This window comes from Lucilia sericata, unplaced genomic scaffold (assembly GCF_015586225.1).
Source record: "Lucilia sericata isolate MDLA Ls3-8-SP2 unplaced genomic scaffold, ASM1558622v1 Contig000009F_arrow, whole genome shotgun sequence".
Taxonomy (NCBI): domain Eukaryota; kingdom Metazoa; phylum Arthropoda; class Insecta; order Diptera; family Calliphoridae; genus Lucilia; species Lucilia sericata.
Window position 1 is genome coordinate 539291 of NW_023994049.1, and position 60948 is coordinate 600238.

Consider the following 60948-nt stretch of genomic DNA (forward strand, 5'->3'; position numbering starts at 1 on the left):
TTGATAATAAATAAAAATAATTTAGTCAAAATAAAGCTTTGCAGCATCAAGTGAATAAAAATAAATTGTATTTCAAAGATAACAAAAAGGTGTTTTATTTTAAAATTGGAAAAGATTTTTTTCGAAACGAGTGTCAAACATTCCTCAACTTTAATGTGTTGTTTTTAGATAACGTGCTAGTGGATTGAGTCAATACTAGTAAAATTTCCGCTCAAACTACTCGTTTGTTATCTAGAAACAATACCTTAGTTTAATGTCTTTTTCCTCAAAATTTTAGATTTATATCCCAGCAAAAAAAGTATGGAAAAATATGTAGTATTTTCATCATCACAATTAGTAACCCGAAGTACTTCAAATTGTGGTGAAAGACCTACATATGTATTTTACATTAGCGTGTCATTGGAGGGATGTTGTTCATTTTTGACAACTTTGAACTACATCTAATCTTATTTATAGAAGCAGTAAAATTGGATGTCAAAAATAAACCACATTCTTTCAATGCCCAGCAAAAAATAATTGATGTCATACTTTACAAACTACATCATAATCACATCTAAAAATGCAATTACAAATTTTTCGCTTTTATAAACCAAATATTTCATTACAAATTAAACCCAGTTAAAAGTGAGGAATGAGATGTAGAAAAGTCACTACAAATAACATATTCGAAGTGCATCAAATTTTGGTGAAAAACTAATGAAATTTACATAAGCGTGTCATTGAAAGAATGTGGTTTACTTTTGACATACAAATATCGGTTTTTTACTGCTTATAAAAATAAGATTAGATGTCAAAAATGAACAACATCCCTCCAATGATACTCTAATGTAAAATTCATAGTTTTTTCACCCGAATTTAAATAATTTCGGGTTACTAGTTGTTTCGGCGTCTATCCGATATGGTTCATTGTAAATGCACAAAAAGAATAAAACACAAAGAATTATTAGTTTTATAAAAGGAGAAGATTTGTCTTCCTTTATTTAAATATTACCTTAAGCATGTATGCACAACAAGAAGTGCTCTTTAAGGCTTCTATATGACGAGTGTTAAACAACTACTTATTTCTAAGTATGGAGGCTAACAAAGTTTAAATACAGTTAGCGGTTTACTCGTTGAATTAGTAATAGTTTTCCATCAAAGATGTAAACTAAAGTAGTAAATCATTAGGATTTACACTTAGAGGAAAAATACCGCAAATAACCGATTTGTACTTAAACATTGCCGGCCCCCTTGCAACACTTAAGGTGTTGTAACTAAATAAATGACGAGTCATGAAGGACTCTCGTGGACTGTTTTTTCCAAATTAAAATGAGCCATGATCAGACTCCAGTTTTTTCTACTTGGGTCATTATGGACCCGTTTGAGCCATGATGAGACTCTGGTTGAGCCATGATGAGACTCTGGTTGAGCCATTAAGAGACTCTGGTTGAGCCATGATGAGACTCCGGTTGAATCACTAAGGACTCTTGCTGAATTAAAAATAATTTAGGAAAAGGTTAGTAAAGTAAATTGATATATATGTAGTGATCATTTAGGAATTCAAAACAACAAGTCTGCCATACAAAGCGATCAATAGTAAAATTACTTAAAAATTCTTCTTTCCATCTTTTACGATTCTATTAATACAGCGTTTGAGATAGACGTAAATCTCGAATTATCTATATTTTAATATTACCTCGTAAAAGGTTACAATAAGTGTTTGCACGTAGTGCCCTGTCGTAGACAAAATGAAAAAATAATGATTTACAAACATTTTAATTAGTAGCGGTTCTATTATAGATTGATAAACTAACTAGTTCCTACATCATTTGGGTTCATTACGATTCCATGTTGGAATGTAGCTATTTTTAGTTGGCCTATATCTTTCCTTCGTAGGAGATGAATTAATACTATTTACAGGACCGGTTAATATCCAACCAAATACGGTTTTTTGAGCCAATAATGATCCTAGTACTTTTTTCCTAATTCCGGGTAAAATAAGCTGGGGGTATACATCAGCTCCTAATAATAATTCCACGGGTCTGCTCCCGAAGGGATTCGAATCTGCCAAATGAAGATTTGGCAATTTGTCAGCATTAACCGAAACCGAAGGCAGATTTCCCGAAATGTTTGGCAAAACAGATGCCGAAGTGTTTAATAAAAATGATGAATCAGTACTAGAACCTATCACCAAATTACAAGTCTTCATCGAAATGGCCGAAAATTCCTCATTTACGCCTGAAAACTTCGCTGTTTCGGAAATGGTTGGAAGCTTTAAACTTTTTCTCAACTTTTCAGAAATGATAGTGCATTCTGAAGCAGGGTCAATTAATGCTCTAACTTGATACCTACAGCCATTGTGTATCAAGTCGACTGTTGCTGTACCCAAAAGAACAGAATGATTCCTACGAGTATGGAATACTTGTCGTTCAGTCATGGTGCCTGTCGTAGTAGGTCTTCCAGCTGTTGTACCTGACAAAGTGGGCAGATGGTCATTAGGAGTTGGATTAGTGGGTCGTAGAACCACACTAGAATTGTCATCTAATGAAGTAGGAGGTACATTGCTAGTCAGTGTACCCAAAGGAGTAGAATAATTTTGACTAGTATGAAATACTTGTCGTTCAACTATAGCGCCTGACGTAGTCGGTCTTTCTACCAATGCAGTTGACGTGTTAGTAGGTCGTTGGTCATTAGGAGTGTGATTGTATGGTCGTAAAACCAAAGAAGAGTTGTCATCTAATGACTCAGGAAGTGCATTTCTAGAGTTTTGCGAAGCTGAAGAATCCCGATGTAGTGAAGTATGGTGCCGCTTATTACAAATAGAACAACGATGTTCACTTAAACAATCATTAACTTCATGTGAGTTAGCTAGACAATTTATGCAGCAATGAAATTTTTTAACCGTTCTAAATCTCTCAGGAATAGACATTCTATCAAACTGACGGCAAAAACGAAGTAAATGACCCGGTTTTTTACATAAAACACAAGCATTCGTAGGACTTGTATTCAAAATATGTGTCTTTTCCTTGCGTTCAATGCCTTCCTTATCAGTATTGGAACTCTTAAGATCGCGTATGCAATCTAACGTTTGGATTCTTTCGGTCAAAAACATGTCCAAATCTTTCCATAAAGATAAGGCAGTTTTGTCCTTAACACTTTGTTCCCATAGTGTCACTGTCTGAGAGGGCAGTCTTTGTATGCAAATAAAAACGATAATTGGATCCCAATTTTGAGTGGGAATCTCATATATCGACATAGCAGTTAAAAATCCATTGATTCCGCGCTGTAACCTTTTCAAAGAGGAACTAGTCTCTTCTGTTATTGTCTCTAAACCAAACAAACACTTTAACTGATTATTAACTAGCATTCGAGGATTTTCGTATGTATCTTTTAAACTTTTCCACGCTATATCAAACCCAGCATTAGTCAACGGACATTTAGATACAATTTCTCTCGCTTCGTTATCTGTTCTTTTCACTAAATAACATAATCGTTCGATATTACTCAGCCGACTGTTATTAATATATAAAGCAGTGAAAAGATCCCTAAATGTAGGCCATGAGAGATAATCGCCGTTGAAGATGTCCGTATCACATGGCGGAAGAGGTAGATTATGACTAACATTATCAAAATTTGAATCATTGTTTGGATGATGGATGGGAAACTTTAGGCTTAGTCTTTGCTTCCAATTCATCAATCTTAATTTTTATCGACTTTGAACATCGCGCATAAACATTAAGGGTACTCTGGAATTTACTTTCAGCCACTTGAATATCTTCTGGCTCAGCGTCTTCAGAAGATTCAAGATCGTCTAAACACTTATCGAAAGTAATTTTCACCTTTTCCCAACACATCTTCAATTCACTTTCTAAAACTTCGCAGTAGTACACGTGATGTTCTTCCTCGCGTATATTATTAAAGTTTGCCTCAAATTTTATAACGGCGTCTGAAGCACGAGTGAAACGTTCGAGGGCTGTCAAAGGCATTTTTCACAATTTTGAGATTGGATTAATTTAGGTAAAATACTATAAAAATAGAAAGCAGCGTTCAAAAATCACTAAAAATATAATTTGTATTATAACTTTCCCAACAAACTATTTAAAAGTCAAATTGACCGACCGTAGGGTAACTTACAATAAATTAGTAAAAGAAGGAAGAAGAAGAATTTTACTTTCGCAACACAATTACTAATATTGAATTAGGTGTACAAACACTTGCATTAAATGCATACACTAATTATTTTAATCACTATTTATTTCACTCAAAAATTAACACCAAAATAATTTTCTTTAAATAGTGAAAAGTTAATTTTTTATTAATTTGCCGAAAAACAAATGCAATTTTTAATTATCAATTATGGCTGTTGTCCAATGTAAACAAACGCAGCCTTGATTATAAAAGTACCGATCACTATCTGTCAACAGGTACTGTATAAAATATAATCGCGCAAGGATGTATTAAATAGGGATTAAAATTAATTCACAATAAATTATTATAAATTATTAATTCCCTTTTTTTGACAATAGACACTTGTTGTTTTCTTTGCTTTTTTCTTTATAAAACACACACCCGTATATATGTACATACTATGTATTTATGTATGTTTATATACTTTTCCTTTTGACACAATCACTTTTATATCAATTTACTAACCTTTAAAAAAAAAGCAATTTTAAAAACTCTCCAAACAAAAGGGCACTTAAAATTCCTTGGCAAGGGGTCTTCCTTTCATATGCTGGAGGATGAACTTCTTCGTGTTTTATCCGCTTGATTAAGATCAAGATGTGTAGATTGTCCTCGATTCGAAGCAACAATTTAATTTAAAGTTCGAAGCGACCAATGTTTCGGCGTCAATCCGATATGGTTCAGTGTAAATGCACAAAAAGAATAAAACACAAAGAATTATTAGTTTTATAAAAGGAGAAGATTTGTCTTCCTTTATTTAAATATTACCTTAAGCATGTATGCACAACAAGAAGTGCTCTTTAAGGCTTCTATATGACGAGTGTTAAATAACTACTTATTTCTAAGTATGGAGGCTAACAAAGTTTAAATACAGTTAGCGGTTTACTCGTTGAATTAGTAATAGTTTTCCATCAAAGATGTAAACTAAAGTAGTAAATCATTAGGATTTACACTTATAGGAAAAATACCGCAAATAACCGATTTGTACTTAAACACTAGTTGTGATAAAAATACTACATCTTTTTCCACCCTTTTTTTTGCTGGGTGACGCTTAAAATTGGGTTTTCATCAAAATTTGATGTACTTTGAACAAGGAGTGAGATCGAAAAATTCTTAACATACAGTGACTGTCATTAATATTCGGTTTTTATATTTCCGTTTTTTCAGTTCTTAATTTTTAAATAAAAATTAAGGTATTTAAAAAAATATTTTGTACTTATTGTTGTACATATTAAGAGCTTTTTATGCGTACCAAATTTTTTATATACATCGATTAGGTTAGGTTGATAGGAGGATGTATACTACATCAAATCCGAAGAAATACACCTAGGCCACTATCGCGCCTGTTGTGCGCTCCAATTCAAGAAAAAAAAATTGTTCACTGAATGTATTATTTTTCCATGTTCAGAAACTCAGTTTCCTGGACGTAATTCCTAAGAATCTTCCAATCGGTGTTGGTTAAGAATGTTATTTCCGGAATAACATCACTTCCAAGATACTTGGATCTAACTTCGACGAATGCCTGACAATGGCAAAGAAAGTGCTCCAGAGTTTCACTGTCATCTCCACATGCTCTACATTCGTCTGAATTCGCACGTCCAATTTTGTATAGATGTGCTCGTAATCCTGTGTGTCCACTGAGAATACGTACCATCATACTAACCTCAGACTTGCTCATTTTGAGAAGATTTCTCGTCTTGCTCTCATCAGGGTCACCCCATAGAATCTTTGTGGTTCTACCCACCGTTTCATTATTCCAAGAGGCCTTATGGGATTCTCTCATCCATATTTTTAATTCAGCTTTTGTTGCGTCGAATGGTTTTGCGTTTGTCAGGTTAACTACATCGAGCTCCCTTCCCTTTAAAGCTATTACATTCGCCCTTTCGTTGCCGATTACTCCCGAGTGGCCTGGTACCCATATGATGTGAACCTTACCTCTGGGAGAGTGTTCAGTTAAAGCTTTCTTACAATCCAATACGGTCTTAGATTTAATTCTATCACCTGATATCGCACAAATTGCCTTCTGGCTGTCGGTAAATATATTAAGCCCTGTGGGCGCCATATTTATTCTAATCCAATTTACATTTACATTATGATTAGGTAAACGGTGGTATATTTCTGTTTCTGGGTCTTCAATATAGAACCCCAGACCCACTTTGTCCCCTAATTTAGAGCCATCCGTGTAGCAACGGATTCCTACTGGTATTTGCTCTAATGTTCCGCTTGACCAAGACATTCTATCTGGGATTAGCGTTTCAAAGTTTCCGACATATTCAGTGTCTGGTATGCGATCAGGCACGTCCGATGAATGTGTATAACCTTCCAATGTGTCCAGAATACATTGATGACGTGTCCTATAACCGTTTTTGGCCAGTTCGCCTAAAGTAAAGAGCCGTTCGGCTGTAAGCGCCGCCTCATATCTTATATATGTTTCAATGGGTCGAATATCTAGCAACGTTTCCAGAGCCTTGGTTGAAGTAGTACACATGGCACCACTTAAACCCAAGCAGCATGTACGCTGAACTCCCTGTAGTAGTTTGATATTACACTTTTTGTCCAAAGCAGTCCACCAGATTATTGAAGCATAAGCTAGAATTGGTCTAATTACACTTTTATAAAGCCAATTTGTCATAGTAGGACTAAGACCCCATTTCATGCCTATGGTTCTCCTACATATCGCCCAGCACCGATGTGCCTTGTTGATCCTATCCTCTATGTGGTGTCTCCATTTTAATTTCCGGTCAAGTATTATACCTAAGTACTTAACTTTGTCTGTCACCGGTATCTTCTTGCCCAAGAAGCAAGGTTCAGTATATGTAGAAATTTTTGTCTTTCTTGTGAAAAGACAGATTTCCGTCTTCGCCGGGTTAACATTGAGGCCTCTCGGTTGAGCCCAGCTCAAGGCCGTATTCAGAGCCTCCTCAGCTCTTCTACACAAGTAATTTGGATCCTTTCCCTTTAAAAGTATTACGACATTGTCTGCATAGCAGACAGGTCTAAGTCCTTTCTCGGTTAGGGTCCTTAGGAGGCTATTAATCGTGGTGACCCAGAGTAAAGGTGACAAAATGCCACCCTGTGGTATACCGCGAAATACCTTTTTCCTGATAGTTATATCGTACATCTCGCAGCTTATCCATCTGTTCCTTAGCATGTAGTTGATCCAGTTACGGAGCACCCGGTCAACATAAAACTGGTCTAGGGATTGGATAAGGGTATCAGTGTGCACGTTATTGAAAGCGCCTTCGATGTCAATGCATACTGCCAGTGTATACAGTTTGCTATCGAAAGATTCACCTATGTAGTGGACAACTTCATTTAAAGCGGTTTCCACCGATCGTCCCTTTACATAAGCATGCTGCTTATATTTAAGGTCATTGTATGGTATGCTGCTTTTAACCATGCTATCGACTATCCGTTCCAAGGTTTTAAGTAGGAAGGACGTAAGACTTATCGGTTGATAGGACTTAGGTGTCGCATAGCTAGGTTTCCCTGGTTTGGGTATAAATATTACCCTTGCATCCTGCCATTTAACTGGGGTATATGCCAATTTTAAGCATGCAGTGAATATCTGTGACAGATGTACGGAAACCAGTCCCGCCTCCATCTGCAAAAGTGCCGGAAAAATTCCATCCGGCCCTGCAGCTTTATAGGGAGCAAAGCTCTTGATTGCCCCTTTAACCATGTCAATTGTAATAACTATTTCCGTGTTACCCTCCCCTTCCTCCAATATCGGTTCATCTATGTTATTCAATATACCGGGTGGGAAATGAGAATCCATTAGGAGTTTCATTGTCTCCTCCATATCCTCAAGCCTCCTGCCCGTGTCATCGATCATAGATTCCGGTTGGACATGAGTTTTGGATAGGAATTTTTTTATCTTCGTCATTTTATACGTCATTTACGCTATCTACCTGTTCACAGAAAAGTTTCCAGGAGTCTCGTTTGGCTTTTCGAACAATTTTCATATATTCACCAAGTTTATTACGATACTCATCCCAGTATACTGCGGTCTTTTTACGCCGTGCCCGGTTAAATAGTTTGCGAAGAGTCTTCCCAAGGTTCCCCAGTTACCCAGGGTTTTTCCTGGGCAGATCTCCGCTCTCGCAGAGGGCAGCTGTCCTCGAACGATTCAACCAGGGCACTTGTGAACGTTTCCACTTTGGCATCTATATCCTCTTTATTTCGACATTGAAAAGTGTCCTGACCTAAACGGTTCTTTAGTAAGGTCCCGAACATTGTCCAATTAGTTTTAGACTTATTCCGAAACTTTATCGGCTTTGGTGGTGGCCTTAGTATTTTGAATCTTATGTACTGATGATCAGAAAAGGAGTGCTCGTCCGAAACTCTCCAATCCTGAATTTCGTTTATAAGCTCTTCTGAACATATAGTTATATCTAATACTTCTTCTCTGATTCTATTGACGAAGGTAGCTTTATTACCTAAGTTCAATGTTATCAAGTCTTTAGTATTAAAGAAATCCATGAGGGCTTGTCCCCTGCGATTGGTGTTTGTACTACCCCAAGCTACATGATGCGAGTTGGCATCACAACCTATTACAATTTTCTTATTTTTCCTTTGTGCCTCTTCAACCAGTTTCATCAGACCCGTCGTTGGTGGTAGTGTCGGAGAATCGAAAGGCAGGTAAATAGATGCAAGGAATATGTTGCCACGACCTTGCTTCAGCACCGTTGCATCCGATGTTGATAATCCTGTTGAGAGGAGAAAACATAAGTTCTTGTGACATAAGATACATGTTCTCGGGCGAGACCCTGTATCAGCGTAGAAAAGTTGGAAATTTACGTGATTTAATCCAGAAACCTTGTTGCGAATCGTCCAAGGTTCCTGGATTAAAGCTATATGTATTTTACCTGTGTTGATTTTAGCCATCAGAGCGTTGGTAGCTGTCTCGCTCCGATGTAGGTTTATTTGGATAACCTCAATCATGGTCATCCATTAAACTGTCTTCCAGCGAGTTGGTGGTCACCTCCTCCCTCTTTGTATTTGACTCCTCCGGATAGCCTGAAGTGGCTATTAATGCAGTGAGTACTGTTGATGGCACTGCGGTGTCCTTATCAGGCATAGGAATAGCAGTATTTTTAATAGACACATTCCCAATTTTGGAGAGCATTGCTGTTCTGTCTTCTGGCGGGTGAGTGATTTCCTCCTCGCTTTTAGGATTTGACTCCTCAACATTGCTAGTACTTGCTAATGATGCTTTGGGTACTGTCTTAGGTGTTTTAGTGTCCTTGTCGGGGCCGGTTTTGACAGCCCTTTCAATCGGCGCCTTCCCAATTTTGGAAAGGGCAACTACACTTTCTTCTGGCGAGTTAATGGTAAATTCCTCGATTTTAGGATTTGACTTCTCAACGTTATCAGTAGTGGATACTGATGATGTGGTCTTAGGTTTTTTAGTGTCCTTTTCGAGGCTTGTTGTAACAGCCCTTCCAATCGGCACCTTCCCAATTTTGAATATGACAGATTTAGAGGCGAAGTAAGCCCTACCTTTATTCTTGGCAAGACTAGCCATGGATTTCTGGTCGATACCTATTACAAATAAAGTTCCCTCAGGTTCTTCTTTCCTGTAAAAGACATCCCATTTTTCCACGGCCAGCTCAGCATTTTGACCTCCAAGAATTTCCAGTATACGTTCATTAGCCAGTTTACTGCCCCATCCTTTTATGTAGACAGTGGACTTTAGGAGCACCGGAAGCTCGCTCTTCTTTGCCAGTCCCAGCCTAGCGCCGTCCCAGGGAGGAGGGATACTTTCCACCAAGTTCTTTAGGGTGCTAACACATTGGTGAGATGCCAACCTCATCAACATCACGCCCATGCTGAACTCACAGCTCTCGCTCTCTATTGGTTGTTTGCCCTTTGAAGCGATTGCATGGTCCACTATCTTATTGTTGACCAGGTCTTCTATTTTACTCTGTTGGAATTTTGCCTGTCGGATTACCGGCATCGTAAACTGCATAGCAGAGATCGTCCCGGTGCCTACTTCTGGCAACTTTGGCCTAAGATGGCGGCTCTTTTCCTCCGTCTAGCTTCTCCTTCCTCGTTTTTCGGGGCTTCTTTTGAGATTCCCTTACCTTCGATGTTGATTTCGCCGACGAGTTCGTCTTCGGAATATCTGGCTTGGCGTTGTCACCCTTACTCGCAGGATTCTCACTTGAGATTCCTTTGAGTGAAGTATGGCTTGGCTTCGACTGTGTATTAGAAGACGGGGAGCTCTTTTTCTTCTTAGGTTTATTCTCAGTTGTCAACTCCTCGGGACACTTGACGCATTGTCCGCCACGGAGGCCAAGGTACCCACCTCCGTAGTAGTATTCTGCTCACGATTGCAGGATGACGACGACACGTGACTCGCGAGTAGATCAACACTTGCCGCCGGTACTGGGTTATTTAGGCCCTGCACCGTAACTTTTATCTTTTTATTTTTATTTTCCATATTTGTTTTTTTTCCAGTTTTTTGGTCCGCGGGGAATATAATATTCCCAGGTGGTGGACAATCTGCCCTCCCTCAGCTTAAGTGAAATTAAAGCTGGGAGAGGACAGATGGTCCATCACCACCCCCTATCCGCCACCCGGGGACGCGCTCGGTAGGAAAAATCTGGAAAACTCCCCCGAGACATCGATTAAATATAATAAAAAAATATAATAAAAAAAATTTAAAACATGCAATATTACATAAATCTATGCTTCATTAATATACGGTTTTTTCTTCTTACGAAAAAATTAATCGCTGCAACTGTTCAAAAATTGTGTATATATATGCTTCAAATTCGGGTGTAAAACCTATGAATTTTACATTAGCGTGTCATTGGAGGGATGTTGTTCATTTTTGGCAACTTTGAACTACATCTAATCTTATTTTTAGAAGCAGTAAAAATCCGATATTTGGATGTCAAAAATAAAACACATTCTCTTAATGACACGCTTATGTAAATTTCACTACTCTTTCACCAAATCTTGATGTACTTCAAATAGGTTATTTGTATTGACTTTTCAACATCTCTTTCCTCACTTTTAACTGGGGTTTCATTTGTAAGGAAATATTGGGTTTATTTTAAGATGTGATTAGGATGTAGTTTGTAAAGTATGACATCAATTATTTTTTGCTGGGTGATGTCATACTTTACAAAGGACATTTAATCACATCTAAAAATGCGATGGCATACTTTTCGCTTTTATAAACCAAACATATCCTTACAAATGAAAACACAGTTAAAAATGATGAAAAAGATGTAGAAAAGTCACTACAAACAACATATTCGAAGTACTTCAAATTTTGATGAAAAACCAATCAAATATACATACATAAGCGTTTCATTGAAAGAATGTGGTTTATTTTTGACATACAAATATAGGATTTTTACAGCTTCTAAAGATTAGATGTAGTTCAAATTTGTCAAAAATGAACAACATCCCTCCAATGACACGCTAATGTAAAATTCATAGGTTTTTCACCTGAATTTGATGAACTTCGGGTTACTAGTTGTGATGAAAATTCTACATCTTTTTCCACTTTTTTGCTGGGTTGTGGTGAAAATTCCACTTCTTTTTCATAAATTTTTTGCTGGGTAGTTGTGATGAAAATACTACATCTTTTTTCTCTCATTTTTGCTGGGTCAATTTTTCATTTGTAAGGATACCCAGCAAAAAAATGTGGAAAAAGATGTAGAATTTTCATCACAACCCAGCAAAAAAAGTGCGGAAAAAGATGTAGAATTTTCATCACAACTAGTAACCCGAAGTGCTTCAAATTCGGGTGTAAAACCTATGAATTTTACATTAGCGTGTCATTGGAGGGATGTTGTTCATTTTTGGCAGCTTTGAACTACATCTGATCTTATTTTTAGAAGCAGTAAAAATCCGATATTTGGATGTCAAAAATAAAACACATTCTCTTAATGACACGCTTATGTAAATTTCACTACTCTTTCACCAAATCTTGATGTACTTCAAACATGTTATTTGTAATGACTTTTCCACATCACTTTCCTCACTTTTAACTGGGGTTTCATTTGTAAGGAAATATTTGGTTTATAAAAGTAAAAAATATGAAATCGCATTTTAAGATGTGATTAAGATGTGGTTTGTAAAGTATGACATCAATTATTTTTTGCTGGGATACGTTTATTTTTTTAATAACAATGAGAGTAGCGAATTACATAGGGAAATGGTCATATTAAAAATCCCGAAATTTTTGGGATTTCTAAATCTTAATATTTTACCGAATAAAGTTATAGCATTATTTTCAGTTATTCATTGACTTGAAAGAATTCATGACTTGAACCATTTCTAGACTGACCTAATAACTTAAACTTTCAATTTAGTGAAACATTTCTCCTTTGAAAAAAAATAGTGCAAGAATATTTTTTGAACTAATAATTTAGTGTAGAAAAAAATATTTCACTAGGCTGTAAAAACAAATATTTTAACTATTTTTAAAATATTTTGAACAGTCACTAACAAAAGGCTGCAATAATTTTCTTTGCAATATTTTTTTTTTAAATGAAAATTAAAGAATTTGTAGGACAATAAATGATGAAATTTTTTAAAAGATACATCTATTAAAATGGAAAATACAGATTTTGATAGCGATGACACTATAATGGACCCTACATAAGCAGTTACTCCAAAAACATTTCATACTTTAAAATGAAATGAAACACCTGAATTCCAAAATTGTTCCAGTAGAACGATTATTTTCTTTTAACGGAATGGTGGACTCTCCTCGGAAAAATAAATTAATAGGTCGATTATGTATCCCGATTGCCACTTCAGCTACGTTGCCAGTTGCAAAATGATGTGGCTACTGGATGTTTTTATTAAGCAATAGCTTGGAAACTTTGTAAATAATGAAGGTTTTATTCATTGACTTGAAAGAATTCATGACTTGAAACATTTCTAGACTGACCTAATAACTTAAACTTTCAATTTAGTGAAACATTTCTCCGTTGAAAAAAAATAGTGCAAGAATATTTTTTGAACTAATAATTTAGTGTAGAAAAAAATATTTCACTAGGCTGTAAAAACAAATATTTTAACTATTTTTAAAATATTTTAATTAAAAATTTTAAATATCACTATCACTTTTGTTGAGTGAGGCTTATATTTTTCAATTCATCACTAAACATAAATAAAAGTAGTGAATAATTTTGAACTACCACTAATTATTACCCAGCAAAAAATAATTGATGTCATACTTTACAAACTACATCTTAATCACATTTTAAAATAAACCCAATATTTCCTTACAAATGAAACCCCAGTTAAAAGTGAGGAAAGAGATGTGGAAAAGTCAATATAAATAACCTATTTGAAGTACATCAAGATTTGAAAGAGTAGTGAAATTTACATTAGCGTGTCCCCAGCAAAAAAAGTGTGGAAAAAGATGTAGAATTTTCATCACAACTAGTAACCCGAAGTGCTTCAAATTCAGGTGAAAAACCTATGAATTTTACATTAGCGTGTCATTGGAGGTATGTTGTTCATTTTTGACAACTTTGAACTACATCTAATATTATCTTTAGAAGCTGTGAAACCCGATATTTGTATGTCAAAAATAAACCACATTCTTTCAATGAAACGCTTATGTAAATTTCATTGGTTTTTCATCAAAATTTGAAGTACTTCGAATATGTTGTTTGTAGTGACTTTTCCACAACTATTTTCTCATTTTTAACTGTGTTTTAATTTGTAAGTATATGTTTGGTTTATAAAAGCGAAAAGTATGCAATCGCATTTTTAGATGTGATTAAGATGTCGTTTGTAAGGTAAGACATCAATTATTTTTTGCTGGGAACTAGTAACCCGAAGTGCTTCAAATTCAGGTGAAAAACCTATGAATTTTACATTAGCGTGTCATTGGAGGGATGTTGTTCATTTTTGACAACTTTGAACTACATCTAATCTTATCTTTAGAAGCTGTAAAAATCCGATATTTGTATGTCAAAAATAAACCACATTCTTTCAATGAAACGCTTATGTAAATTTCATCAAAATTTGAAGTACTTCGAATATGTTGTTTGTAGTGACTTTTCTACATCTCTTTTCTCATTTTAACTGTGTTTTAATTTGTAAGTATATGTTTGGTTTATAAAAGCGAAAAGTATGCAATCGCATTTTTAGATGTGATTAAGATGTCGTTTGTAAAGTATGACATCAATTATTTTGTTTTAAAAACAAAACAATTGCTTACACAGAAAAGAAACCTAGGTTTCTTGTTCGATAGTTTGCTGTCGTACTCACAAACCACTGCTTAGTTAATTTATTGTGCGTGAAAAGGTATTGTATATACCGTAGGGTGATCGATTATTCGACATTTTCCAAAAACCGGTTTTCGAGTAGTTCGAATAGTTGACATTTGAAAAAAACCGGTTGATATTTTTCAAATTCAGAGAAAACGGTTTTTTATTATAAATAAAAACATCTAGTTTAATTTGAAAAAAAATTATGACCCGAACTGATTTTTTAAAATAAACATTATTTCTTTAATGTAAAAAATTTTGAAGAATCATAATCCTAGTTTATTCTAAAGTCCCTGTTTAGTAACTTTTCATAGGCATTCCAACACTGCTATAATATTTCAGCGATAAATTAATTATTGTAATTGGAATATAATCTTAAGATTGATAAAATTGTATTCAACAGTTATTCCAATCACTTTTACAAATAATTTTTTTTAATTAATTACGAAAATCAAAAAAGTTTAACCAAAGGTTCTTTAGAAAAATATACTCTAGTTTCCTGACTCGAATATTTTAAAATTTAGACAGGCTGTATTATTATTTATTTCAAAATTTAATTGAAGTAATCTTTGAATACAAAGCAAATAAAAGTATTCGAAACCGGCTTTTAAAAAGTTAAAAAACCGGGTTATTCGATATTCGAAAAAATCAACATTTAGAAAAAACCTACACTGGTAAATCAGAAAAAACCGGTTTTAAGACCGATTGAAAAACTGTATCGATCACCCTAATATACATTCATATATACATAACCTTTTAGATATAATTTGATGAACTTCAATGTCCATGGTATCATATAGCTACCATAAAAATATTACCCCGATATTGTACTTCGTAAATATGTATATTAAAATCAGTCATGATACAATTTGTTATATTTTAATAAATCCTGTCTTAAAGAAATTCAGGCCACATTTGGCCCTACTCAAGGATGAATTTAGAAATTCAACTTATAGCCCATTCAGACCGAACGCAATTAAGTAATTTGGGGATTTCGATCGAAATCTACTCGAAATTAAGTAATTTCTCATACATTTTGTTAATTTGAAATCAAGTAATTTTGCTTAATTTCATAGAAATTAACTTGAAATCCCAATGAACCACCCTGTGTTAGTATAAAAAGTACCTATTTTATCAACTATGCACAAAACAAAAAAATTATACAAATTTGAAAACCAGATATAAACAATATAATTTAATAGAATTTGTGCAAAATTTTTAATAAAAGTGATCAACACATTATTTGAAACTTAAATAAGTGTAATTTTACGCAAAAGAACGGATTTTGCTTGCAAGCCAAATCCGTTCAAGTGTCAAAAACACCGATCTGAACAGGTAGGATTTCATTTATAATTTTGTCGTGTGCACCCTGTAGTAAAGCTACTAAATTAAAGAAGAAGCACACAAAACATGTGGCAATAATGAGAAAAGGGGAATTTTTTTTTGCATTTGGGAAGAAGAAGAGGAAATGCGAACAAAAACAAATAGCTTTAAAAAAATTGTAAGTAGGCAAACAAATTGCTGAACAAGTTTTTAAAGCTAGGAAGCCATGTTGGTAACCGAGGTTTCTCGGTACCAAAAAGGAAAAATGTCGTTCCTTTTGATTTTTTGCGCAACATAGAGAAGAAGGTGGAGTCTGTGGCCATCATAGAAAAAAAAATACTAAATTTTTGATTTTTTTTTATAAATTAAATAAATTTATTCAAGAAATTTATTCAAGAAATTTTTTAAAACTTAAAGCTAAACTTAAAACTAAACCTTAAAATAAACAAAAACAAAACAACAAACCTGCAAAGCCACTGCAACACGACTCCATCCAACGAGGGAGAAGCTGCTTTCCAGCACCACCACGCCTGGGGTGCTCTGGTATCATTTTGGTTTTCCGACTAAGTTTAGTGAATTTACCTGGACGACTAGACGGACTTCTGACGATTCCTCTTATTTAAAGAAAAAAAAAAAAAAACAAAAACAAACAAAAAAAAATTTTATATAATTGAAACAATTTTATAAATAAGGGTTTCTACCTCGTCTTTTATACGTCATTTCCATTCCGTGTGGAAGACGAATTGATGCCCACACGTGCGCGTTGTTAGGATAGAGCTCTAGCCTTTTATAGTAGTCCCATCGCGGTGTTTAATCTCTAGGTTTCCCGAAAAATTTATAAGTAGTTTCCTATAAAAAAAAATATAAAAGGAGTAAAAGGAATTTTGTGGAATAGATTTTGTATATACTTACGTGAATACCTATACATCCGAACACAGTACGGACGGACAGGAAAGCCCCATCCGCCAAAAGAACTCCTCCGCTCTATAGTTGCCTCCAGTAAACCAGCTAGTTGCCGCAGAGAAACAATTGCCAGATCCCGTTTATCCCCAAGCGAAATTATGAACCTTTTGAAAAGTAAACTAAAATTTTAAAACATAAATTTAAACCTAAATCTAAACCTAAAACTAAAGCTAAATTTAAAGCCTAAATCTAAAACTAAAGCTAAATCTAACTTTTAAAACCTTAATTTAAATCTAAACCTAAAACTAAAGCTAAATTCTAAATTTAAAGCCTAAATCTAAAACTTAAACTAAAGCTAAATCTAAATTTTAAAACCTAAATTAAAACTAAAGCTAAATTTAAAGCCTACATCTAAAACTAAAGCTAAATCTAAATTTGAAAGCCTAAATCTGAACTTAAAATTAAAACTAAACTAAATTTTAAATCTAAATTTGTTGTTATTGTTAAAGTTTGTTTGAGAATAATTTCAATAATAAAATCTAACTTTTATAATGTTTAAATGAAATTTTTAAAAGTGTTAATCAGTTAAAATGATCGGTTAAACAACATAAGCGGCGGTAAGTAGGGAAAGGAAAGTTTGCAGGGTAAATTTTGGGACATCCCTAATATTAGGATGTCATGGCGGGATTATCCAATCCCGAGTGGGAGGGTTTTACCTGGCACAACATCTGCAAGCCATAATAGTTCGTAGGTACATTTCATCAGGGAGACAGACAGAAACCTACTCGGTGCCCCTTTATATTTTTATTTCGTTTATTTCTTTAGCTGGTATGATTTTTTTTATGTGTGTGTGTAGATGCTTAGAGTGGTAGCAAGAACCACCCCCATCCGGCGAGCTCCAAGCCCGGCAAACGCGAGCATACCAGCGCCGCTACCACTCTGGCAACACCAGTTTCTTTTGTTTTGGTATGGTTATACCATACCAAACATACATCACCACTACACAACAATTTCGATCCCAAATTACTTAATTTCGACTCGGTCTGAATGGGCTATTATTTACTTATGTTTATATATATTTTATATTTACAAAGCAAGCGTAACAAACAAGTAGATATTTAGGATAAATTGTGTTACTATGTTAGTTAAACTGAAAAATTTGATTGATAATAGAATGAAACCATAAAGTGTTATATACCATTGTAAATGAAATTACGCGTATGCTGATGTACATATTAAGTATGTTAGATAAATATAGCTAACAGAATACCTGGGACAAAATAGAGTTTAAAATATTAAGATAAAATACAAAACATAAAGAATTTCGAAAAACAGAAAAAACCATTTCGGTGAAATTTAGGTGAGGTGAGGTTTATAATATAATAATTTCAATTAATTACATTATATATTTCTATGTAAAAATATGAAAAACTTAAAATTTTTCCGAAAAATTACGACATTTGTAATCATTTTGGTGTTGTATACAAATTTGTGTATGTCATTGAAATCGTCTCCCAAGGACCTTTCATATGATACTAAATTTGCATATGTTTTATTTGTCAAAAATGTGAAAAAAATAACATATAAACCCTAAAAAGGACCTTTTTATCCTTTGATCCAGCTCACCAAATATTGACGTCAGGACAAAAATTTTGTGAAATGGAATGAACTAAATTTTCATTTTCGGTGGGAACATCAGCAATTTCCATTTTGGGGCCACCCTAATATAACACATATGTATATTATTAAATTAAAATTCGATGTACATAGGTGTTCATTTGTTAAAAAATCAATAGTCATATCAAATTCTACACATGAGACCATACATAAGACCATCCATGACTTTGCTTTAAAGTCCAAATAATTTTCACCAAAACTTTCTTATTATCTATGGTTGAATTCTTAATTTCAAAACATATCGTTTTATATTAGATAGAAATTGAGTCCTTCGAGCTTCTTTGGAAATAATTAGTTTTAAAGTCAAATATTTTTTCAAAATTGAAATTTTTGGTAATTTTCTCATATAATATTAACAATGGAATTTAATTAGATTAATATTCATATAATGTCAATCAAGATAAAAATTCGAAATGAGCTGCATTGGTTATTTGCAAAACATACTTCTAAAAAGTGGCTTTTAAAACTAGATTTCAAAACATTCTTAGAATTTCAAATTTGAACTTTTAGATATACTTTGACCCCCATTTTCTCATTGTCTGATTATGTTTTATCATAACGATAAATTGACATTTTACATACAAAAATTATTTTAACCGGCAGTATATCCACCTGTTAAAGGATAACCGGAGATATTGGCCCTGAGAGTATCAAATAAGACTCGGGAGTATCACGGTACTTTTGAACATCAAATAGCATCAAAAAAAGTACCATCGTACCAAATTTGCCATCCATGCTTGTGTATATTGTTTTTGTTTCTTGGTGTATTCGTATGTTTGGATGTCTGTTGGTTTCATTGCGTTGTGTATTTTGTTTTTTTGTGTACTTCGTTTCGTATGTTTCGTTTTTATTTGGTTTAGCGTTGTTGTTGTTTATTTTGTTTAGCTATTACTATAATAATGATATTGTCGGGAAAATTAAATAAATTTAAATTTTATAAAATTTATATTTTTTAAATACACTATGGTGAAGGGTATATAAGATTCGGCACTGCCGAATATACATAGCTCTCTTGTTTATATTAAAAATTTAATTTAACATTTTTTTCTTTCATTCAATTTGTAATAGGAAGAATTAAACAAATAAGTGCCGGTTCACACAGGGAAACTTTTGATTTCATGTGTGGGAGAGAGAGATGGTTGATATTTCGTTCTCTTTTTCTCACACACAAAATCAAAAGTTTCCCAAACAAAGTTTTCCTGTGTGAACCGGTACTAAGAATGGTCATTCAGTTGAATTCATTCCGGTGTTGCCACAACAACTTCACTACTTCAGAAGTTGTGAATTTGGAATCAAATAAAAAGGACGTCCCTACTATGACAAGCCTGTGTTGAAATCATCACTACTTTTTTGTTTCATTGGAAGTTCTTTTTTTGTTTGGAATTTATGTAAAAATATTGTTTTTTCCCTTTCTAAACAGAAAGAAAACAACCTGGTATAAAAAAGACGAATCCTGAATTTTCTCATTCAATCAGCTCCAGTTATAAATAACACGGTAGATATTGATAAGTAGGTAAATAAATTTAGAAGCAGACCTGCAAACCCTCCATACCAAAGAGTAAAGTAAAAATAATCCTGAAAGAATTCAGCATTATCTTTACTTTACATCTCAGGACAGAGTCACACCACAAGGACATATCCTCTCTTCACTTCTATGGAATGTTGCCACAAACAGATTGCAAGTATAAGATTTATTCTTTGCACATCTTACTATCGGACTGTCGAGAGTTTTAACGTGAGCACCTGCCGTGTCGGCCTTATCTCACGGTGGTCTTTTTCATCCACAGGGTAGACTTGAGAACGGTCTACCATCGCCCCTTTTTCTTCAATGAAGAACTCAGGTGGCAATTTTCGTACATTGGCTATGACCGGTCCATGCACAAGTACTTTGCTGGAGTACTCGAGCTATCTAATCTCTTGCCAAAGTAGTCACGTTGGGGAAAGACAGGTGTCATGAGCAAGCTCAATCTACCCCGACATAATGTCGCCCAACCAGACTACTATGGCTCTGTTGATTCGGCAACAGCACCTAGTGACGTAACCGGTGGACCGAAGCACGATCCATCAATAAGCCGTAGACATTGTTCTTACTCACAGTGACACGCTGTGGTAATTCTGATATGAACAGAGTATACTCTGAACATATCTGGACAAGGAAGGAAAATTAATCGGTATCACTTGTATATGATACCTTTCATCCATCATCATTCAACCCAGCACACTTCTCATTTATCCGACACATTCATAAGAGAAAAACATACGACACACTCATTTAGATATACGGGTGGACGAGGCCCGTATCATATACAATTGACTCCAACCCATTTCCAACGCTTAGTCCCACAGTCACTCCTCTGTGGGGTATCTGTTGTTTTCGGCAACAGCACCGAAATATTCTCATGCATCAGTCTTTTAACCGCTTACTCTTCCCGCGAATTTGGGTTTAAACCACAGCCACTACGTGGATCCCGAAGGAACCTCAACCAACTGACCAGCCAGGACATAGTCCTGCGGGCAACTGGCCACCCGTAGTACCAGATTATGCGGTGCTCTGGTCTGACCTCTGGCAATCTATGCAAGGACTAAGCCAGGCAGTAGACTAACCAGTAACCAATTTTTCAGTCCCGGTCAGACTGGAGGTATTGGCCACCTCTTTATACCCCGGGATTGCAATAACACCAAGGCGGAGGTCTCGCCAAGGTAACATGCCCCCGGGGGGATCTTACTATCGGACTGTTCAAAATACCTTGTTGTTCTTGATAGTAAAATGTCATGGAAACTTCACTTGTAAAATGGATTTTTGAGGCGGTTTCTATTCAAGCCAATTCTATTTTATGGAGTTATTGTTTGATGGAAAGCGCTAAATATAAACTCAAATTGAAAACTGTTTGTTAGAGTTCTATTGAGAATGTCGATCCTAATAACTGGGTCACTGGGAACAACTTCAACAAAATCCTTATTCGCGTTGTGAAACTGGATTTCAACAGACATGTTGGCCAGAAAAAGTGGTACTAACAACAACATTTAGATTGAATGCAAAAAACGCATGGTCGTATAAAGTATATGGCCATGTGAGCATTACAGAGGGGAAATTAACCTTACCAGGCAATATTGATTATAGCATCCCCAAGCCTTCTCCGAAGAAACTTTGGTTTCATCATCTCGGAAAATTCTGCCTAGAATTTAGTTTCAGGCCGAGATATCAGCCATAAAAATAGCAGCATACTGGTATCATAAGATATCGAGTAGAGATACCCTAATCTTTACCGACAGACAAGCTACAATGAAGCCCCTGATAGAACCACGACAAATCCAGGAATGTTCCACAAACTATCTTAGAGAAACGTACCAACTTGCATTTTAACGAGGAAGATATGGCCAGCGCTTAATAGGGAGCGCACGCCCTATCTCCGGAAAATAAGCCGATCCCAAATCAGCAAAATGATTGTTACCACCATTGGGTAATGTGAATTTGATAACCATGGTATGAAACTTGGCTGACTACTGTAGAAGCGTTATGATGACGAATCAATTAACCATATTTTATGTCACTGTCATGCATTAGGCGATAGTCGTGTAGGACAGGTACAAAGACGTGAGTGCAACGGACCTAGATGCCAGAATTGTTGCCCGTTACAAAACAAGTCTAAATTCAACTTTAATACATATGTATGTACATAAATATATGAATCTTTAATCTTTCCTATAAGGACCCTTGTGTTACAACTTTCAATCGATTTCCGTAACGTGTTTCTGTAATCCGAATTTTTACACTACTTTTTTAATTTTTTGGACACATGTTGGATACGTTACTGAAAATAAAAAATTTCTACAAAACTGCTAAAAATTTTAAGTTGGTTCTTTTTTTATTTCCTATATTTGAAGGGGATTTCATGTCTCCAAACTTATTGCTTTCCAACAAAAATCAGTGCATGACCAAGATAACTTAATAATTTGATTTTGACTTAATTATATTGCTAAGTATACCTCAAAAGGGCTGGAGACGACTTTTAATTGATGTATTTTTGTGTTTGTGTTGTAGTTGCCGCTAGTTTGTCATTCTGCTTGCATTACAGCAACATTTCAGAATCTCTTAATAATTTTCTTTTTGTATATCGTATGGATTTCTCTGAAATTTTCTCTTTCTTAAAATAAAGAATTGATACTGGATACGAGAGATAACAGCACACCAACATTTTTGCTCATAACATACAACACAATAACAAGAAGCATTCGGCATACGTTTTGTTTGTTTACTGACGACGTAAAACGACTACTGATATTGCTTTGTTTTCCAGTTGTCTTCATCTACTGCAGATCAGTTAAAAACAAGATCGGTCGCTGGAAGAACATGTAAATCTGTTCGCGGAATACAAGAAAAGAAAGAAAATCGAATATAAAAAAAAATAAATAAATAAAAAATAATAAAATCTCGGCAAATATTGGATGGTTTTTGTTCCCACTATATAATATTGAAATATAAAAAAATTCATACATACATACATATTAACATACATGCATATATGCATAAGTAAATACAGTTTACGTGTATACGAATTTGTATACTTTTACGTATGTATGTACATTTGTTTATAAAATATTGTTGATGTTGTTGTAATTGTTAATATGATAATTTTTAATATTATTTGTTTAACAATGTCTGTACAAATATACAACACATGCATAATAGTATATACATACATACATATGTACAACCAAGTTCAACGACAACAAAAACATCATCACATCTCACTGTGCAGTAAAATTCATGTAAAATTATTTTACAGGAATTGAAAAAAACACACAATTGTATAATATATTTACATACAAACACAGTTAAAATTTAAATAAAAAATACTTAAGGGAAAAAATAACAAAACAAGTTAAAATTACTGAATATACAAAAAAAAAAATGCAACAATTGTAAAGTACATAAAGTAAAAAAAAACTAGAATTAAAATTATGAATATTTGTATAAAAATAATACAGACATAAGTAATTTGTTGGAAAAAAACAAACACTTTCTACAGAGCATCGAACCTTACATCTTTAAAATTTAAAAATTAAAGCTTCGTAAACTGTTTAAATACTTAAAAACTAACAAAATTAATAAAACAATTTTTCTTAACATACTGAAACATACATACATACGCCATTTCGCCATACAGAGTAGAATTGAAATTTCAAAGAGAATTATTCAGGCCAACAAATTTTTAAACCATAGAATTAAAATTGATAGTATACTTGTCTAAAGGATAAAGCTGCACTCTATCTGGAATTACGCATCATATCAGGTTTTTGGCAATATTTGAAACTAAACCTTTATTTGTAAACCGAGAAGATACCTATATACATATGTTTGTGAATTTTGTTTTTTATCATATTAATCGCCTTGAAAATAAAAGCATAACCATTGTTATACATATCTTCTTTTGACAAAAACTTTTTTTACATTTCGTATATCACAATACACATATCACAATTTGTCATATTTTCTCCTATAAAAATACTTCTTGATTCTTTTATTGACTCTTGTATTTGCTGAGATATCGTCCACTGAAGTTTTTGTCGTAAAATACATAAACAATCCATTTTTCAAATTTATAGTTGTTTCATGCTTTAGGTTAAGATATGTATATCAGAGAAGTAAGAAGTGGTAAGAACTTTATTTTAAAGTCGACAGTGAAGACTTTCAGACGCCCAAAAACCGCATTTTTTAAATTTTAGGATGATGAGATGTAGAAATTCTGATGCCAGATTTTTAACACAACTCAATCCCCAACAAACATATTCTTTGGTGTCTAGGTTTGACTTTTTAATTCGAATTCTGCACTAATTAATATGTACTTTTAATATAGATTTTTACCTAATTAATGTGGCTAATTTTGATTTAGAATATATACATTAATCTATCCTTAATTGGTATTTGAAATCGTCAGATTTTATTATATTTTAAGAATAACAATTTAGATTTTCAGCAAATAAAACAGATAAAAAAAACAAACAAAAATATTCAGAGACTTGAAGTTGAGAGTTTTTTAGTGTGTTTGTAATCAATCTGTAATAATGATAATCTCAAAAGATCTTTTTATTTTTGGCGAACATATTTTTGGCACAATTATACCAGAATCATCGGGAAGTATATCAGCGTCAGCAGTTACAACAACAACTACAACAACAGTTACATCAACGTCGACAATACCGCCAATTAATACAACTTCGTCAAATTACCAACATCATAATCGACATCACCACCAGCAGCATCAGTATGACAACACTCATCAATCAAATTGTTTTCATTCAATTGATCAAAATGACGAAATGTTTAATCAATTGAGTGTTGACTCAACAATGATGTCTGAAGATGAGGAGTCAACACCATGTGAAATTAAAACAAAGAATACCAATCCAATACTAACAGAAGAATTGGAGATAACAAATGCAACAAACCTTAAACAACATTATATAACATCATCATCGTCACAATCATCAACATCTCCCTGCTGCCTTTCATCCGGGATTTCTACGATTCATTCTCAAACTAATGTCAACGAGAGATTGTATGCATTTAACTCATGTCTGCATTCCAAAGATAAAATTAAACCTACTTCATCGACTGATGGTGTTTTAGACTCTTTCCAGTCAAAACAACAGTCAGGCACTATCGAGTCAGAGAAAATGCAAAAGATCCATGGTGATCGAAATCAGCACAAAGTAATGTTGGATAAAAATTCAAGGTTAGTAAAATGTTTTAAAGAACTATTTTACTTTGGTTTAAAATTTATTCATTTTTAATAGAATAATGTTAAAAATAGTTTTTTTTCTTAAAAAATAAATTGTTAAGATAAAAATGAAATTTTTAAGGGGTCGTTTTGTTTATAGTTAGTACTAAATGAATAGGCACATTCTATCACATTGTAGTATATTTTCCATCACTGTATGTAGACGTTGAAGAATATACCTACACAAGTTCAATTTACATAATCGAAAAGTAAAATAAAGAGCGCTCAAGTATGAGTGAGATTAGTTTTACGATATCATTATAAAGTTTTTCTTTTTTTTTTTTTGTTTACACATAATTCATTGACACTTTACAAATTTCTCTAGAATTTTGATAAAGAGGTAGGCCGCAAAGATGACCTTGAACGGCTAAATATTTATGCGTGTACTTAACTACGTTAGAAACATAGTGACTTTAAAACATATTCGATTTCTGGTGAGAATTGAAATATAAAAGTTATGTCTACAAATAATTCTTTCCGATAACACAGTAAGACAAGATAAACGAAAATAGAAATACCTGGGAAGTGATACTATATTTATACCTTCAACTTCGTGAGAAGGGTATATATAAGTTTGGGATCTAAATCTTCAATAATTCTATCTGACATGCTTTCGAAAAGTTTCAGCAATATCGGTCCATAAATAACAGAGATATGAGTAAAAATCCGAGACAACCTCTGATGGGAGATGGGAAAGCATTTATAAACAAAGTGAGATGTTTTCGGAAAAATTAAAGATAAAATTAAAATAAATTTAAATTTATCAATATGATGAAGGGTATAAAAGATTCGGTATAGCCGAATGTAACACTCTTACTTGTTCTGATAGGTATTATCCAGTACAATAAGAATCTGTTTTTGAAATTTGCCAAACAACTCCAAAATATTGTAAATCGGTTATTTACTAGTTACAAGACAGGCATAATCCAAAATTCGGGTTTTTTTTTCACTGAGGGCTATAAAATATGCGTCATTCGGAAGTCTTTCATATAGATTTATCGAATCGTCTTTTTGTTGTAAACGTAAAAACTATAACTAATGTTTTCATGACTGTTAGATAAATAAATTAAATTTCAATTAGCATGAGAAATATATTAACTTGTACCATCTGAATGGTTTAATTATTGTAAGCGATATGATATTTAAGTAACAGGAATTTTTGAGACCCATTTAAAAAAAATCGAAGATATTTTATTTTTCAAATACTGTAATGAGGACAGGATTTTCAATCACTGGTAGGGAACTGAGGACCATTCGATTTTTCTAGTGTTCAGTACATTAATACCCAAGGATTGTGAGGTAGTCCTACATGAAATTCTTAAAAAGGCTGTTCCTCGGAACACTTTAATGTACAATGTATGTATGTATGTATGTTTGTATGTATGTATGTATGTATGTATGTATGTATGTATGTATGTATGTATGTATGTATGTATGTATGTATGTATGTATGTATGTATGTATGTATGTATGTATGTATGTATGTATGTATGTATGTATGTATGTATGTATGTATGTATGTATGTATGTATGTATGTATGTATGTATGTATGTATGTATGTATGTATGTATGTATGTATGTATGTATGTATGTATGTATGTATATATGTATGTATGTATGTATGTATGTATGTATGTATGTATGTATGTATGTATGTATGTATGTATGTAGGTATAAATGAACATGAACGCTAAGTAAATGATATCACTCATTTATACCCCATTTACACTACAGCGAAATCTAGTACTTATGAGATTTCGAGCAAATCTAGTTGATTTTAACTAGATTTCCCACACAAAACAAAATCGACTTCATTAGTAGATTTCGGCAAAATCTACTTAAAATCTTGTAAAAACAGAAATGCAACTCTGTTTGTTCCTAAATATTACGACGCTGCACAAGAAAAACAAAACAAACAAAGAAAAATCAAAATGTCGACAAAATTTTAATAAATTGGAAAACATGAATGAAAAGTTAATTTAAAATAGAAGTTAATGCAATATTTAAATATCTATTTTTTTATTCTAAATGAAATTCTAGTAAATTTTCCATATTCCCTTCTAATTTTTGGTATCAAACACAATTTGGAAAAATATTAGACAAAATTAAATCTTCCTAAATGTCAAAAATACATAGAAGAAAGATATTGATTGAAATCTACTAGATTTTGATGCAGTGTAAATGGGGTTTTAGTGTATTTAAAATTAATAAAAAATAGTAATGCAAGATTTTCTCTTTGAAAGTATTTGTAATAAAAATGCAATGAAATTGTTTTAGAGTTTGTTTATATTTACTCGTTTTGTTTTTGTTTTTTTTTTCTTTCTTTCATATTGTCTCTTCCTATTACTTGTACCGGTTAATGTGTTTAAGCTGTTATTCGTCGTTAGACTTTTTATCACCGCAAATCTTGACCTACATTGAAAGTTTATTAACCGGTTCGGCTTGAATCTTATTTAATGCGAAAGAAGAAATAAAATGAAAACTCACATTCGGAAATCTCTTGAAACCTATAAGAAATGTTGATGAAAAACGAAATTTGTAAGTTGAACCACCGGTTGTATGGTTGTGAACTTATGTACATACTATGTATGTATTTATATACATATGTATGTATACTAGCTATACCCAGTGTGCTTTGCTACCCTAAAAACAGTATAAATAAAAACCGCACTTTATGATTTTTGAAGATTCTAGTTCTGTTGGTTTCCCAGAAATACGAATTTTTATTTTAATCCATATGGGAGGTACCATAGCCCCTTTTGATAGTCCACAATAGGGGTATGGTACCTCCCATGTTCACATGAATGTGAACAGCATTCTAGATTAAAATATTCACATGTCAGAGTTGTTATCGCAAAATTTAAGGATTTTAGCTCTAATAGTTTCTCAGATGTACACATTTTTGTATTTAATTCATATGAAAGGTTCCATGAACCCCAAATGAATGCCCGTACATTTTACTTCCAAATGTTCACTTTTATGTTAATTTTAAGATTCTACCTCTAATAGTTTCTAGATAAACGAATTTTTGTATTTAATTCATTTGGGAAGTGCTACTTCCCATATTGGTAGTCCGGCAATTTATTACCCAAATGTTAAAATGAATTTCAAAGTTCTTCGTGCAAAATTTGAGGATTCTAGATCTAATAGTTTCCCAGATAAACGAATTTTTTATTTAATTCATATGGGAGGGACCACGGCCCCTATTGCTAGTCCGCCAATTTTTCCTCCAAAATGTTCACATAGATGTTAAAGTGCTTCGTGCAAAATTCCAGCTCCAATAGTTTCCCAAATAAACGATTTTTTGTATTTAATTCATATGGGAGTACCACGCCCCCTATTGCTATTCCGCTAATTTTTTGTCCTAAGTATTCATGTTGATACTAAAGTGGCTCCGAAAAATTAGAGATTAAGATTTTCTTTATATGGGAGGGGCCCCATTTTGCCCCCATATGTACATGCGGATGTCAAAGTTGTCCATACAAAATTTTAGAACTCTAGCTGTTGCAGTTTCTGAGATATGCGACCTTTAACAGTTATTATGTATGTGGGCGTGGTACTTTGCCCATATGAAATTTTAAAATAAAAAGTAGATTATAGTTCCTTCCAGACATACAGGAAGACAGTGTGAAAATTTCAGGAAAATCGGTCCAGCCGTTTAGCAGTCTATAAAGTCCAAACAAAAATTCATACATACAAACACACATTCATTTTTATATATGTATGTATATAGATGTTGTCTTTTGAAATGCGAATAAACAATTCTTATAATTATATAGGAAAGATACAAAACTTAATAAAACGAAAGGTATAACTATTTGTAACTACAATACATACAACGAAAATCGCAGAAAAAGGAGGCTCGTTTTCCGAGGTCTCAAGAATTATTCCAATATAACGAAAGGACCCGACTACCGATAGTTGCTTGTATTTCTTTTAGCTGTAGCACACATTTTTAAAAAACATTGAAATGTAATGAAAGACGGTGACTATTGAATATAGTCCCTCTATTTATTAATTTGCATATACATACGTATAAATTATTAAGATTATTATAAACAAATTATGGAATGTAAGTTATAAATTTGTTCAACATTAGTACCCAGCAATAACTAGGTAATGGCTTTTAATTGTAATTACTTACCTAACAATATACTTTTCAATGAATACTACATATCGTCTGGATTACATAGAAGTAGTCTAATAAGGTCTTACTAATAATTTTTATATAAATACTTTCTAAATCATTAGTCATCTTGCCAGTGAATATATAGAAGCTGTATACGTTTTTTCAGGCGATTTTCAATGACTACTTTTTTAAATTACTTGTAATCGTTTGTGGTAAGTACTTGCTCCAATGACATCACCGTGTTAAAATAATGACTTAAAATGCTATTGTGTAAGTAAATTTTGGCATTTTAACCGCTTACATGGTAATGAAAGTTTTTACTGGGATTATATACTTAATTTTTTTAAAAGTAAATTTTATATTTATCTTTTCTTCACATTGTTGTTGAAAGAAATTTTTGTTCAATTTTATAAACAAAAAAAAAAAAAACCTTATGATTTTGACTCAATCGTAACTAATTCCAAAAACAAAATGCATGTAGTTTTTGTAGATGTTGTACAACAAGAGATATCGCTACTTTATTAAGATACTTTGGTTAGTACCTATTAGTAGCAATTGTTACTGGAAAAGCGTTCATTAACTCTATTTTGTACTATTAATAATTATCCTGTACAAAATTAAACAGCTGTCTTTTGTTTACCTTATTGTCAGCCACCGTTAGCAGATAAATTTATTGTCTGGCAATGAAATTATTTGGTTTCTTAGTGCCGGTTCACACAGGAAAACTTTAGATTTTGTGTGTGGGAGAGAGAGATGGTTGATATTTCGTTCTTTTTTTCTCACACACAAAATCAAAAGTTTCCCAAAAAAAAAAAAAAAAAAAATCCTTGTGTGAACCGGCACTTACAACCTAGTTGCTAGCAATCATTGCCAGTTTTAAGATCTGACATCCGTGTAAACATATGTATGTAGCTTAAGCCTCTTCTTTGGGAACCTCGAGACGAAGCTTTGTCATAATGTTTGCTACGTATCTAAAATTAAGCAGCAAAAACTAGACAAATATAATCAAACAGAAGAACGATTCAGTACAGTAGAATATTGTAAATATGTATGTACTTACATAAGTAGTAGCAATTTTACTGCTAAATGCGCAGTGTTATTGTCATTACATATTTACTATTTTTACTGTTTGTTGTCGTTACTATTTTATTGTAATAACTTCTGGTTTTATTGTGATATGTTCGTTAGATTATTAGATAAAAAGTATAAATGAATCGAGTGTATTCACATTCATTTAAAGTTGACCTTTTCAAGTTTACATTTAAATAGATTTTTATTTGTTTAGCACAATACAACGCAGACGGTTAAAATTCAAATACAACAAAGAATTAGAACCGTATTTAGGATTAAATGTATATTAAAGCAAAGTTTCTGTCACAACACTTGTAACAATGTTAAATACTTTTCACTTTTCAATGGGAATTTAACAGTTTTAATATATTCCCGTGATTGTGAGATTGAGACGCGACAGTTCTGTCCGGGAACAAGTCTGGTAACAACCAATAATATTATACGTACATACTTATTAAATTAAATTATAACACAACGCATATTCCAAGTATGAATAGAATGCATGTTAAATGCGGAAGGGATTTACTGCTGTAGGACAATTGTAATTTAATTAACCAATAAAAATTCTTTCATTACATATTATAATAAAGATAATAAGAATTAAAGTTAATAATAAGAACAAAAATGCTATTTAATTTAAAGACCCACTATTAAAAAGATAAGTAGAATGTTCTTATATTTGTACATCAATAATTGGTAGAGTATCGATCGTCCTATTCTTTTCCTGTATTGAATAGATTTTCTACGCTAGCATCACTTTTTCTGTGCGATTTAATAATGACTAAATTTTTATACTGTTTGGAGCTGAAATTGGAGTAAAGACATAGACCAATTTAAACAAATTTAAGCAAAAACAAGTAAGAGTTCAATATTCGACTATGCCGAATTTTATATACCCTTCACCATAGTATGTTTAAAATAAGTTTGATTTTATAACATTTTAAAGTATTTTATATTTTCCAACTCTACCGTTACTTTAGCAACCCCAACTAACGCCAAAAGAATCAAAACACTCAAAAAACCAACAAAATATGCAAAGCAAAAAAACAACAATAAAACCAACATACGCTTTTTTAAGAAGCAATGTTGTTGTTGTTGTTTTTAAGCATGCACTAACATTCTCTTTTTTTAATTTATTTATGAACGAATTTTGCTGATTTTAAATAGGAAACTTCACGAAAGCATGTCTGACAGAATTATTGAAGATTTGGATCCCGAAGATATCTGGGGTCCTCAGAAAATTGATTTCAACAGACGCACAGACAGACAGATGGACATGGCTTAATCGACTCTGCTATCTATAAGGATCCAGAATATACATACAGTGTCTCACATAAGTATTCGAATTTGGTTGTACTTTGAAAAGAAACATAATTTAATAATATTTTTGTGTGTGAAATGAATAATTAAATTTGTTATATTGTCTAGAGAGTCCTAAGGTATAATATCACACTCTTTAAAATTTGCAAAAATTACATTTACCTGAATTGATTTAACTTTTTTTAAAAAAATTCCATAAAATTGCCTCATAAAAGTATTCGAATTTTTCCTGTATTTCATATATGACCATATTATGCGAAACACAAAAATTATAATCGAGTGGTTTCTTGCTTAAAATTGTATTAAAGGGTTACTATCAACCGAAATTATATATTTTGGGTCCATTTGTTCCACAATTTTGGAGCATTTGTACCATCTTTTCATGTAATATCATTAAAATGGCGATTTTTGACCATATTTGCATTTTTTTCCTTTTTTTTGCAGAAATAAAACCAAACTTTAATATTGGGATTTAATAGACCCCTTGAGGTACCTAAAAATAATAATTTTTGTTATAAGGATCTCTACTTAAAAGTTCCAAGATGTATTTTTGGTATCGTTCTTCTGTTTCTAATGGAATTGTAAGTGATCTTAAGTCCCTTTTCGTACCACTAGGGTCGATATTTTCCGACAAAGTTGTTGTTACATTCATGTACATATTAGCACTAATATATTTAAAATTTTCAATTCATTATATCGGTATACAATTCCAAAACATGCCTTTACAAAGCGTCACCCTATACAGTAGATTTCAGTTTTTACTAATCGTAACTTTCACGCTTATGTTGCCCATTAAAATAACACTGTAAGTCCAAAATTTTGGGTTTATTTTAATCATAGTAATCAATATTTAAACAGGTATCGATATTTTTGAGTTAGACCATAATTATATAGTGGCAAGCAGCCTGGAGGTCATTGGTGCATAAAAATAATGATACTACCATATTGAATGGTGTTTCTTCGAGGCATGTTTTGGAGTTGTACACTTCCACAATACATTGAAAACTTAAAATATATAAAAGCTGATATCTAAAAGAATATATACTTTCCCGAAAATTTTTGACCCTAGTATTATGAAAATGGACTTAAGTTCCAATATATTGAATTAGCGACAGAATAATGATATCAATAATATATCTTGGATCGTTCAAATACAGATTATTGTAACAAAAAATACTATTTTTAGATACTCCAAGGGTTCTATTAAATCCCAATATCAAATTTAGGTTTTATCTCTGGAAAAAAGAGAAAATACTACAAATATTGAAAAAAATCGCCATTTTAATGATATTACATAAAAAGAGGGTACAAATCCCCAAAAATACAAATCCCTAAAAAATAAAAACCATTCGATTCTAAAATTTATGTTTCGTATAATATGATCAAATATGAAATACAGGAAAAATTCGTATACTTTTGTGAGGCAATTTTATGGACTTTTTAAAAAAAAAGCTAATTTAGTTTATGTAAATGTAAATTTTTCAAGTTATAAAAAGCGTGATATCAAACCTAAGGAATGTCTTGACAATATAACAAATTAATTTATTTTTTTTTTGCACACAAAATATATTATTAAATTTGGTTTCTTTTCATAGTTCACCTAAATTCGAATACTTATGAGAGACACTGTATATGCTTTGTAGGGTCGGAAAATTATATTGTGGAAATTACAAACGGAATGACAAACTTATACATATATGTACATATGAGCAATTATCAAAGTTTTTTAATTCCTTTGAAATTAAACTAAATTATTAACTTTGGTAAGAGTAAAATGTCAAACAAATTTTTTACAGGATTATATACACAAGACTTCCAGCCTAAAAATTGTAAAACTCTAGGTCTTCATTTCTAAACGTAATCGGTTTTGAAAGTTTACAAAATTAAAAAAAAAACGAGTGTCACTAACTAAATTTTCACCTTCTTTTTATTTTTTGGTCATAGCTTTAAACTTTTGGACACTATTCGTGATAGTGTTGACTGAAGACACTTAGGAGATAAATTCTTTACAAGCTTATCTGTGTGATATCACTTTACGTATTAGAATTTGGATGTTGAAATTTGTCACCAGGTTTTTTCCAATTTTGAATTTTTTACAGTTTTTTTGACCGGGCGCTGACGCCCCTTAATAAAATACAAAAATTGGGACAACAGTGGTTAGCTGATGTAATTATACACAGTATGGTATATATCTCGTTAAAGTGCCCTGAATAGGAGATAGGAACGACAGCCACAAAAGTTGGAAAACTTGAACGTAAATTTAAATTTAAAATATCAGTTTTTGGCAACGGCATATTCGCACTTATATAGGAAATAATTTGAATTATTGCGTAAATTTAGTTTTTTGTTATTTTGAAATATAAAATTGGAGGAGCATGCTAAAATTTTAAGAATTTTTTAAAAATTTTGCAAAATTTCATTTTTATATTTTTGCGATTTTATATATCAAACATTGACTTATACAAACATTTAATGAATAGACATGAAGATAATGACAATTACAATGGTTTGGGATCATAAATGTATTTAAAATGTCCTTGTAAGCTACAAAGACGTCACCTTTATCTAAACACATTTTGATGCTCAAAATTCGTCAAAATTTCGACCATTTGCAAGTTTTTTTGATACTTTAATGTAAAACTGGGGCGCATCAAAAAAGTTAAATAATTGTAGTTTTTGTGGGCCAAATAAAATGTATCTAGCATCAAAAAGCATCACTCTATAAATTTTTAATTCCTTCAAACTATAATTTTTTATTCAATTCAAATATTAACAGTTTTTTTCTTAAATTTTACTAATTCGCGATTTTTTAAAAACTGAAATGAAATTAAATTTCTTACTGTGTATTTTTAAAACTTTTTAAAATAAATCTTGTGATATGTATTTAATGCGCTAAATTTGAATTATTTTTACAATTCCGTGCAATTTTTTTCAAATATTACATATATAAATACTATTTTTAAGATTTTTTTTTAAATATTTAAGGGAAACCGCTATAACATTTGCGCCCCTCGATCAAAATGATTAACGCGAACGGATTCATCACGTATTAGGGTCTGTTTATAATCACACAAAATATTTTTAATGTGCCATCAAAAAATTTTTAGAATTTTTTTTATCTCTAAAATTAAAAAACTTGATAATTTCTTCACTTCTCACGAAGGTGAAGGGTATAATTAACACTTTGGCAACTATTAATCTGTTAAGGGGATTGATATATCACAACATTTTTGATTATGGATGGTCTCGTCGGACTCGAGAAATTATTTTTTCTTTGTTTCCGAGCTAATAACAATTTTGAAATCAAAAATAACTTACGCACTTTCCACAATTAATGATTAAATAGCGACACTATAGAATATTTTTTAATATTTTGAAACGATGACTTTGCATGAAGTGCATTTCACAAAAAACAATAGGTGTGTTCTAGTAACTTTATGATAGAGTAATTTTGAATTTACTCTCAATCAAAAAAATATCCAAAAAAGTACGTAAACGCAAATTTGTAAAAAATTGAAAATTTTGTTTGTAAACAAAGATTAGTAATGCCTGTTTGCTAAAATCTCAATCGCTAACAAAACACCAAAAACAAACAACAAACACAAATCATGTAATATCATTAAAAATACATTATTGGTTTAAAACTTCGTGTTACAAACATGTTATTAAAATAAAAATTTACACAAAATCGCTATGAGAAAAACACTTTATATTGTTTTAAAAACGCTAGATTGTCAATATTTATTATAATTTTTCACAACAAACAAACTCTTTTAAAAATTAATTTAGATAAATAGAATTAGAAAAAATCTAATTACAAATAATTTTTTAATATTCGTGTGTTATTAATTTATTTCGTTTTCTTTGGTTTGTTTACACATTCATTAATCAACCATATGTTGTGAACATATGTATGTATGTTCGATACTTTTTACTGGGAAAATATCCAGTAAAATTAAAAAATTCTCTACCAACGAATTTTTAATTTATTAATTTTTATCGCTCTCTTACTCTCTCGTTGCAAGTTTTCGAAAGTACGCGAACGGAATCCAGTAACAATTGGTTCAAATTATTACAAATTGTTACAAATTATCGAGTACGCGAACAGACGTAATTGCAAATTTAAATACATTGGAGCTAGTTAAAGTGTTATGTACAACTCTACTCGGCCACCCCTAAATTCAGTTTTAATTACCCTAGAAAATGATAATGACATATTTTGTAGTCCACAAACCTTCAGGATTTATACATAATCTGTATAAACTACCTTGCAATCCAACTTAAGTAGTGTTACGGAGATCATCCTATAATAATGATATACTTAAATATACAAATGTGGTTACACAAAGAAGCGAAAAAGAAGTAGAATTTACTCTATGGAAGTACTGAAAAAGACCTGAAGAAGTGACGATTTTAACACAGGCTTGTCATAGGAGAGATGTCTTTTTAATTTGATACCAAATTCACTACTTCAGAAGTCATTCTCAAGAAGTAATGTAATTAATAAGGGCAATAGACACATTGAATACAAAAGCCCAAAAATAACATTTATTATCTCATAACAAGTTAGACCGGGTTTTTGAGTTGGCAATCAAATGGCAATTAATAATTAGATTAGTTAATCTAAAAATAAATTTAATCCAATGTTAATACCATTTGATGTTTTTGAGTACAAAATTAAACTTCGCAGTGTTGCCATACAAAACAACAGAAAATGTCACTGTTTGTTATCAAAACAATGCATATTTTATAAAAAAGAAGAAGACAATTGTAAATTTAATATGAAAATTAATGAAAACTTAAATTAAAAACAAAAAAATGTATTTTGAAGTGTCCATAATTTATACTAATCAATAAATAGAACATTTTAATGTTTATATTTATAAAAATTTTATTAATTTTTTTGCATCAGCTGTTTACACTTTTGCATTTCGTGCTTAAGATTAAACCATTAGGTACTCAGAAACATCTTTCGAGGATTAATTTTAATTTAATCGCTAATCTTTCACCTAAAGATTGGCTCTTAGAGTGCTATATTAGGCTGAGCCGAATCTTAAATACCCTCCACCAGCAACTTTTATAGTAATACTTTTTTAATTGATCAAATATTTGTAGAAATAAGTTTTCTCATGTCTTAAATAGAAAAAACCCAGGATTTAAACAGCTTAAATCTGTTACAATTCCAAGATTTATTGAACATTACAAACCCCAATTTCTTTTATATTTTTATAGCGCCCTAAGATATGCTTAAGCGATATTTAATAATGTGCATGTATGCATGTGTGTGAAAGATTTAAGGATTTTCAAAATACATATATATAATTTTGTTTAAGTGATTTTCGGAAGAGGACCTTGTACGGAAGCTAGGACAAATTATGGACCGATCGGAAAAAAATTTCATAGTAATATTTCTGTATGTGAGGGCAATACTTGTATCAAACTTTATATGGATGTCTTAATTTAGGAATGAGTTATGCGCGTTTAAGTGATTTTCGGGAGGGAACCTGGTATGGGAGCTATGTCCAATTATAGACCGATCCAGAAAATGTTTGCTCTCAATGAATTCTTTTTACATAAGATTTTAATTTGTAAAATTTTGTTAAGATATCAATATTCTGACGGAAGTTATTAACAAAAAAAACTCATTTTCCGGGAATATGTACTTTTGTATGGGAGGTATATGAAATTATGGACCGATTCTGGCAATTTTCTGTAGGAATCAAGATATTATGTAGAAACGAATGTATGATGACTTTCATAAAATTATCTTGCATAGTTTTCGAGAAAATTACATCAGAATGTGTAAAAAATGCTTATTTTTTTCGGAGTTGTTTTAAATTTTGATTCATAACTTTTCCCGATGTGAACCGACTAGAATTATTTTCGCTTCTTCGAAAGTCTTTAAATATACTTCCTCTAAAGGTAAAAAGATTCACTTAGTGCTACTTTTGAAGTGGTGATAAATGTTATCATTTTAGTATTTTTTTATTTAGTATAGTACTTCGTTCTATTTTTCTATGTATGTATGTATGTATGTATGTATGTATGTATGTATGTATGTATGTATGTATGTATGTATGTATGTATGTATGTATGTATGTATGTATGTATGTATGTATGTATGTATGTATGTATGTATGTATGTATGTATGTATGTATGTATGTATGTATGTATGTATGTATGTATGTATGTATGTATGTATGTATGTATGTATGTATGTATGTATGTATGTATGTATGTATGTATGTATGTATGTATGTATGTATGTATGTATGTATGTATGTATGTATGTATGTATGTATGTATGTATGTATGTATGTTATGTATGTATGTATGTATGTATGTATGTACGTATGTATGTATGTATGTATGTATGTATGTATGTATGTATGTATGTATGTATGTATGTATGTACGTATGTATGTATGTATGTATGTATGTATGTATGTATGTATGTTTGGACTTTATAGACGGCTAGACGGCTGAACCGATTTTTTTTAAATTTTCACAGTGTCTTCCGGTATGTCTGGAAGGAACTATAGGCTACCTTTTGTTTTGGAAATGAAAACATGTTGACAAAATGGGCAGTCTTGGTACAGTGGGCGTGGCACCTCCCATGTAAACAAATCTTAAATTAGTATATCTGAAAAAGTGTAACAACTAGTGTTCTCAATTTTTTTCGGAGCCAGTTAGTATCGACATGAATATTTAGGACAAAAATTTGGCGGACTAGCAATAGGGGGCGTGGCATCTCCCATAGGAATTACATACTAAAATTTAAATTGTGCACGAATAACTTTGAAATCTTTGTCAACATTTGTGAGATAAATTAGCGGACTTGATTTTAGGGGCGGGTACCTCCCATATGAATTAAATACAAAAATTCGTTTTTCTAGGAAACTATTAGAGCTAGAATCCTCAAATTACGGACTATCATTAGGGAGGATTGGCATCTCCCATATGAAGAATCATCAAATTTTGCACGAAGAACTCTGAAATCCATGTAAATATTTGGGCAATAAATTGATGGACTTTCAATATGGGGCTTCCACACAAAAATTCGTATATCTGGGAAACTTTTATAGCTAGAATCTTTAATTTATATAGATTTTTGATTTTTTTTTTAATTTATAAAATTATGTTTATGCCTTTATACGGCTCCATGCACCATATGTATGTATATTTTGTTGTTAATGTACATATACCCAGCAAAAATAAAACGAAGTACTTCCAAAAGAATAACATTTATCACCACTTCAAAAGTAGCACTAATTGAATTTTTTACCTTATGACGAAGTGATGTTTAAAGACTTGGGCTTTTGTATTAAATGTTTCTATTACCCTAATTAATGTTAATATTATTTAAGTCAAATTAGTTGTATTCTATAATACTGCAATTTCACTTCCGAATAACTTCCAAAAAAGAGCATTAATTTACTTCTTGAGAATGACTTCAGAAGAAGTGAATTTGGAATCAAATAAAAAGTATATCCCTCCTATGACCTATGTGTTAAAATCATCACTTCTTCACTACTTCCATGGAGTAAATTCTACTTCTTTTTCGCTTCTTTGAAAGTTCTTTCATTGACGCTTTTAGTGTTTTTGAACATTTCATTCATACGAGTACCAAAAAATTAACTTCTCTACTTACTACTTACATATAACGAAAAGTATTAAAAATTGATTGCGAAAAACATAGAAATATCGCTATGACGTCAATCTAAATGTGGAATAAAGGCTATGTAATTTGTGACGCAAAACTTAGAGTTAAATTTCTAAAAATTTTAAAAATATGTTAATTTATAAATAAAATTTTGTCACATTTGAATTATAATATCGTTAATATTTTAAGTAGGTTCTTTACTAGTATATACTTAGAAAGAAAGCTACTTTATTGTAGTTATACGAGTAAGAAGGCTCGAGTGTTTTTTGTATTTTATTTTTATAAACTTTCTAAGTTTTAGTTTTTTACTTTTACAACAAAAGTCGAAAAATATAGACACCTCGCCTACTTATGAATCATGTTTTGTAGACCTCAGTTAAAAAACGCATTTTGGATTATGCCAGTCTTGTAATAAATGAGCGATATGTATGTATACTTAGTGCTGTAATGTCAACGCACTTTTTTGATTCTTAAGAATGATACATTTTTTCTAACCTCAGAAGCCAATGTGATTAACTCCAATTTTTTTTACTTGCCAAAACGATTAATTCCCTTTGATAAAGTCAATCTTTTTATCAAAAATTTTAATTATAATTATTGTGGGGCAAAGGATTTTGGCATTTTGAGTGAAAAAGTAAAGACGGACATTGCTATATCGACATCTCTAACTAAAGAAGCGGAGTAAAGTACATAGTAATGTGAACATACATGATGAACAAACATACATATGTACATACATATGTATGTATGTTATATTTATAGTCTTTTGTAAAATAATGAGTGAGAATAATTGATTTATATGCATAATCGCAGATCGTTAATTGGAATAAGTTTCAAAACTCAAACTACTCAATTTAATGAATTTAAATGCACTTGATAAATAAAGTTGATCCAGATTGAAGTATGAGCACAATTGAATACTTATGATTTTATACAACACACAACAAGTCAAGTAGCACTTGGTGACGATACTTGGAACGACTATTTGTTGTTATTTTCATGATATGTACATATTATTTATTGGTTTACTTTTGTTATGGCATATTATTGTTGATTGAAGTAAGAAAACAAAATCAAATGCATATTTCTTCCTTAAATATCTCATGAATAAATTATGCAAAATTTGCAGTATTAAATTTTGTCTTTTAATATTAGGGTGCCATTACAAAAAAAATCGTTTTATATGTGGAAATGGTGGTATGAAATGACAGATTTGTTCCAATTTGCTTTGGGAAAATACTGCACTGTGTGTCATGGGCATTTTATTCTATGTTAATGTTTTTACTATACATGATGATTTTTATATTTAATATCTATATATATATATATATATATATATATATATATATATATATATATAAATGAATGTTTGTAAGCATGTTAGTTTGTTTGGACTTTATAGACAGCTAAATGGCTGGACCGATTTTTCTGAAATTTTCACAGTGTCTTCCTGTATGTCCGCAAGGAACTATAGGCTACATTTTTCTTCAAAATTTCAAGGGGGCGACGTGCCACGCCCACATTCAAAATAAGTATTAAAAGTCGCATATCTTAGAAACTGCAAAAGTTGGATTCCTCAAATTTTGTATGGACAACTTTGACATCCATAAGAATATTTTTGGATAAAATGGGCGGAATGGCTATAGTGGGTGTGGCACCTTTCATGTGTTGGTACCTCCCATATGAAATAAGTAGAAAAAATCGTATGTCTGGGAAACTATTAGAGCAAAAATCCTTTGACATCAATGGGTAATAAATTGGCGGACTAGCATATTGGAACCTCCCATATGAACTAAATAAAAAATTCATATATCTGAAAAACTCTTAGAGATAGAAAATTTTACATGAAAAACATGAAAATTTGACATTTACATATGTGAACATTTAGAGAAAAATGGACGGACTTTTAATGGGACCTGGCATCTTTCATATGAATTAAACTATTATATTATTAAAATTTTTCATAGGTTACATTAAAACCTAAATTGACGTTTGGAAAAATTGGCGAACTTGCAATAATTTGCGTGGCATCCCCAAAATTTAAAAAATGTATATCTGAAAAACTATTATACATAGTTAGAATCTTCAAAATCGTGAAGTGTTTTTTATATACATTGATTTTAGGGTAGCAAAGCACACTGGGTATAGCTAGTATTGTATATTTGTAATTTATATTTGGCATTGCTACTGTTTTGTTAGTCACTGTCGGTAACTTTCAAAAGTTGGTGTACTTTCGTTCTTGTCTTATGGCAGTTCATTTCCTACATCATCTCTTTGTTTTCTCTTTTTGCGCGTGTTTTCTTTTGTATTTTGAATTCAGTATTGAATGCAAAAAGTCAATGGCCCTCAAATATGCCAGATTTATGTTTAATTTTATACATATGTTTTAAATTTAAGTATGTATTTATAAAAACAAAAATATCAAAATAAATTAAAAAAAATATATCTTAATATCGGCATAGCATACATACTAGGGTGATCGACTCGATTTTTCAACCGGTTTTAAAACCGGTTTTTTCTGCTTTACCAGTGTCGGTTTTTTCTTAATGTTGATTTTTCGAATATCGAATAACCCGGTTTTTTCACTTTTTAAAAACCGGTTTCGAATACTTTTATTTGCTTTGTATTCAAAGATTATTTAAATGAAATTTTTAAGTAAATAATAATACAGCCCGCCTAAATTTTAAAAATATTCGAGTCGAGGAGCTAGCGTATATTTTTCTAAAGCTCCTTTAGTTAAACTTTTTTGATTTTCCTAATTACCCAGCAAAAATTTTCATTACCTAGTAATCTAGAAAGTAATATTGGAATCACGTGGAAACTAATTACTTTTGGGGTGAATAACTAATTATTTTTGTTCGACGAGGTTCAAATAATATGTACCTACCTTAAACAAATTAATAAATGGTTACTAATTTGATTACAAAAACTTTGCGAAATAACTAGTTACAAATAAACCTACAAATATGTTATGTTATAGCTAGTTATTTTGGGCCGACTTTGTATGTAGAAAACAAAAATTAAAAAAATGCCGGGATTTGAACCCAGGCATTCAGTTGTTTTCTATGTTTCTCACTCCAGCCGCTTACTCGATGCTCCATTAACATGTTGCTTTTTGTAATTTTGAGAACGGCTTTTTACAAAAATATATAAATGAATGTCATTTTGAAAAAAAATAAACAGTATCCAGCAGGGCTCGAACCACGAACCCCCTATTTGTTAAATGAACGACCTAGACAATTGAGCCATAACAAATCCAAATTGTTTTGTTCTTTACCAGTAATAACCTATTCAGCTAAATGAAATAATGTGGATGATAATGAACACTCATTACCAAGTAATATATGAAATAACTACTGGCTATTACCAAAAATTTCAGATTTTTTGCTGGGTAATTAAAAAAAATTTATTTGTAAAATTGATAACTATTTGATAAAATTTTATCAATCTTAAGATTATATTCCTTTTAAAATAAGCTATGATTACCTTATGTTTAACAGAAGTGTCCACTTTTTTCCTAATTTTTTTATATTAAAGAAATAATGTAAATCAGACGACTAGATCTAAAGTTATAATCTTTTAAACTGTTAAAAATCATTTCGGGCCATGTTTTATTAATCAAATTTAAACATAAACATTAAGTTTTTCAAATTAAAATATGTTTTTTTTATTTATAATGAAAAACCGGTTAACCGGTTTTTTCTGAATTTGAAAAATATCAACCGGTTTTTTTTAAATGTCAACTATTCGAACTATTCGAAAACCGGTTTTTGGAAAATGTCGAATAATCGATCACCCTAATACATACATATTCGTTATGCACACATATTGATTTATGTTACATTAAATCATAATTTAGATTTAGATTTTAAAACTGATAATTTATGTAATGCTTTTTTACGGTCGATTTTCAATCTAATATATTTAAAATTCAAACTTATAATGGTCTGAAAGGGTTAAGGTATAATTTTTTATACTTACCCCCTTATTCACAAACAAAAATTTTATTTTATAAACAGTTTATAAATTAGATTTTGTATGGAAATTTTGTTTTATAATTTTTTTATAAAATAAAAATGTTGTTTGTGAATAAGGGGGTTAATGTATAATTTTGTTTTTTGTTATTCCTCTAATTATATAGAACATTATTCAAATAGAGTTTTTCCGAAAACTTGAACTTCGGTGTTAAATTGTTCACAAGTGCCTCAAAGGGTTAATTTTGGCTTTTTTCACTCTATTTCAAATATCGGACTATATACTATAAATTTTGCTAAATATGGCCGACAAATAAATATGATTTCGAATGGTACACTGAGAATTTCCAAATATTGCAAAATTTGACCTTTGAACTCCAGAGTTTATGGGTTAAAAATGTCCGATTTTAACAAAACTTCGGATATATATTTTGTATTATCTGGACTATAATACTTTGAAAATACTTTATTTAAAATGTTCAACAGTAAAAAAAATAAAACGTATTCTCTAAAATATGCGATTTTCCCAAATCTGTCGAGTTCAAATCGCAGGTACATCTAAACTGTAAGAAATCTTGATCGAATTTTTTTACCGTTTAATAGCATTATCTATTGTTCATAAATCCCCATGAGATCTCCTAAAAAATTTGAAATTTGTTTAACAAAGTTTCAAAAAAACTAAAATTGAAGATTTGAAACGGCCGTTGAAAAAATCAAACTATTTCGACCATAGATGAGAACAAGTTTGCGTTATCTTATGATCACAAAAATTAATATTCGAGTAATTATAGATATATTTTAAGTAAAATTTTTTTTTTTAGAATATATATCAAAAAAAAAAAAAAAATTTGTCATTAATGGCCTGGAAAATTTACAATAACTTCTAAATATTTCAAGCAATTTTTGTGTTTTATATCATTCCGAAATGTTTACTCTGTGCACATTACGATTCCTTTACAATAAAGTGAAAAAATTAATACTAAATGTCGAAATTTGAGCAAAAACTGAAAAAAAATCGATATTTTCCCTTGTAAATGCACTTGGAAACTTCAGAGCCGTTGCGGCACCTGTTAACGTTATCCTATCAGCCTAATTTTTTTGTATGACATAGTTTTACAACCGAAAGAACAATTCTAGAGGGGGACTGGCAAAATTCGTAACTTCGTTTTTTTGGAGCACTCTAATGTACATATGTTACATTAAATCCGAAGAAATACACCTAGGCCTCCATCGGGCCTGTTATGCGCTCTTAATAGACTAGAACAATTACCACTAATCAACGTAGGAATCTTGGAACAATTATAAATATTCCGATTTTTACACTTTAATATTCCTACTGACTTTTAACATAAGAATTGTTATACCACAAGGGGATGGGAATATTAATAGAATTCAACATTTAAAGTAGATATTATTAATAGACTCCATTGAACAGACAAAATTGAACAGATGAATCTTAACACGAATCATAAAATTTTGTACATTAATATGTATTTAGAGTGCAAAAATTATCGGAGCACGTGATCCATTTAGATTATCCCAAAACTTCTCCCCTGCAAACATTACAGTAGTACATGATTAGATAGTACTATGTAATGCAAGTTACCTTTTATAACATCATTCAATCTCTGTCCTTTGAGGTGTAATACACATCGCTCTTGTGTAGTATAAATACCAGGAACTCATATTTGTATTATTTAATATTTATTTTAAACACAATTTAATAAAAAAAATTTAATTTATTTTATTTGAATTTAAAAATTATTTAAAAATTTTGTAATTTGACATTAAATTTTTATCTATGTATATTCGTCGTTAATATTTCAAAACGACAAAGTTCGTTAACTTAAATAAGGAATTCAAAAATCGTAAACTCAACCGACATAGAATTGAGGTACTGGTGACGATATATACATTATAGGTTCGGAAAACTATATTGTGGAAATTACAAACGGAATGACAAACTTATATATGTATACGAAGGTGAAGGGTATAACAAAGTATCATTTTTACCGACTATCCAAGAAAATACTAAAGTTATATTGTTATTTTTTCGATAAGGTTTGAAAGAACCCGTTTACTCCCTAAAACCGTCGAATTTAAAAAGTACCCAACACCTGTCCGCTTACTTTTTAAATGTATAACGAAAAGTATTAAAGTTTTGTTGTACTTTTTGGACATAATTCCTATGAATTTTCCAATTAGTGTTCTAGAGGGATATTATATCCTGAATAATATCACTTCCAAGATATTTGGATCTAATTTCGGCGAAAGCCTTACAATAGCAAAGAAAGTACTCCAGAGTTTCACTGTCCTCTCTACATACTCTACATTCGTCTGAATCTACATGTCTAATTTTGTAAGAGTATGCGTGTAATTATGTGTGTCCACTCAGAATACGTATCATTATACTAACCTCAGACTTGTTTATTTTGAGGAGGCTTCTGGTCCTGCTTCCGTTAGGGTCACCCCATAGGATATTTGTGGTTCTATCAACGGTTTCACTATTATTTTAATTCGGCTCTCATTGCGTCAAGTGGTTTTGCGTTCGCCAGGTTAACTATGTACCTCGAGCTCCCTTCCCTTTAAAGCTATTACATTCGCTCTTTCATTGCCGACTACTCAATGGGTGGAATATCTAGCATTGTTTCCAGATCCTTTGTTGACGTAGTGCTCATGGCTCCACTTATACCCAAGCGGCATGCACGGTGAACTACCTTTAATAGTTTTATATAACACTTTTTTCCAAAGAAGTACACCAGATTACTGAAGCATAACTTAGAATTGGTCTAATTACACTTTTATAAAGCCAATGTGTCATAGTAGGTCTTAGAATTAGAATTTTGAATAGATTTGTAGCCCTAGATTTATAATATTAAGAAATGTGTTTTTGACAATGAGATGAATTTGATTTATCCTAAAATCAATTAAATTTGCATACTAGTGTTTTCACAAGTTTAAGCTATGATTATTATTATCATAAAAAAAAATTATAACTATAATGTGATAATTATTATTTTGTATTTTATTTACTGTTTCTCTTTATAACTTTGTATATTATAATAGAAATGAATCATCAACGTCGGTGGCAATACCCTTTTCAACAGAACCTCAAAGAAACCTGCAATTGTCATTTCAAAATGTAACGGTATTACACAACGAACGAAAAATACTGAATGATGTCAGTGGTATCGTGAGGTAAGTTATCTTTCTTTATATTCTTTAATATTTAATAAAGATATACCAAATATCCAAAATAAATACTTAAGTCCGGGCGAAGTTTTAGCAATAATGGGCCCATCTGGCAGTGGAAAGACTACTTTACTTGATTGCCTCAGTGGTCAGAGGCGCATTGATTGTGGAAGTATTCATTTAAATCGAGAGATGTTGTCCAAAAAATGGCGTCGAAAAATTTGCTATGTCCTGCAAGAGGAAATCTTTTTTTCGGGCCTTACCCTGAAGGAGACCGTCATGTATACAGCCCTATTACGTTTGCCCGAAGAAATACCGGTGACAGAGAAAGCGAAACTAGTTGATGATATTTTACAATCACTTGAGTTGACTTTTTGTCAGGATACAAAATTTGGAGATTATATGAACAGAGGGCTGTCGGGTGGAGAAAAGAAAAGGGCTAATATAGCGTGTGAACTTTTAACCAATCCACTATTAATGTTATTGGATGTGAGTAGAATAATTTAATATTTCAAATGTATTTCTAATTAATCTTTTATCATTATATTTCTATACAATTGTTAGGAACCTACTTCAGGCTTGGACAGCCATTCGGCAATATCGCTCATGAAAATTTTAAAACGTTATGCCACTGAAGAACAAAAAACCATTGTGATAACTGTTCACCAGCCATCATCTCAAATGTTTCATATGTTTGATAAATTATTGTTACTTTACAATGGAACAACAGCTTATTTTGGTGAGGTCAAAGACATTTATAGATATTTCGAAAATATTGGCGTTTCAATAAAACCTCATTATAATCCAGCTGAGTTTGTACGTAAGTAAATTCTTTATATCATGTTCACACGAACAGTGGAATTACTTAATTCGGCGTCTGATTTAAAATAGCCAATTAATCCGTTTTCACGACACATTGATAAATTATTTTAACAAATTAATTAATATATTTTCTATTTATTTGTATTTTTTTGTAATATAATTTTTAATTTGTCTCCAACTAATGAAAACAAACAGCTGATTATGAAATTTTGTATGGCGAATCATGTAATTCGGTTCCTAATTGGGGTTTGAATGACGAATGAGAGCGTGAATGACGAATAATTGCTAGTTGTTGGGTGGGTTTTTCAAAGTTTTAAATAAATTAAAGATAGAGAATTTAAGTGATCACAGAAGATATTTGATTTTTTATAGAAATGTAATGTGATGACATATTTTTATTGATTTACAAAATGTGATATTAAAAAGGAGTTCTTGGAGGCCGATCTATTATACTCATAAGATAGTCTTAATTCATCATGATCATATTATGTATATAGTTCTGATTAAAATAGTCTTGATCTGTCATTTTGCAGTGAAGAACATCAAACTCACAAATATACAAACTGTCTCATTTATATAATTTTGAAACTCATGTACTTACATGAGGTGTATGTAGTATATATATTAGTATAACATTGGTTTTGTCTAAAAATATAGAATAAACTTAATTTTGTAATAAATTTGGTTTCTTGGGACGGTATTAAGGGTAAATTTAGACATGTCTTTCTGCTTACTTATCTACCTTGTAAACCATATAAGAAACCTACAATATGTTTTTCTATTTTGAGAGAAATATTCGTTACCCAAACCTAATCTTTGTTGTAAAACTCTGCTAATAGTTTTATAATCTTTATTTTATTTTTAGTCGAACAATTGAAATCTAACCCCGATATCCGCGAAAAATTATTTGTGGCCGCAAAAGAATCTCACGGCAACTTTCTAAACAGAAATTGTATTATACAAAGTGGTTTCATAAATGTTCACATGGATACAAAGCCAAAGAATCATCAATTAATTGCTCCTATTGATGTCAACAACAAGCATTCGTCACAACGTGATGCTCTGATCACCGATATACTCAGTAATTATTACAAAGACGTGCATAAAAATCATAGTCAAAATATAATTTTAGTAAATGATCATCATGATATTGAACATCAGCATCATCATGATGACCTTAATGGCGTCGAGGAGGCAACTCAACAACTATGGAATGGCGGCGATTCACAATCCAACTTTAGCTCTGCATCAAGTTGTTGCCGCAGTAGGGATTGGCTTGACTATCCCACAAGATTTTACACCCAATTTCATGTTCTGTCAAGTCGAAATTTTAAAGAAGCGAAATCCCGTATGTTATCCAAACTGAATTGGTTTCAAACCGTAGGCTTGGCCCTGATGGCCGGTGCAATATGGTTTGACATTCCCCGTACCGAAGAGTATTTGCACGATCTACAGGGTTGGATGTTTTTTTCTCAAACCTACTGGATGTTGTTTGCATTATTTGGCGCTCTTAATTCGTGTAAGTTCACACTGAAGATAAATTTCAAGCAGCTCTAATTTTCTTTCGACTTTCATTCCTAAAGTTCCATCCGAACGTGAAGTGATTAATAAGGAAAGACGTTCGGGTTCATATAGATTGTCAGCTTATTATCTGGCAAAAATGTTTGGAGAATTACCGTTAGTTGTAACATTGCCAACTGTTTATCTAATGATATCATATCCAATGTTGGGTTGTGTTAGGTAAGATTATTAAATTTTAATTTGATTAACACAAATACTTTGATTACTACAAATACTGAATTTGAAATCATGTTCATGTACTGTGAAATCATCTGAATGCATTTTATTTACTACATACATATTAGACGTTAGAACAAGCACACATTTTTCAAATTTCTATCTAAAAATAAAAGTATATTTCATAATAGAAAAATTATTTACTATTATAATTAAAATATGTTACTATTTGTATTGGTACTTCTTTATTTTTTCACTTATTTCCAGTTTTAAATTGTTTTTCTTAATGTTAATATTTTTACTGCTGAATACAATGGTTGCTCAAAGTGTGGGATTTTTCATTGGCGCCTGTTGCATGGATATGAATGTTAGTATAACGCTTAGCGCGCTTTATACACTTGCCACACAATTGTTTGGAGGTTATTTATCCACACGTATTCCAGACTTTTTAAGTTGGATACGTTACACTTCCATGATACACTACGCATATCAGAATATGCAAATATTGGAATTTAGTGAAGGTCCACCAATAGAGTAAGTGCCACAACTTATATATTTTACATGTATTACAACTTATTCCTTACATCTAAATGTAGATGCAGTCAACCGAGTAGTTATGAAGTCTGCAAGAGCAATAACACAAAGTACATTCCTTATGAGGAAATTCTCAAAGCCCAGAATTCATCCTCTCCGCTTTGGTTAAACACTCTAGTGCTAATGATGTTCTTTCTGGTATTTAGATGTTTCGGATATGCGGTACTCCGTTATATACGCTGTCCCAAGACGTGATAATAACAGTAGATTAATAGAAAAAGAAGGAGATTAATCGATTTTTAAACTGTATTACTACAACAAGTCACAAATTAAGATGTTTGTTGCAAAGTTTTCCACATCATATCGATCGTTAGGTTTATGACAGTATCGATAGTCGTAGTCATAATATTATCATTTACAACATAATTATACACAATCACATTATTTATGCTAATATTCGTACAAAATGAGTGAATCCTAAAAATAAAATAGTGTCATAAGAAATGCATGCTAAATACTAAAAATAAAAAAGTCTAATTTTAAGTAAAATTTGTCAAATTTTTAAAGTGTTCATCTGCACCAAACGATGGGCAACAATTTTCTTACTAATTTTCAAATTAATAAATATCATCAATAATGTTCCCTCTACCATACGCGTGTGTTATTAAAATTATTTTATTATTATTTTAATGTAAATATTTTAAATGTCATTATTAATTATTTTTCAAATACATACATATGTATTAGTTTTTAATTATTTGTACCAACATTACATGCCTAAATGTAAATGTCTATACATAAATTACAATAAAATAATTATCTTTTTTACAAACTATTAAAATATTTTTAAATATGAACAAAGAGTTTTATTTTAATATACTGCATATATACTATGGTATTCAATTATTCGGGGGTTTGTATTAATCATTTAATACAGCAAATAAATATTTGATATTTAAACTTAACCGGTGACAAATAATTTTTTGATTTTTAAATTTTTGGAGTTCTTTGTTTTCACGCGAAATTTTTTTAAAAGAAAATTAAAGACAAAAATGCAATGTGTTATTTTTAATAAAAAATAAATGTAGCAAAATATAGTTTTTCAGTTGTATTTCGCTTTGTTTACGTAATATTGGAATACTCCTAACCTAACCTAATCTAGGTGGAACACATGCAATCAATACATACAGTGTCTCACATAAGTATTCGAATTTGGTTGTACTTTGAAAAGAAACATAATTTAATAATATTTTTTGTGTGTGAAATGAATAATTAAATTTGTTATATTGTCTAGAGAGTCCTAAGGTATAATATCACACTTTTTAAAATTTGGAAAAATTACATTTACCTCAATTGTTTTAACTTTTTGAAAAAAAATCCATAAAATTGTCTCACAAAAGTATTCGAATTTGTCCTGTATTTCATATATGACCATATTATACGAAACGCAAAAATTATAATCGAGTGAAATTATATATTTTTGGCCCATTTGTTCCACAATTTTGGAGCATTTGTACCATCTTTTCATGTAATATCATTAAAATGGCGATTTTTGGCCATATTTGCAATTTTTTTTCCTTTTTTCAGAAATAAACCCAAACTTTAATATTGGGATTTAATAGACCCCTTGAGGTATCTAAAAATAATAATTTTTGTTATAAGGATCTGTACTTAAAAGTTCCAAGGTGTATTTTTGGTATCGTTCTTCTGTTTCTAATTGAATTGTATGGATCTTAAGTCCCTTTTCGTACCACTAGGGTCGATATTTTCCGACAAAGTTGGCTAGTATACATTCATGTACATATTAGCACTAATATATTTTAAAATTTCAATACATTATATCGGTATACAACTCCAAAACATGCCTTAACAAAACGTCATCCTACACAGTAGATTTGAGTTTTTACTATTCGGAACCTTCACGCTTATGTTGCCCATTACAATAGCAATGTAAGTCCAAAATTTTGGGTTTATTTTGATCATAGTAATCAATTTTTAAACAGATATCGATATTTTTGAGTTAGACCATAATGATATAGTGGCATGCAGCCTGGAGGTCATTGGTATATAAAAATAATGATACTACCATATTGAATGGTGTTTCTTCGAGGCATGTTTTGGAGTTGAACACTTCCACAATACATTGAAAACTTAAAATATATAAAAGCTGATATCTAAAAGAATATATACAAGAAAACATTCCCCGAAATTTTTTGACCCTAGTATTATGAAAATGGACTTAAGTTCCAATATATTGAATTAGCGACAGGATAATGATATCAATAATATAACTTGGGTACAGATTCTTGTAACAAAAAATACTATTTTTAGATACTCCAAGGGGTCTATTAAATCCCAATATCAAACTTTGGTCTTATCTCTGAAAAAAAGAGAAAATACTACAAATATTGCCAAAAATCGCCATTTTAATGGTATTACATAAAAAGAGGGTACAAATCCTCAAAAATTGTGGACCCAATGGGCCAAAAATATATCATTTAGGTTGATAGTAACCCCTTAAAATAATTTAAAGCATAAAAACCAGTCGATTCTAAAATTTGTGTTTCGTATAATATGCTCAAATATGAACAACATGAAAAATTCGTATACTTTTGTGAGACAATTTTATGGACTTTTTTAAAAAAAGCTAATTTAATTTAAGTAAATGTAAATTTTTTAACTTTTAAAAAGCGTGATATCAAACTTAAGGACTGTCTAGACAATATAACAAATTAATTTTTTTTTGCACACAAAATATATTATTAAATTTGGTTTCTTTTCATAGTTCACCTAAATTCGAATACTTATGAGAGACACTGTATGTATGTGCATTAATTGGCTATTGTCATTCAGAGGCCGTATTAAGTAATTCAACTGCTCGTGTGAACTTGGTATAACAGTTCCATAATTTACTAGTAATTGCTAGTGTTTATAAGTAAATTATGGAAGTTTAAATAATTTTCTGAAAAGTGATTTTATATGGGTCGGATCTTTACAAAAATTGGTGGTAAGGTTTGTGATCCATTTAAGATTAATCGATTTTTTATAGAAATACTAATAATAAGGTCGAGTCTATTTTAAAATACTTTAATTTATTAATGGCTTATTGAAGGTACATATTTAAGTTACTTATTGTACGTCTGTGAATACGAATTTAGTGAATTTTTCCTATAAATCTAAAATAATATAATTTCCTTTAAATGTCATTAAGTAGTTTTTAGATTACGGGCCATATTTATATGTATAACGAAATGAGTTTTTATTCAAAAAGAACACAATGCTTATATAATGGGTGTGATAAATTTTATTAAAATCGGTGTCGAAAAATCAAACTTGATTTTGCATGGATATTCCCAATTATTTCTTTAAAAAATGTATGTATTTGTTGTTACATACTACATATGTACGTATTTTTTGTATTTAATCTTTGTCACAAAATGTGTATGTATGTATGTATGCTAATCACAATCCATAGATTTGCCTTTAGTTTCAACTAAAAATACTAACAGATAAATAAAACTTAAGCCACAGACCGTGGAACAGGACCACATAGTTATAGAAATACCAAAAGAATCCATGAACAAGGGAAAAATTTTAAGCATAGCAAATACCAAAAAACTTAATGTAGTCATTGATACAGATGCAGCAATCGGGCGAATCTGGAAAATTAAATAAATTTAAAAATAAAGTTTATTATTAAAAAGGGGGGTAGAACTTTTAAGCCGGCCTTATCCATAACGAAATGATATGTTCACATTGATCAAATATTTCACTATTTTTAGCAGATAACTTTTAAGTTTTGACTTTCAACAAAAGGGAAATTATATATATTTAGTACTTTTTGTGGACATTAAAAATTAATCGTTTCTACTATGTGATCTCGGCAAATTTACGTTATACCCCTAAAGTACATTGATTATAATGTATACCTTTGCAGGGAAAATCTCAACGAGAATGACAAATGTTAGTGCAATCAATCCCACGTTACCGACAAATACTATGCATCCCATAAGAACAAGAGGCACAAAAGAATATCCAGATAAATCGACAATGCGTGAATAATGTGTATACGCTCCAAATATTGCCAATCCTACAGCCATGCCTCCAGTTGACCAGAGCATTAAAACCTTACGTCCATATGTATCTACTAACAAAGTAGCAGCGTATGTTCCGGCAATTTGTAAAGTTCCCATTATAATAGTACTAGTATTGGGATCCATTGCAGAACCAGAATCGGCAAAAATGTTTGACATGTAATTTACAAAAGCGAAAATTCCACTAAATTGATTCACAAATAGTAAAACGGCGGCGGTGATAATTGATTTAACTGCTGGTTTTGTTACTGTATTTTTTATTGAAAAAAAAAAAAAATAATTATAATAATTATAATTTAATACTAATCCCCATTTTCACCACCTGCAGTTATCGTTTAACTACTAGTTATTCTTCCAGTTAAGACAATTTTTGTACGAGAACTGTCAATATATCTTAAAGTTAAAAAAATAACTAGACATGGTGAAAATTGGGATAAAAGATGTATGTTGTACTTACAAAAATCTCGATATGATAATGATGTGTCTTGATTATTTTTGTCAATGTTTGATTTAAAATTGTCAAAAGTTATGTCACACTGTGGCTTGTGGTCACTGCTACAATTTCTATAAAATCTAAATGACTTTTCAGCATCATTATAGTTTTTCTTATGCAATAGATGTTGCGGCGTTTCTGGAAAGAAATATGAACCAACTAAGTAAATAATTGGCAAAGATATCGTCACAAATGGTATTAGATGATAATCTAAATGAGAAGACAGGATGAAACCAGTTAGAATTCCAAAATTGACTGACAACATAAGCATTGTTGACAAAGTTCCTCGGATGCTGGAAAGGAAATAAAGAAAATTACGGACATTTTATATAAATATAAAAATATATTTACGTTTAAGGGTTAATTTGAATTTTTCGATTTCATTATAAATATAGGACTTTATAATATATTTTTCCTAAGTTTCATTTAAATCGGTTGAAAACAAAGAAATACCTTGCTATGGTTTCAAAAGAATTTCCCAATATTGTATAGCTTAGTTCGACCCTCACAATTTATGGGTTAACATTATTCGATTTTACTAAAACTTCAGATGTATGATTTCTATTATCTTAAATTATATACATATTCTTTAAAAATTTTATATAAAATGCATAACAGCCTGTTTTTTAAAAATTCTCCGAAATCCTAAAAATTCAAATCGCAGGAACTGCTAATCTATTGGAGATATCGACCTAATTTCTTTACTATTTTATTCCCTTATTTGTTTTACTTAAGATACATGGATTTTTTTTTTAAATTTGCTTAACAAAATTGCTAAAAGTTTGAAACTGATTTTTTGAAACTGCCGTTTAAAGGGATTCCCATTTATTACTATACCCACAAATATGGTTTATGCTATTGAATGAGAATAAAAACTCACATTTAAGTTAATACGAGTTATACGAATATACATATGGTTTTATTATAATATTTCCCAAAATTTGTTATTTTTTTTAATATTCTTCATTTGATTGTTTTGTGATACAAAATGATCGGAGGAATTTGTAACATCCAAGAGATGAATTTAGTGCCAATATTTTTGTAAAAATCTTTTTACAGTAAAGCTGGCGGTCCACACCACGCGTTCTACGCTTCTTCGCATTCTACGCGGCTGTCAAAAAAGTAGACTCAATGTTGCACAGTGGTATAGGAAAAAAAAAAGAGGGAAATAATTCGGTAACTTCTAAACGGTTAATCCGATTTTAATGAAATTTGGTATGCACAAAGAGGAGGTGTTGTCGAGTTTAGGTTTTGAATTAGGACACCTCGACTATGTTAAATTTTTAAAACGATCCTATTTCTTCATTTGAGTTCCGATTTAAAAAAAAAAAATATATATATAGAATCTCCTCATCGAGCACTATAAAAAATGTCGTCGTAGCAGTAAATTATCTCTTATAGTTTAGGAGATATTCGCATTTGAAAATTAAAATTTTAAAATTTTTACCGTCCTTACTTTAGTTTTTTTGATAATAGCGGGTCCAAATATTCCCGATTTTCGCCATTTTTGTTATTCGCTTAACAACAAGTTTATATATCAAGCAGTGAAAGAATTATATAAAAATCATGACTGAGTCCAAAGTTATAGGCATTTTAATTTAAAAAATTAAAAAAAGGCGTTTTTTGTCATTTTTTTGGGAAAAAAGTATCTTTTTCTTTTTAAGTTATCTAAATAGTTTCTAAGAAGATGTATATAGAATTTATACTTTTTGGAAAGCTGACTTTACATAAAATACGATAAATGAAACAAAACCTAAAAATTTTTGATACCGAGGGGACCAGGTCCATCCAAAAAAACCCTATTTTTTATGGAAAATTCAATTTTGAGCAAAAATTCTCAAATCACATGGTCGATATCAAATTATAGTGACCTGTTTTATATGACCCAATATGTTCTTAATCATTTTGTAACGGGTTTCGATAACCCCTCCCCTGGTATGGATATAATAGGCAAAAAACCAAAAAATCCCATTTTTGGGAATTCCGGGATTTCTAACAAGAAAATTCGAAATTTTTATTTAATTTTGGATTTTGAGTAAAAAAATCTACCTAACTGTAAAATTTCATCAAAAAATATTCATAAATAAAATTTTTTATATACAGTTTTGAAAAATAGACAAAATTACCTTTCCATTGATATATAACATGCCTACCTAACGTTTTTAAGTGACAAATTAATTAAGGAAAACTCAACATCTTTTAGAAAATTTACCTAGCACTATTATTTTCATCCATATATGTAACAAATTTAAAAGTTAACCTTATGGATGAAAATAATAGTGCTAGGTAAATTTTCTAAAAGATGTTGAGTTTTCCATAATTAATTTGTCACTTAAAAAACATTAGGTAGGCATGTTATATATCAATGGAAAGGTAATTTTGTCTATTTTTCAAAACTGTATATAATTTTTGAAAATTAAAAAATTCGCGGAATACTTTTTAAAAAAAAAAATTAAAAAATATTTTTTATTCAGTTTTTGCGAAGATACAAATTTTTCAAATTGCAATAAAAATTTTATTTATGAATATTTTTTGATGAAATTTTATAGTTAGGTAGATTTTTTTACTCAAAATCCAAAATTAAATAAAAATTTCGAATTTTCTTATTAGAAATCCCGGAGTTCCCAAAAAAGTTTTAAAAAATCCCAGAAATGTGATTTTTTGGTTTTTTGCCTATTATATCCATACCAGGGGCGGGGTTATCGAAACCCGTTACAAAATGATTAAGAACATATTGGGTCATATAAAACAGGTCACTATAATTTGATATCGACCATGCGATTTGAGAATTTTTGCTCAAAATTTAATTTTCCATAAGAAATAGGGTTTTTTTGGATGGACCTGGTCCCCTCGGTATCAAAAATTTTTAGGTTTTATTTCATTTATCGTATTTTATGTAAAGTCAGCTTTCCAAAACACAAACGTATGATACCCTCCCCACTGTAGTGATGTAGGGGGAGGTTATACCTTACGTTAAATAGTATATAGTTTTTGAAAATAAATAGTTAAAACTTTAGAATAATCCATATTTTATATTCAATTGAAACAAACCCAATTTTGAGTTATGCCGTTCTTCTAGTAAATAAGCGTACATTAGTATAATAATCTTTTCATGAAACTACTTACTTGGGATCTGCAATTTCACTTATAAAAAGCGGAAAGACAACGTAACATCCTCCTCCTGTAAAACCACCTAAGAATCGACCGATCATTAAATATTCAACACTTTGTGCACAGTAGATTAGGATCCATAAACACTTGAAAAATATATAATATATATGTATTTTTGTAAACATAAGTATGTATTAAACTTAACTTACAACATGCGGAAATGCTAAAAAATATATAGCAATTTTACGTCCAACGATATTTTGCAAAATACCAACCATTATGTTTCCACACATACTACCAAGTCCTAATAGGGAGCCAATCCATGATGCCTCAGTAACCGAAACGGTGAAGTATAAAGGAGAGGATTCCGACTGCAGTTTGGAAAGTGTTGGCGATAACCAACCTAAACCAATACCATGTGAAAATGTTAAAATACTGACTGGAAAATAAACAAAATAATAAATTTCTTGTTTCCATTAAATTACATTTACATACTCACCTGTTAAGGTGGCCAAAACTTGATATCGATAATGACTATTTAGAATACTATTGGGACTTTTTGAAATTATTTTCCAATTTATGTTAAATTTCACCATTTTCATGTTACTCTCGTATTTAAAGTTAACTGTTTTATTCTTTTTGTTTTATAATCTATATACCTGCAACTGAATAATTTTCATTAAAATTCTGTTACTGTGAAGCATCTTAACAGATAAATTTATATGCAAGTTGTATAATTGTTAGTAAATAGTGATTAGTAGTAAAAATATACATACATATGCACACATGTATACATTAGGGTGGCATTAAAAGTCAATTATGGAATATGGTATTTTTTACATTAAAGTAAAGTTATCAGTATTTCTAATAACAATGTCTAGGTCACAATTTTTTGGATCCATGCAGTATTACTAAACAGATTTATTGCAGTCAAAAAAATTTGAATATAACAAAGACAGGATCGAAAGACCAACATTTACAAGAAGGCGCGGAAGTCGAATGGGAAAGTAACCACTACCAATTATTTTAATTTTTACAACCATATTAAAAAATGTTTTGTGATTCAATACCACCCTAATACATACACACAAACATACATACATATGTATAAATATACATACATCTATAATAAGATATAAGATATAATAATATAAATATTAGATTCTGTTGCTGTTTTTTGATTTTTATGAGTATTCAGGGATGCGCCTCGCCATACTGCAATGCACCTAATTTAAATATTCAAAATTTTACGACAAAGAAGTTTTCCGTTGCTGATCTATATTTCAAAAATAATCCATATCCCGCTTTTTCACCAGCCATTTACACCTTGTTATTTCACAACAAGATTTTCTATTTGAATTCGATTGAAAAACATAGAATTTTACTTAAAAGTGAATCTGGAAAAATTTTAAGTTTAACTCCGAAAGAATTTCCAAATGTTTCATTTTACTTCATAAAAACAATATTTAAAAAAATTATGTATATATTACTTAAATTTTGAATAAATATACACAGAACTACCCTGAAATGTTAAAAACCTCCTCCTTATTCTTTAATAAATCAATCTGAATGTTTCTATGGAGCGTTTTGGCAGTTTATTTTTACATACTATTCCTATCATTCAACCCTTCCATAAAAGTATATTAGTATGCATTGGTTGTGATTAGTGTTTGGATATCCCCAAGGTGGCTTAAATCGTTACTTTTTCAAAATGTCATTTAAAAGGAAAGCATGTTTTGGAATATATTTCTGTTGCTGTCCCTTAATATTGTGGTTTGTTTGATAATTCTGTCTTTTACTGTGACAAAGTAGTTTCACTACGAAAAAGTTGTCGTTTTTCTTTTTTAAAAGAGAAAATTAGGAAAAATAATTCCACTTCCAAAAAAGCTTTCTGAGTTTGGTATAAACAGAATATTGAGTTAAACTTTACTTTAAAATTTTTCGATTAAAGCAAAACTGGTAAGTTACCAGTGGTAACATTTATAATATGATATTGAGCGTCATTTGAAATGATTTAAATGTTCAAAGCGATCACGATTATCTCAATCCATAAGATTCTTAAAAACACTACACTAGCGCGTTTTGAACATTTATATACATAACATTTTCAGATTAAATAATTTGTATGTAAACATTTTAGTTTTGTTGATTTGATAAACTTTTACAATTATCTAGCTGCCGTAAAATCATTCATAAAAATGTAGAATGAATTATAAATCTGCACATTCGTACATTTAATTACTTTCGTCAGCAATGACTTTCATTATTAAGTGCTTTTTATCTAAATATTTTTTTGTTTATATTTGAATAAAGAAATATATGGGATATTCTTTTTCTATTAAATATTTTTTAAAATGCATTTCTAAAATAAATGTGGATGAATGTGTATTCACAGTTCATGAAGAAATACACCTATACCTCGTTGTACACGATTTCACTTTAACACGACTTTTTTTCTCGTGTAAATCGAGGCATTCGATTTACTCGACTTATTTTCTTATTTGAAAACATTGAATTGGGACGAAAATTTGGAAATTGAAGAATGATTTTATTTATTTTGTAACAAATGAAGAAATTGTTTGCACATTTTATGCCAAAATTGCATTTTTCCATAAATTAATTGTTATTGAGACAGTCAAACTGCCAGTCCTAAGGAGTTAATAATGCATGGCAAAGAACATTTTTGACTAAGTTTGTTATATTCGTTTTGTGCCGATGTTTGTAACGGACAATAATATTGGTCCTACCAATCGGCTTAGAATCATTTTCTGAATCGATTTAGATATGTCTGTCCGTCCGTAACGCACAATAATATTGGTTCTACCAATCGGCTTAGAATAATTTTCTGAGTCGATTTAGATATGTCTGTCCATCCGTCCATGCAAACCTTGTAATCAACTAGTGCTCTAATATTCTACTACTTTTGATTATTCAATACTACTCGTGGGTACTCAATACAACTCGATACTTTTAACGTTTTTATTTTAAATTAAAAACGAGGAATTTTTCCTTTTTTTAAGTAAAGTTAGACCAGACATCACACCTCTTTTGAGACATTTTATTTTTTTAGATTGCGTCAATAAATATTTGTAACTTTTTAACTATTATTGCAGTTTTTAAATTATTTTTACATTGATTTGAGTATCCAAAAAATATAGCAAATACTCGATACCCACTACTTAATAGTTTAACAGCACTACAAACTACAGGTCGCTATTTTGAAGATAATTCAAAGAAATTTGGTACATGGTCTTCTATTGTCCCAGGGACGAAGCCTATTGAAAATAGTTAAGATCGGTCCATTATTTCACCTAGCCTCCATACAACTGAATCCCTGAATAGGGATTGTAAACCTTGTAACCAAACTACAGGTCGCAATTTTGAAGATAGTTCAATGAAATTTGGCACATGATCTATGGTACCGGAAACGGAACCTATACAAAATGGTTAACATCGGTCCATTATTTCACCTAGCCCCCATACAACTAAACCCGACGAATAGGGCTTTTAAGTTCATAATTATGTTTAATATACTCGTATCTCGACAAAAAGCTGCAAAACCAAGTTCTATACTAGCCTTTATGACTATAGAAAATGGTTAAGGTCGGTCCATTATTTCACCTAGCCTCCATACAACTGAACTCCTGAATAGGGCTTGTAAACATTGTAACCAAACTACAGGTCGCAATTTTGTAGATAGTTCAATG

The 60948-nt window shown here is 31.0% G+C and overlaps 2 protein-coding genes across 6 annotated transcripts; one reads left to right on the forward strand and one right to left on the reverse strand.

The window, feature by feature from the left end:
* The first annotated feature begins 22626 nt into the window (after positions 1–22626).
* LOC119602875 (ABC transporter G family member 14) lies at positions 22627–49867 on the forward strand. 4 transcript variants are annotated; one of them, XM_037954653.1, is made up of 9 exons: positions 22627–23611; positions 24288–25054; positions 46325–46456; positions 46528–46939; positions 47015–47270; positions 48138–48791; positions 48856–49012; positions 49277–49543; positions 49606–49867. In XM_037954653.1, exons 2-9 carry the CDS (start codon positions 24384–24386, stop codon positions 49796–49798), a joined length of 2742 nt encoding a protein of 913 aa, XP_037810581.1. In that variant the 5' UTR covers positions 22627–23611; positions 24288–24383; the 3' UTR covers positions 49799–49867. The 4 variants fall into 4 exon arrangements, with proteins under 4 accessions (XP_037810581.1, XP_037810589.1, XP_037810599.1 ...); XM_037954661.1 differs by having other exon boundaries at positions 24296–25054; XM_037954671.1 differs by having other exon boundaries at positions 22627–23254; positions 24296–25054.
* A 2762-nt stretch (positions 49868–52629) lies between these two features.
* On the reverse strand, positions 52630–57913 carry LOC119603322 (facilitated trehalose transporter Tret1-like). 2 transcript variants are annotated; one of them, XM_037955331.1, is made up of 6 exons: positions 57741–57913; positions 57451–57680; positions 57257–57387; positions 54095–54423; positions 53473–53885; positions 52630–53202 (listed from the first exon to the last, which is right to left on the reverse strand). In XM_037955331.1, exons 1-6 carry the CDS (start codon positions 57841–57843, stop codon positions 53002–53004), a joined length of 1407 nt encoding a protein of 468 aa, XP_037811259.1. In that variant the 5' UTR covers positions 57844–57913; the 3' UTR covers positions 52630–53001. The 2 variants fall into 2 exon arrangements, with proteins under 2 accessions (XP_037811259.1, XP_037811265.1); XM_037955337.1 differs by having other exon boundaries at positions 52646–53202; positions 57737–57892.
* Between the last annotated feature and the right edge of the window lie 3035 nt (positions 57914–60948).

Bases quoted from the DNA above. Each gene is read 5' to 3' on its own strand.
- LOC119602875 (XM_037954653.1), top strand. From the start codon at position 24,384: ATGATAATCTCAAAAGATCTTTTTATTTTTGGCGAACATATTTTTGGC. The intron at 47,271-48,137 runs GTAAGTAAATTC...TTTTATTTTTAG, and splicing joins TAATCCAGCTGAGTTTGTAC to TCGAACAATTGAAATCTAAC. The intron at 49,013-49,276 runs GTAAGATTATTA...ACTTATTTCCAG, and splicing joins CCAATGTTGGGTTGTGTTAG to TTTTAAATTGTTTTTCTTAA.
- LOC119603322 (XM_037955331.1), bottom strand. From the start codon at position 57,843: ATGAAAATGGTGAAATTTAACATAAATTGGAAAATAATTTCAAAAAGT. The intron at 57,681-57,740 runs GTGAGTATGTAA...TTTATTTTCCAG, and splicing joins AGTTTTGGCCACCTTAACAG to TCAGTATTTTAACATTTTCA. The intron at 53,203-53,472 runs GTATACATTATA...TTAATTTTCCAG, and splicing joins TTGAGATTTTCCCTGCAAAG to ATTCGCCCGATTGCTGCATC.